Source organism: Ochotona curzoniae, unplaced genomic scaffold (assembly GCF_017591425.1).
Source record: "Ochotona curzoniae isolate NIBS_2020 unplaced genomic scaffold, NIBS_Ocur_1.0 scaffold_3223, whole genome shotgun sequence".
NCBI classification, from domain to species: Eukaryota; Metazoa; Chordata; class Mammalia; order Lagomorpha; family Ochotonidae; genus Ochotona; species Ochotona curzoniae.
The window spans coordinates 9,605,230-9,677,318 of record NW_024467108.1 but is presented as its reverse complement, the minus strand read 5'-3'; positions in this window follow the sequence as shown (position 1 = coordinate 9,677,318).

The following is a 72,089-nucleotide window of genomic DNA, read 5'->3' as shown; positions in this document are numbered from 1 at the left end:
ATGTTAGTGTTGCCAAACAACATCACAAATTGATTGGAGTCTTTGATGTAAAACATTCCGCTCCCCGCCCCTGCAATATCATGGTGGTGGAAGAAAGTAGGTATTTATTGCAAAGCGTAGAGCAAGGAGCTGAGTAGCCACTGCTTCCTTCTCAGGCTCCCTGAGGCATTAGACGTGTATAGGTTCTTATTGGTTTAATTTGGGCCTGAGAGGTGTGTGATCAGCTCATGTGCAAGTTACTGTTTGGTTAGTGGAGCTTGTAACCTTTCTTTGATTGGCCATTAATGCTGGATTCATTAGGGAATTTATGATGCTCAGGTGGGTTCCAGTTGTTCTGACAGTCTGCTGGGAACCAGTTGTTCTTAAGTATTACATTAATGTGACAGTTGCTTTCTTTCTAGACCTGGAATTCCTCTCTTTAAGTCACTCTAGGAAAATACTGGTCCTTAATGTTCATATTTATTATAAAAGCAAATGACTCTTTGATTCCAGTGATTAAAAGCTTGTATGGCTAACTGGATCACTCCCTTAAGTCAGTGACTTCCTTTAGCTAAAGTCCAGTCAAAGCTACCCTGTGCTACCCGATATACAGGGGATGGTGCTTTTTCTACATTATGAGGGTTTGGTTTCATTAGTGGACATTCTGGCATGGAATTTAATGCATCCCAATGCATTAATAATGTTTTTAGAAAATTAAAAGATGTTTATCTTGTTGGAAAATATATTTCTAATCCAGGCACGTGACAACTTTGCAAAAAGTTTATAGAAATGTGATCATGAAGAAATGACACATGCATTTCAATATCCATTTGCACCGCATTTACCTTTTAATTCTTTTTCGCAAACATTTTAAAGTAAGCATTACAATCCTCAAGTGTTATCTGTTGCCCTTCTTTCTGGGCATGTCTTATTTCTGAGACTGAGTTAAAGGGAGTGATTTCTCCATTTCCTGCTTAGTCATCTCCTGCCCTGTGGTACTGATGTGCTATGACATTGGGCATGTGTCTGTAGTGAGATTTCAGGTGTTGATACAAATAGTCTCTGCCTTCAGAGCTTAGTGTCATTGCTAGTATGAAGCAATTGTACAAAAATAATTAGACATATACTGAATGTGTATCATGTATTTTCACTGATCTGTGGTAATTAATATGTTGAGTACACAAAATATACTGTGTATGAGCAAAATTGAGATTTGACTATTGTTTGTAGCACTGTATACATGCCTGAGAAGCAGTGTATTTTCTGATTATATCTTGTTGAATTTTTTAACAGAGAGTTAAGCTTGTGATTGCACAGTAAATTGAGAGTATGTCATCATAAAGATTAAAAGAATAAGAAAAAAGTTGATATGTGAATGGGAATGTGGGAGGGAGAGAGGGAAAGAAAAGTTGCAAATATTATGGTGTTAAAAAATCTGTGTAAAGTACATGGATTTTTTTCCTTTATATAAGTAGAAACTTTAAAAAATAATAAAGTACTAAATTAGCAAATGTCTAGTGAGTACCAAACTCCTTACTGAAACCCTGAAAATTTTGGAGTCACACTGTGTTTAGCACAAAAAGGAAGTGAGTGGCCCTCCTCTGCTTTTCGCTTATGTTTCTTCCTTTTAAATTAAGCATTATTTACCTATTTATCTGAAATACAGAAAAAAGAAAGAGAGTGAGATATATCTTCAGACTATTGCTTCAATAGCCAAGAGCCCACAACTGTCACAGGTGGACTAGGCCAAGAGCTCTTTTGGGAATTCGGAGAATAAATCAACAAATTAGGAAACCTCATAATTCATTAGAGACCTTTAATACACTTGGCTTACAAAATAGGAAAAGGCAGAAAGTACAAAATGTGACACACAGTAATAAATAAAAGTGAGGGTGAATGAAAGTATAAGGTAGGATTAGTATTCTGGCACAATGCGTTGAGTTTCCGGTGTGATGCCAATATTTGATATGTTCCTCCATATGAGTGTTCCGCTGCTAATCCAACTCTCTGCTAGAGAGGCTGGGACAACAGAGGAGGATGCTCACATACTTGTAGACCTCATAGAATTCCAGGCCTCTGGCTCCAGCCTGGCTCAACCTCTGGCTCAACCTCTGGCTCTGTAGACATTTGAGAAGATTGCTAGCAAATGGGGAAAATTTTCTGTTCCTTCCTTTATCTCTATAACTCTATCTTTAAAATGAATGGAAGAGTGCATGAATGATTGTCTTTGAAAAACATACACGTTTTAACAAAACTAAAGTCCTAGTTTTATATATTAATCGTTTTTGAAATACATACAATGGATGACATTTTAGCCAAGTCAAAATTATTAAATTCAACATATTACACAAAAAATAAATGAGAGCAATATTACATTTTAAAAGTATATTGTAGGGCCCAGCGTGGTGGCCTAGAGGCTAAAGTCCTTGCCTTGAACACGCCGGGATCCCATATGGGCACCGGTTCGGATCCTGGCAGCTCCACTTCCCATCCAGCTCCCTGCTTGTGGCCTGGGAAAATAGTCGAGGATGGCCCAATATTTTGGAACCCTGCACCTGTGTGAGAGACCTGGGGATTGAATCATCAGATGGAAGATCTTCCTCTCTATCTCTCTTCCTCTCTCTATATATATCTGACTTTGTAATAAAAATAAATAAATCTTAAAAAAAGAAGTAGTGTACACAAAAATGACTGCAGCTCAGGAGCCTAGATGAGGTGTGTAAGCTGTAATCAAATCTGAAGACAGGCATTGAACTCAGCCACACTGGCATCTTGACTATTAGGCCAAATATCATCCCCAGCAACAGTTTTTTTTCTTTTTTTTTCTGAACATTATGACAGGATGGAAAGGATGGAAATTTCCATTTTTTGACTGAAAAAAGGATGGGTAGTTTTTTTTTTTAAAGATTTATTTCTTTTAATTGCAAAGTCAGATGGATATACAGAGAGGAGGAGAGACAGAGAGGGAAATCTTCTGTCTGACGATTCATGCCCCAAGTGGCTGCAACGGCCGGTACTGCGCAGATCTGAAGCCAGAAGCCAGGAATTTCTTCCAGGTCTCCCACACAGGTGCAGGGTCCCAAGGCTTTGGGCCATCCTCGACTATTTTCCCAGGCCACCAGCAGGGAGCTGGATGGGAAGTGGAGCTGCCAGGATTAGAACCGGCGCCCATATGGGATCCTGGCACGTTCAAGGAGAGGACTTTAGCCTCTAGGCCACCGCGCTGGACCCGATGAGTAGATTTTTAAAACCATTTCATTATTGTGAATATTTAATGTCATCTAAAGATGCTTTTAAAGTGAGCATTTAAGCATTGTAATGAAGAGATAGGATAGGGGGCTGATGATAATTTAGAGGAGATACCACTATTATAGAATGTTCAAGAAAAAATTAAGTATTCAGTAGAATTTAGAATATTTTAACTGTTAGGAGAGAAAATTAGTAGGATTCCTTCAATATCCCTCAGCAGGGTTTAGAGTTCATCTGAGAACTGTAACACATCTAAGTTTGTTAGTACAGTCCAGTTGATGCCTGTGTCATTCCCATCTTGTGTTTGCAGGATGACAGAGGTATTGTCTCACGGTTATGGTTACAGAATTGATTTAGTGAATCATGAACAGCTTGTTGTAGGAAATAGAATTAGGATGAAATAGAATAAGATGTATTATATGTAATAAGAGATCATGTTACTGAAAGAAATTTTATGTGTGTAAACATGTATACTAGTTTAATATACAAAATATATATTTTATTGTTGACAAAGGATAAAATATTTGCAAATTGGCAGTCTCAACCCAAAACTAATTATAACAAACCAGGTTATCGTGTGAGTACTTCTGCAGGTAATGTGTTTAGTACTTTGTTTGAGAGGAGTCTAAAACAGGATATCACACTAGCAAAAAGCAGATTTTATTTTCTCAATTTCTACCATTACACCTGATTGATTTCAAATATTGAAGGTATGGTTTTTCATCTTGTTGTGACTGCTCTCAAACTGCACATTTTTAAAGCAGTTATACCTTGATGTTATACCTTTCAAACATAATATTAATGATGGTAAGTTAGACCCTCTACAAAATTCTGAAGTAAGCATTTTTATAGTGAAAGAGCATGGCCATATTTTAAAAGAACGCAAACAGCATACCTTTGTAAAATAAGGTGCAAGTCTTCAAAGATTTCGTTCCTATAGTAGTCACTGCAGATTCTGTCCATGAAAAAATAAGCATTCACTCTCATGCCCCAGGGGGCACATCACTGGCAAAGTCTTAGGATAATCCAGGGTAAATCAGAACCAAAAGTAGCAACTGACACCTTGGTAGCTGCTCACTGACATCTAATTGGTAGTGAAAAGACTTCCATAAAGAAAGATGAAGGCAATAACTTCTTGCTATATCAGGCAGTTTTGAGAGGTACAGTTTGATCACTTCACCTCAAATTCTGGGGATTTATTATAACAGAAGCAATAAAAACAATAATGATAATAATCGGACGAATGCAGGGATTGAGTAATAATCCTGCAAATTCTGGTTCTCTGCTTTTTTGTATTGCAACATTTTTAGTTAGTTCATTTATTTGGAAGTCAGAGTTATAGAGACAAAAATTCATATTAATCATACTAAAATTCATATTAATATACTCTATGGTTCGAGTAGACTAGCAAACCCTCCATACCAGTAGACAGGATTATGAAACAAGCAAAAGAACTAATCAAAAAACAATGTTAATTGCAGAGTGATGAATTCAATGATTACAACAACAAAATTGGTGCTTGAGTGATGAAAGTCATAGGATCCTACCCGTGTTTGAGTTCAGACCTATGGGACTGGACAAGAAGAGTGTGTTAGCACACCATCACAGTTGGAGTATTGCATGGTAGGCAGAAGGAATAGCTGCTAAAGCAGAGAAGCAAAAAATACTGTTTTCCCAAAGCGTGATATGTTAGGAGGAGAGTGTGACCAAGAAAGTGGAATATTGTACATGTAACTCAGATCAAAAGATCTTGTAGACATTGGCAGGAACTTGCTTCTGTTGAAAATATAAATTGTATCCTGTAAATTGTATAGAATTACATTGAATTTGTAGCATAAGGTTATGTGTGGAGAAGACTGTAAGATTTGGATTATTTTTTAAAGATCTACTTGTTAGAGATTGGGAGGATGATGACAAACTATTAAACAGGCATTTCAGGATTCTGGGAGAATGGTGGTGATAGCTTTGATAAGACTGAATCAAGAAATGGCCCTTCTCAAAATAGCCTAATGGCTAAAATCCTTGTTTCACGTATGCTGGGATTTTTTTTCTTTAAAAAAATGAATGAAGAAATACGACAATAAGAAAAGTAGATAAAGACATTTTGGACTAGGAAGAATTTGCTGTTGAACTAAATAACAGAATAAGAGGAAGACAAAAAAGGGAATTAAACCTAATGCCTGGTAATCTGATTTATTTAACTAAGCTATGATTGTGTCATGTAAATGCGTGTAACTAGTTGAGGTAAAGATATTTTGACTGAGGGCCCTGAAAGATAGCCTAGTGACTAAATCTTTGTCTTGCATGGACTGGGATCCCATATAGGCACTGGTTCATGTCCCAGCTCTACTTCCCTTCCAGCTCCTTGTTTGTGGCCTGGGAAAGCAGTCTAGGATGGTCCAAAGTCTTGGGACCCTGCACCCATATGGGAGGCCTAGAGGAAGCTCCTGGCTCCTGGCTTCGGATCGGCTTCTAGTACTTGTGGTTGCTTGGGAAGTGAACCAGGAGATGGAAGAGTTTTGTATCTCCCTTCTGCAAGTCTGCATTTACAGATTTATAGATTTAAGTCCCTTTTTAAAACAAAAAAGATATTTCAAGTGAATGGCTCAACATTAGTAATATTTTGTGAAGTTGTAAAGTGCAGTTAAATATGCAAATGGAGATGGCAGGATATACATATACAAATATGGGACTGAAATAGAATTGTTGATTTATGGCGAAGTTTGTGAAAAATGGAAAGAAGATTCTATATTTTTATTTTAAAATATTGACATAAAATTGTAGATATTATGGGATGCTACTTGATTTTTTTTTTTTGTTACATGTTTGTATTGTGGACTACCAACCAAGATAAATTGTTTCTTCACTTTTCTGAGTGTTTACTTTGCTCTGGGTGCTTCTCTCCTTCTCCCATGTGGATGTTCAGGGTCCCAAGGCTTTGGGCCGTCCTCTGCTGCTTTCCCAGGACACAAGCAGGGAGCTGGAAGGGAAGGGAGCCCCAGGGATATGAACTGGTGCCCATATGGGATCCTGGCAGATGCAAGGTCAGAATTCAGCCACTGGGCTGTCTTGCAGGGCTCTGGGTTGATTTGGAATGAAGTGTTAGATGGGGTCTTATTTTATGCTGCTGCACATGGAAATCTAGTTCTCCCAATACCTTTTGTTGAAGAGACTGTCTTCTCTCCAGAAAGAGTTTGTAGCTTATTTGTAAAGATTGGTGGTAAATGAGTAGATCAATTTGGGGTTTTGCTTTCATTTGTCTACATGACTTTCTGTGCCAATACTAAGATGTTTTGGCTATAACCTTAGTTTTGAAATATACTCTTATTAAACTTCTGGCTTTGTTTTTGTTGTATAAGATCGCCTTCATTATTGAGGGTCTCTTACATTTCCATATGAAACTTAGGATAATCTTCTATATTTCAGAATAAGATTGGAATCACATTGAATCTGTACATTGGTTTGGTAGTATGGACATTCCTGTTTATGAATATGATTGACTTTCCCACTTTTTTATGTTTTTCCAACTCCCTCCTTAATGTCTTGAACTTTTCATGGCAGAGTTCTTTCACATCCTTGATTAAAATAGGCAAATGGAATTATATACATAGCAAAAGAAACATGAAACAAAAGGAAGAGGCAGCCAGTAGAAAGGAAGAAAATATTTGCAAATTGTGTATGAAAAATGTTTAATATCTCTAGAATGGACAGACCACAACATGGAAAACTTAGAATCAGACAGGAATCGGCCAGTGTGGACCCAAACATGCCTCACTAGATGGGACACAAAGATTAGTTACGCCTCACTGGGGTATTGGGGATTTCTCTGCATACCCATCCTAAAAAAAATGTACTGTACATAAACTGATAACTGTATGGAATCAGGTTGAATATAAACCAAAATTGAAATGTCTATGAAGAAGTCACAGGATGTAGTTTAAGAAACCACATTTTCCTATCATCATACTATAAATCATGTCAATTAATGCCGTAAGGTTGTAAATGGCTGTTGATGTTATGTTGGGGCCTTTAATTGATTGGGATGATGCTTTGCTGGCTTTACCTTCAGACCAGAGATGGTGTCACCAAGAAATCCCACCTAGTTGAACCTACTAGGATAATAAGTCACTGGAAGTTATGCTTCGTAAAAACTTCCAATGAAAGAACCTCAACTGATTTTGAACTGTGGTAACGCAGCAAGGTGGAGAAATCCACCATGGGGAGAGGGTTCGAGGAGGGTTGGGGGGAATCCCAGTGCTCACAACACTGTGTCACATAATGCAATGCAATTAATAAAATAAAATAAAAAAAGAAAAATGTTTAATATCTAAGAAATGTGTTTCGTTGTTGAGTTTCTTATACTTCTTACATTTCTTAGATATTAAACATTTTTCCTCCCCAACCTTTATTTTTAAACTTGTATAAAATCACCTAATTTTAGAATCTACATATGTTTTAAATAATTTGATTTTTTAACTTTTTCCACTTATTATCTCGTATTCCATATACATTGGCTCAAATGATAGTATTTAATGTCAGTAGTGCCTGAATAATATCTTTTTGTGTTCAAGTACCACAAATTATTTTCATCAACAGTGGGTGGACATTTATTTGTTTTCATATAATAGCTGATGAGGAAAAAATCGGGGAATGCAGATGTCTCTTTGCAAGATGATTTCGTTTTCCTTAAATATAGGTCTCCAACAATGGAATTTTCGGATCGTTGGATAGTTTTCATTTTAGATTTTTTTGATGCTCTCCACAATTAGTTGTACTATTTTGTACAGTCTACAAGGGTTTGCTTTTCTCCACACACATCCTCACTTTGTTGCTGTGGTGGTTTATTGTGGGTTTTGTAGGAGCTTTTTTGGGTCATCTATAAGAGAATATTTACCTAGCATTCAGGGTTTTTTTTCAAAAAGGCACAAAGAATTATTAACAAAAGTATAAATAAAAAATTTGGTTTATTACGTATAAATTAAATAAAAATTAAATTAAATTTTCACAGAGATTACTTTTTTGTTCTTTCTATGTTGGTACAACAAAAAAAAGGAAATAAGTATCATTTTTGGATATGAAATATTTCACTGAGAATAATGTTTTTACTTATCCTTTCCCGTATAATTAGTTCTGCTGAGCACTTTTTTCCTATTGTTCATCTGTCTGTCTTCCTTTGAGGCATGGATATTTTTATCTAATGGTCATTACTTGTTTGTTTGATATTTAGTTGTTCTCAAATGTACATCTTGTCGATACTTTTCTGTCATTTTGTTGTTTTCTCTTCACTCTGCTGAATTCCTTTCTTATGCAAAACTGTAGTTTGAGGCATATAATTTATGTATTTTCTGAGCTTTGGGAGTCTGACCTAGAAAATCTTTGCCTTTTCTGATGTCTTGCAGTATGTTCCAAGTCTCCCTTTTAGGTTCTTAGTCTATTTTGAGTGGCTCTTTTACATATGGTGAGAAATAGGATCCCCATTAATTTTTCTACCCGTAGGCTTCTGATATTCTCAAAATAATTTATTAGAGGAACTGTCCATTTTACAATATCTGACTTTAATACTTTTGTCAAAGATAACCTGACTGTATGTATGGGTTGACTTCTAGAAATTTGGATTCTGTTCCATAGGTTTGTATATCTCTTTTAATGCCAATACCCTACTGTTTTAATTTATGAAGCCTTGTAACACATTTTAAACAAAGAGCGTATAATGCCTCTCACTTAGTTTTTTTACTCAAGATTGACATTACTTTTTAGGGTGTTGTGACTCTATAAAAAATTAGAATTTTTTTTTCATTTGTGCTTCATGAAAAATATCATTGGATTTTTAGAATGGTTATATTGAATCTGTAAATCATTTTGGTACTGTAACATTGTTAAAATATTGATTCTTACCCTCCATAAACAAAGAATTTCTTTTCTTAAAGATTTCTTTTGTTTTTATTGGAAAGTCAGAGAGGAGGAGAGACAGAGAGGAAGATCTTCCAACTGTTTATTCTCTCCCCAAGCAGTCGCAATAGCTGGAGCTGAGCTGATCTGAAACCAGGAGCCCAGAGCCTTTTCCAGGTCGCCCACAGGGGTGCAGCATTCCAAGGCTTTGGGCTGTCCTTGACTGCTTTCCCAGGTTGCAGGCAGGGAGCTGGGTGGGGAGCATGGCTGCTGGGATTAGAAAGGATACCCATATGGGGACTAGATGCATAGAAGGCAAGGACTTTAACCACTAGGTTACTGAGTAAGGCCTACTGTTTGTTTACTCTAAAATTTCTTTCATTGATACTTTAGTTTTCATTGTAGAGATCTTCCACATCTTAGCTTATATTTTGCCCAAATATCTTTAATAACTATTGGATGTGGATTGTTTTCATAATTTTTTTCTTTTGATTCACAATCAACATATAACAGCACTATGCTTTTTTTTTTAAATTTGCTTTGAACTCTGCAAACTGAATTTGTTTATTCTGTGAGTGTTTCTTATTTTGTGAGTATGTCATATGTGAACAGTTACCGTTTTACATCTGCTTTCCCATATGGGTGTCTTAATTCTCTTTCTTGCCTAATTTTACTTCATAGGATTTGCAGTGTGATATTGAAAAGTTGGTAAAAGTAGGTGCCTTTTTGCTTTTGCAGGTTGTGTAGAAAACAATTTATAAAAATTACTCTGCATAAAATATATAGGTTATTTCTTCCAACTCACTGTCATATTTTTGCCTTATTATATAAAGAATTTATTATTTTGCAGTATGTTTCTATTATTCCTTATATGATCAGAATTTTTACCAAGCGGGGATATTTTATTTATCAGATCCCTTTTATGCCTCCACTAAGATGATCATATAACTTTTGTTTTTGCTTTTGTTTATGTGCTATAATGCATTTATTGATTTCTGTATGCTGAATCATCTTTGCATCACTGCAAGGAATCACATTTGGTCATGGTGACTGATCAATTCTGATGTGTTATTGGATTTGACTTGCTAGTATTTTATTGATTATTTTCTGTATGCATGTTTATAAAAAATATTCACATTGACCTGTAGTTGTTCTTTTTGTTGTGTCCTTGCACGGTTTTGGTATTAACACAGTATAACCTGATAGCATGATTTTGGGAAAATCGTTTCGTCTTCTAAGTTTTGAAGTAGTTTAATAAAAAGTGGTGCTAGTGTTTCTTTAAAAGTTTGGTAGAATTCATGAGTGAAGCAGTCTGGTTCTGTTCTTTTTTTCATGGAGATTATTAGTCACTATTCTTTATTGGTCTATTGGGTATTCTGTTTCTTCGTTATTACACCATGGTAATAACACCATGTGCACCAAAATGTGTTCATTTGTCTGGTTGCTATACAGTTTTTCAGAATAATCTATAAAAGTCCTTTGAATCATTGTGGTGTCAGTCATACTTTCCCCATTTTCCTGCCTGCATTTTTTTTTTTTTTTTGTATTTGAAGCATCTCTATTTTTATTGGTTATTGTAGCTAAGGATGTATGACTCTGTTTATCTGCTCAAAGAAACATTGCTCTTATTTATTGATATTCTGTGTTTTTTAAAAAGTTTATTTCTGCTTTGACTTTTATTATTTCTTTTGCCAAGTTTGGATTTGATTTATTTATGTTTTTCTTGTTCCTGAGGTACAGTAATGTTTTTTATCCGACATCCCACATTTTTTTTTTCTGATGCAGGCATATTTATTGCCACAGAACTTCCTCTTAGTGGTGCTTTTGTTATATTCCATAGGTCTCAGTATGTTATTTGTGTTATACAAAAAACAATCTTAAGTCGAGGCATAGTTTTTATTATATGCATTTTGCATGATCTTTTTGAAGACCTCCTTATCATACATCTGGTTACAATTATGTGGCGTTCTAAAAATGGCATTGATGTTCATTTGAAGAGAAATAACCTAGAACCAAACTCAGATCACCTCAGATTGCGCCTTTGTGGCCATTTGGGGAATGAATCAGCAGATAGAAGATCTTCTCTGTTTCTCCTGCTCTATCTCCAACTTTCCAATAAAAATAAATAAATCTTAAAAAAAAAAACCCACATGGTGATAGAGTTCAGTGACTGATTTTTCATAGTATCTAGCAGGTAGTAGAGATTCCAAATTTTTTTTCCCTCTTTATATAGCTGTCTATAACCATTGTTTTCAGTGGTATGATATTACTTCATTTAGAGGTGAAGGGGAGTAAGATAAGAAGGGTACACAGAGAGAACTAAAATTGAGAGTCCATGACATAAATTTTTTATGTGTGATCACATCTAATTCTCAAAATGGCTTAAGCTAATGTACCCCTGTTATACAAAATAATGCATATGTTTATGAAAGGAAACAAAAAAATTACAGCCTGAATAGTTTTGTCTTCAAGAGTGAAGTAGGATCAGCCTTGCTAATTGGGTAACTGACTGCATTGTCATTTCTTTCAAGGGAAATAACCATCTGTTCTCAACAGGCACAGGCAAGGTATCTTTTTGTGTTCTTTTCTTTTCCCTTTCATCTTTCAATTTAATTTTTTAAACGAAACCTTCAACTTGGAAAGGAGAAAAGGTCCCTTCTTGTTGCAATAAATGATTTTAACCACCTGATGTTCTTTGAAATGTCAATTTCAAGGGAGAAAATTAGTGTTGGAAAGCCTGGGACTAAATTTCAACTGTGCCTTTCTAAATTGTGCATGCAAATGGGCAATTAGACCTGCAATGGGTAATTGCATGCCTAAGTGAACCCTTCCACAAGTAGTTAACAGCCAACTTTGAAGGCTGAATTTGCTGAAGTTCTTACAAATTTCCTCCACTGTTGAAACAACCTTATGGAACTAATCTCTGACTCCAACAGGGGAACACCCTTCTACTCCAGCTTCATCACAGAAAAAGGAACTAGCACTTAAGGAGATGAAAAGGGAGGGAAATTAAAGTAAAACATAATCATTAAAATATTGATATTTTGTGTATAATATAATATTTAATTATTAGAAAAATTGTGTCAAGAAAATTAAAGCAAATATAATATAAAATCACAAATAAATCCTTGTATCAATGTAGAAATAGTAATGTCAATGTGTTTTTCTGGATCTTTATAATCTTATTAACCAACTATATGAGATATGCATATCTATATGCATAATTATAAATATCATCATCTATAATTTAGTAAAAACTTACAGGAAAAATCCTTCCCTAGTTATTTATTATTTCCATGCTTTTATATTTTACTTCATCTCTCAAAATACAGAATTGATTTCCAAATGTTTAATGTCTATATCATTTCTTAATTTACACGATAAAATACATTACTATAAAAATACAGTATTAACATCAATTTGTATTTATTTTACTTTGGTTCACTAATTTTTTCTTGGTATTATTATTAAAGAGACCTTTATTAACAGATACTTGCATTTTGTTTAACTACATCAAACTCCAGAGTCTCTCTCCATCTTCTATCCTGCCAGGTACTTCCTGGCGTGATTCTTTTAGCACAGTTTCGTAAGGACATATGCCTTCCTTGATGTCATTCCTAGTTCACTAACTTTCTTGACGTGTCTTCCCCCAATGCAATTACAAATAATGTTGTTTAAATTGTTTGCTCTACAAGTAAATCTAACAGTTATCTATTGACTTTCATGTTTCAGGAATAATGAGCATCTTATAAAGGCCCATTTTTCCTGTCTTGCTCAGGATTTCTTGAGTGATACTCTCCTATTTTTTTTTAACCAAAGTAAATTGATTCCCTATGAAATTGCTGTATTGTAGACCACATCATAGTAATGTAAATCTTACTGGTCTCATCTTTGTATTCACACTCTACAATAGAAAGGCGTATTCAATTAAAAGCTTCGTGGAATCATGTGCACTTTCTTTCACATATTTCTTATTACTTAAATTGTGAGACATAGATTATGTTTCCCTGGACTCGGAAATAATCCAAGTCCAATAGTCTTTAATTTAAACTTCTTTACATCCTTTCCTTCCTTTTTTGTTTGTGTGTGTTTGCTGCATGTATACAATATGCATTTACTCAAGTAGGATATATGTGTCAACAGTTCGTGACAGATGTACTGTCAGTGATGGAAATTATTATAGTTATTCAAAGAATTGTTATGGTCATAGTCTAAATAATGTTTGTTAAGGTAAAGGTCTTTTTGAAATATAAGACTTAAAAAAGTACGCATGAAAATAGTTAACATCCCATGCATTTAGAAGATTAATATATGCATCTGAGAATATCTAATCTGACTGAAAATCGTTAGCACATTGATAAAAACTTAATTTTAAAAACGTAAAAACGTGAAACAACGTTATTGACATTGAAAATAACAGGAAGAATCAAATTTTATTTTGTGATGATTCCAATGAAAGGGTTAGACTATTATAATCATTTTTTATAGAAGTGGCAGAAATCAAAACTCATCAATTCTGGAATTTTAAATGAGAGTGATCATTTCGTGGCTTGATGAGCCTGCCTATATATATTAACATTACATAAGTCACAAGAGGATTATGTCCTTTGAACACCCATATAGATAACTTAATAATTTACCTTATTGTTGGAAAATTAAAGAGTATTAGTCATACACTATTTAAATTGAGTTATTGTACTGCATGAAATTACTTACAAATGTTTTGTCAGGTTTCTAGGCCATTTATTTATATATTTGTTTTGATTTTTGAATCTCTCAACTGTCTTTAGCCTACCATTTGGACTTCTGATTTAGTAGAATACAGAAGCTGCTACTTATGTTCCACAAGTGAATTTGAAAATTATACCTCTCAGGTTGTTTCTGTAATATTCATTTCATTCATTCAGCTAGCATCTATTGATCATTTTCATTATTTTTGGAAAATTTAGTGAGCATTCCCTGTGCAAAAACACAGAATATTATGAAAGTATACTTATAGTCTTTTGATCTATTCTAATGTTTCTCTTTATAAATTGCCACAGTCTAGCCATTAGAAATGTTCCCATTCAATTCTAATATCTAGTTCTGTCACTCTTAAGGATTTGCCCTTCTTTCTGCCATTATGTCGATTTATTTCCCTTCCATTTTGACATCCTAATTTAGGTTTGCTTTTGTTGCCCTGGCAATCTATACTGCACAATGACCATTCTCTACTACTTCCTGCTGTACTATAGAACTCTGAAGAGCTAGGATAAGATCTCTCTTATATGCCTTTGTACCCTCATTCCTACATGATACCTGGCAGAAAAAGAAATTTCACAAATCTGTACTGCGATCTAGTATTGTGATCTATCAGGCAAAGCCACAGCCTCTAACATTGGCATTCCGTATGGGCATGACTTCATCTTGCTGCCTACGTCTGTTCCTCACCCTTGCTAATGAGCTGGGGAAAGCCGCAGAGGATGGCTGAAATAAATTGGGTCCCTCAAGGAAAACCTGGATGAAGCTCTGGGCTTCTGACTTTTGCTTCACACAGCAAATGTTGATCATGGTGGCTATTTGGGGAGTGAACAACGAAATGGCATCAACTAATTCATTCTCTCTTTCTCTCTCTGAATGTATGTGTGCAAGTATGTATAACTCTGCCTTTCAAAACAGGTTGAGTAAATACATGAAAAAATGAAACATTTGGCAATTATTGGAAAACAGGAAACACTGTGCTAAGTACAACTGAACCTTGTAATTATATAATTATATGCAGTGCTTATATTTTACAAAGGTGTCACACACAGTAAATTAGCTAATACTGTGGCAAGAGTCCAAGAGGAAAAATAAGATTGGATTCCTATAAGCATCTGATTACATTTTTTCAATAGATTGAGGCATAATATTAGTTTGTATGTATTTATATTTGAAGACACGTTATTCAATATGTATTGTTAACTAGTTAACATTGAACACATGACAACACTACTGTAACTCATTCCTCTGAGTGAAGGTGATCTTACACATTTTCTCTGTAGGCTCGTTGGAGCCTGCCTTTGTGTAGGTGTTTTATCATGCTTTAGTACTATGTTTGCTGGGCCTTGGAAATGTGAAACAAGTAACAGAAAGTGGAACACAGGTCTCTATTTGTTGATTTACACCAAAGAAGGAAAGTTGATTCCAGTACAAGAGCTGAAACAAGAAAAGAATGCTTTGCTTAATCTCAGCTGGAAAGATATGCATCAGACAAATCAGATTTTTGCCATTTTCTGCACAAATACTTGTCCATAAGAGACTTTCAAAGTGCTATTTGTATTTATTTGGAAGATACAAATTTTCTTTTTTTTTAAAGTGGCCATTTCTGTGTTTCTTTTTTCCTCCACTTTTTTTTTAAATTATATTTTTGACAATCTTTACATAGCTAATAAGGGTAAAAAAGTTCAAGGGCTACAGGAAAGTGGGTAAGACTATTATTTCCATATTGTTTCCTTCATGTATCTGAGGTAAAGGGGCGTATTAAGGGAGAAGCCCCACCCAGTTTCCCACCCACCCCGGGTCCTAGATATGGGACATGCTCTGAGATTCTTGCTCAAGTGGTTTGATAGTTCACCAGTTACGAATGGCTGCCATTCTCACCACTCCAAGACGATAAGGTCATTGAAGAATCCACTGATTGGCATAGTCCATCATAGAGTCTCCATTTGCCCAGTTTTCCACTGCCAACATATAGCTGAGGTGGTTGATTGACTTGTTCTGTCTTCTATCTTTTCATGGTTAGGGTTCTGAGTTCGGCATTTTGATTGGAGAGATCCCAAAAGAAACTTTGTCTGAGGTGTGCCCAGACCAGATTCTTGTGTGTTCTAGCAAGTACAGGGCCGGGCACAGTCCATCGCCCCATCAGCTGGTGGTTGCAATTGCTGGGTTGGTTCTGTTTTCAGCCCTGACTTCCACTGGAACCAATGGGTGCTGCAGTCCAAGCTGGTTTTGCCCAGCATGTACTTGGCCCTCAAATAAACCAGTGGGAGCTGCGGCCTAGACAGAGCGACCCACAATACCCCCCACCATACCTGCCCCCTACTATGGGTTGCCAGTATGTGTAGCAGGCTAGTCCAATCTGTCCCACATCCCATTCAGCTTTCATACCTGACAGTAGATATTAAAGCTTAGATCCATCTAACCAGCTCAACTATCCAGCCCTCACGGTTTTTGTTGGGTGCCCCTCTGTCTAGCCACCCCAGCCCTGTCCTAGTTTACATGCCCTCCCGTGGGAATGTTAACCCAAGAGATAGGAGCCCACTATTTCCCTCCCAGGCCTCTCCCACTCCCAGATTATCCACTCTCCACCGTGGTTCTGTGGTTTAACTTGAGAGAATTAGCCCCCAGTGCCAGCTTCTGCCAGCTGATGCTGCGGCTAAGCCCAAATAACCCTCATCCACTCTAATTTTGTTTGCACCAGTAGGAATAATCAGCCCAGCCTGGCTTTTTTCCTGATCTAGTCCACATGAGGTGCACAGGTATTGTAGCCTTGCTTGGTCTGGTCTGCCCCCATCCCAGCTCAGGCTCTCAAGTGGGAGTAGCTGTCCAGCAAGGAAGCCCCCCCCCATAGGGAAGATACAAATTTTCTAACAATACTGTTTCTAAATGTGTGATTTACATAATGTATTTAATTTGATGCTAATGTAAAAAAAAGGCCTCTTAACAAAGATATTACAGTGCTATAAAAGAAAATAATAATAAAATGACGATTGAAATTCTGAAATCAAAATAAGGACCACAAAAAATGCTACAGGAATTTAGAATAAATAGTCACAATTTCAATTAAATGAATTTCAAGATGATTATGTTCTGAGACCTCTACTTAGGAGAGTAAGCAATATATTACAAAATGCTTATATGAAGTAAGCAAAATTACATTGGAAAGATCACTGTGGAAAATTAGGGACTCTTTCTTTTTAAAAGATTTATTTTATTTTTATTGGAAGGCTGGATATATATAGAGGAGGAGAAACAGAGAGGAAGATCTTCTGTGTGATGATTCACTCCCCAAGTGGTCGCAACAGCTTGGAACTGTGCTGATCCGAAGCCAGGAACTAAGAGCCTCCTCTCAGCCTCCCACTCAGTTGCAGGGTCCCAAAGCTTTGGGCCGTCTTCAACTGCTTTCCCAGGCCCCAAGAAAAGAGCTGGATGGGAAGTGGCTGTTGTGATTAGAAACGATACCCATATGGGATCTTGGCACATGTGAAGTGAGGACTTTAGCCACTAGGCTACCACATTGGGCCATTGAGACACTTTTATCAAACCTATTAACATAATTGGAATACTTGTATTCCCCAAATGCATGTATTGAGATCTTGCTCTGCCCCCAGTTGATGGTGTTGGGAAGGCGGTTAGGTCTTGAAGGTCTCATGCACGGAATTGGAGCCTCTCTTGAACAGACTCCAGTGATAGCCCTCCTGCCTTCCACCATCTCAGAACACAGTGAAAAGATGGCTAATTAGTAAGCCAGGAAGCAGCTCTTAACCCAAGGTTAGATCAGTTGGCATCTTGAATTTTGACTTTCCAACCTCTGGAACTGTGTGAATAGTGAAAACCAGCCACCTGAGAGACTCCAAGTTCACCTGATTAGGTCAGGTCCTCTGAGGATAATGTCTTTCAATAGGGTGATGTTTCCAAATCTTCTCACCTTTGGCATAAAGGCAAACTAATGTAAGAGTGTTGCCTTATTATAATCACTGTCCCATTCCACGAAGATAGATTACCTAGAGGCTAGACATCTTTGAATGTTATCTATCATAAAGGTTCATTGCATTGATACGTGAGTCATCAACTGCATTTTCTTTAAAAAAAAAAAATAGTTACGAGTTGAGGTTTACATTCCTACTTCCACCTGTCCATTTTTGGTCTTACTGATGTGACCTGAAGGAAAAACATTTGTGTTCATGAACTAAAATGTGGAAACTGGAGTAGGACCATGCTGATCCTCACAGGAAGGGATTCAGTTTCTCCCTGAGAATTTCCAGGACAGGGGGCGAAGGAGTACAGGTCTTCAGTGTTGTGAGCAGGTGCAAAGCAGGGATGCATTGAGAGGACCAGTGAACTGATTTGGAGGATGAATAGCTTTGGAGGAGGAGGAATGTGGAGGTTTTGAGGCTCTTTGCTTTGCATTTCATCAAATTCCTCCCTATTTTTCTGCCTGAATTTTATCTTCAGTGAAATGTGTCTTTGTTTTAGAACTGGACTCACATGCTGGCTGTAACTTATTGTTTTGTCTTTTTTTATCCTTTGAGTCATTGTCTAAAGCTGGCTTCAAGTTTGATGCTAAGCAGAACTCATAGCCGAGTAAGCGTTTGTTGCAAGCCGTGTTTTATTATCTGTCTCTGTGTTTATCTGTGTATCTGAATCCTCTTTCTTTCCCTGCACTGGAACCTGTGCTTCAGGCTTTTTTCTCCATCTCTTATGTGAGCTTAAACTGTTTATGGTGTTTCCTCTAGCTAAAATAATCTGAGTCTCCTGTTCAGGCAAAATTAAATCCAAAGTCCTTGCCCTTGTTCACAGACCTCCCTAGTATTCCGTGTGGTGGCTTCCCACCTAGCGATTTTGTCTGATACCAAACTTCCTATGTCCCCTCTGCTTCCACTGTACTGCCCCCCCTCCATATCTAAGCTCCTTCCTGCTGTGCTGACCCAACATGAGCTTTCTCTGTATAGCTTGACTGTTCATTCAGTTCCAAGTACAGATTGAATGTTGTCTCAGCAAAGAGGCTCTTGATATCCAGTTCAACATAGCAACCTGGTTGCTTTCTAGCAAAAGACCGTATGTTAAATTTTAGTTAGCATTTCCACCTTCTGAGATATTTATCTTTTATTTGTCTACTCTCTGTCTTGTTCCCTTCCACTTTTTTCCTGCACACGCCATGGGGTACTCAAAATCAGCACTCTCCATTATCATCTGTGCTCATGAAGCACGAGTACCTAACACAGGGCAGACCTTATAGTTTCTTGGTAATAAATGAATTCAAAAGAGAATATGATGTACTGGGGACTACCTGCCAGTGCTTACGATAATATATTAGAAAACTAATCCAAAACATTTTTGGATCTGGCTGGCAAATGTAGCATGAAAAAGCAATGTATTCAAAAAATGTGACTAATTTTGACACTAGGGTTTTAATCTTGACTCTGCTACTGCTGTGTTATATAACCTTTAGTGAGGAATTTCTGTGAGCATTTGGAATGAAAAAGAAAAATGTTGGTGAATAATTAAGTAGACCAAATTGAATACATTGCTATCCCACTTTTCTGGATGGGCAAACTGAGTTTCAATAAGATTAAATAATCATGATTTATGTGTGATAGTACTATGATTTTGAAACCACCTGTATTTAATTGAGAGTGCTGTGATACCTCTGGCATTCTGCAATCCTGAAATGCATTACATTTGGTACATTTCTGTGGGATAGACTGTCCCCTAACCAGCCATGTAAATATTTTTAATCCTGTAAAAGTTGCCTAATTTGTAGTAAAGATAGAAGACTGTTCCTTCTGTGAGCATTCTGAACCATAAGAGCTTGAGCCTGAATAGTTTTATCCTTTGCTTTCTTTACAGAAAAGAAATGAAAGAAGATAAGCAGAATATATACAACATTGTCTTTTCATTGTGCTTTAGGATTTATAGTCTTTAAAAATAAGATATTTTGTTATTAAGTGTTTTTTTCAATTTCCTACTTTTCAGCATTGAATGCTTTTTAAGTTATATGTAAGGTTGATATTTAAACAGCTGTTACACTGTCTAATCATATAGTTCATTCTTTTGAAACATTACCTTTTTTCCCGATTTTAATATCTTTATTTAGATGTCAAATTATGCTAGTGTTGCCAGTGCTAAATGAGCAACAGACAGGAAACATGTCACACACACCTCTTTTATTCTGCATTTCTGATTCAGTAAAACAAAAACAAAACTGCCTTTTATTTAGTGCATTTGCTTTTTATTTTCCCCATAGTTGTTGTTGTCCTTTTAAGTTTTAGGCATGAGTTGGATTACTTAAAAATTTCAAGAGCAAAGATGTTTTCTAGATGAATAAAAGTCACCGTGACATTAGCAAAAGCTGTTTTGGACTGTGAGTGAGTAATTTCTCAGTGCAGCCCTATTTGGCTATGTGAGCTTTATTCTTTTAAAGCCACTGATGGATTCTTATCATTCCAGGAAATTTTGAAAAACATATGGGCCTTTTTCTGATGGCTTCATATAGTTACAAATCTCCTTCCTAATGATCGTGAAATAATATTCATGCATTAATGGTGGTTAATCCCATGAATGCTATTATTTCAGTTTACATGTCAGGAAAATTAATTTAGAAAAGTCAGATAACCTCAGCAAATAAAAGGGTGACTCAAGGTTTTAACAACAAAAACTTGAACTACTGGACTTTTATCTACCATGCTCTGCCTTTTTATATCTCCTTTAGCTCCAATTTAGCCTGCTTGACATTTCTCCTTTTTACTCAAGAAATATGTACTAGGCATGGGGAGCAAAGTCATCAAGATAGAGGGAATAATAAGGCCATCCATGTTGAAGTTGCTCAAAATTTTTAAGCATGAAAGGGCAAAGTGCAAGTGTTAGTAAGTTGGCTGACCAGAAAACTAGTTATACTTTGATGATTACATAGGTTGTTTCCAGTGTTGCTACAGGTTAGACATTGTGATCAGTGAGTATGTGTTCACTACTGGAAAAGGAGAGGAGTTACTGCACGCTCTCTACATACTGAACATTGTAAGCAGTGTTTGCGGTGATCCAGGTTTAACGTAGTCTCTGTAAGCTTCTTCCTCATGTGTTCAATGATCTAGATTCCATCTTGGACATCTACTGTCTGTAAATGGTTCTCAGGGTTTTAGCCAATGTTTTTTATTTCAAGCAACAAAAATGGAAAGGAATAGGAGTCAGGAGTGATGAACAGGATGGCAATTTAGTAGAGCAGGCTGGAGAAGCACTTATACTTCTCAAGTTGAAATTTAGTAGGGAGGCAGCACCAAATTGTAAGGTTAACTGAAAAATGGAATCTAACACGAAGCGAAGAACCTTTGCAAGCAAATCAAACACATGGATGTTGTGATGCTGCCTACTTAAAAGTCCATCAAATCATTCTTTTCAGAAGATTCTAGGAAGTGAAACTAATTTTGCAAAGATTGTTCATCAATGAGACCATTCCTGGAACTCCTGAGCAAAAACAAAGAAAGGGATTGCAGAATATTTTTAAGATCATTATCAGCTTGCCTCCAAGAGCCCTTGAGGTAAAATTCTAAGTAATATTGTGTAAAAGCATGGTGGCTAGTTTGAGAGTGGTGGGGCCAAAAACACACTAAGCATAAATAGTAGGCAAAAAATGTATTTGATGAGCTTTATGCAGGATGAGAATTGAAGATGAAAGCAGTCTCTACTCTCATTACACTTCAGAGAAGCTAAGCAGGTTGCTCAAGATCACAGAGACAGTGATTAGTACAATCTGAACTCAAATGCAGATCATTCTCCGCCAGATTCATGTTCTAGTTTTATTAAGAAAATTCTATGAAAAGGTATGAAGATAATTTATTAAACTCTACAGAAGTACTGAATGTCTTGCTTTGTATGAAAATTGCACCCTTTTTCACTCTTATTTCTTATACTGCCTTATCTCTTACTATTAAATTTTTAAGCAGTTTATTAATGAACATCCTTACCTAGTCAATGTTCAGTATTGGATCTTTGGTATAGTAACTCTCAAAGTGTAACCAACAGTGAACATTGAATTTTCTGGAATTAAGTCCATGGAAGATTTGCATTATCATCCTCTCCTATTTCCTGTATGTCATTATCATATTGACTAAAATTTTTCATGCAAAAAGCAAAGAATCTACATGAGATGTGTTTTGGAAATATTATATATAAAGGAAAATGTATATTCAGAAGTATCTTAAATATATTTCTCTATACATTTAAAGATGATAGACCACAGAAGAAAGATTTAGAATTCATAATCAATTATAAACAATAGCACTTTTCAAACTAAAGCATTCAGAAGAATGTTTCTAGAGTAGAGCAATAATCAAACTGTGTGATTCAGTCACAAAATGAATAAAATGAGAATCACAGGTTATTAAAATACCAATTTTGATTTGCCATTTGACAACAGAGGTTATAATTTGCTGTTTTCCTGGATTCTGTTCATTATATTCATTTTCAGGCTGACCAAAATAGCGTTCTGAGCCAAGACATAACTTCATGTTCAGAGTTAGTGAAATGTCCTGCGTTGAACACTGCGCTACTTACACAGTGACCATTCCGAGACAGGATTGCCTTCCACGCTTTTCACTGAGTTACTTGAGGTTCACGAGGGAAGCGCAGTATAAGAATAAATAACTTGTGGCTTTGTTTGTTGTTGTTGTTGTTCAGAATGCATCCCTCCCACCCAGGTTTTTAATTTTTGCTAGCTGGGTTCATTTAAAAACCAGAGAGGAGAATACATTTTTTGCTCTGCAATGGAGTGGCAACGTTTTCCTCTAATGTATCTGCTCCTGCCCTACCCATTGTTATTCTCCTTGCTTTGTATCTATTATCTCTGTGATAATCTCACTAACAGACGCAGTATTCTGTATGCTTTAGAGCTGAGGATAACTTACTGTAGGCATCTAATGGCATGGAAAAGATGAATATCTTTGTGTTCTGGAGGGAATGGTTGATAGGTCACCATTCATGTTGCTCAAGCACTGTTCCTCAAGATTAGAAATTAGTGGACATCCCTCCTAATTTTGTCTGACAATTGTAGTTGTCAATGTTATTTTGGATTATTAAACACGAAATTTGTAGGTATTTTATAATCTTTTAGGCAGGATATTGTAAGGAGTGTTTGTGAGATATAATTGGAAGTGTCATTGTTTGTGATTGTTATGTGAGTGAATGAATGAATGGAACAATGAATGATTAACGCTTCTAGGCTCACCGTAAAACGAGAAGGCCTTACCTCCGCTGGTACTGACACTGAGGAGAGGGCCAATTCTGTGTGCAATCACTGAGAAAATTGCTGCAATTTTCCAATAGGCCTAGAAAGGCAGGTGCATGCCTGAACAGAATAATAATATAAATGCTAACATCTTCCAAAACAAAAAAACACTACTAAGGTTCCTATAGTAAATACTTTGTTTATCTCAAAATACTCCAGTTGATAGATTGACATTGATAATCATCATTACATAACAATCCTCTCAAACTACAAGAGAAAAATATGAAAAATGGATGTTTCACAGATGACCAACTTAAATGCAGGCAGCAGTTAATGTTTTAATTATAAATCTATTCTTTTAAATTCAGGCCTCCAGAAGATTAGAAAAGATACTTCCATGGCTGGAAATGTTACTGAGTAGCACTGCTATTTCAGTAATGGAGGAAAAAGTAGCAAATGAGAAATGAGATTCCAGTTACCTGCTTAAGGACTGGGACCATTTTAAAAAGAAGTAGAAAACAAAAGCAGTTCAAAACAGACAAATGCAGCCTAATGATGGCTTTCATGAACCTTTGTTTCTCATCTCTTTGTGCACAATAAAATATGAGGAATTTTTTAAAAACATGAAGAAGTCAAAGAATTATCTGTTTATGTCAGTAATGAGTGATGAGAACTGCAAAGACAAAGGGTGAATTTAAGCGATTTTGATGGGCTTCTATCAGATATGTCCGAATGAATTACAAAACATGAGACATGACAAACAGTAGGAGTGGAAAAAAGGGAGGAGATAAGTTTGATGTGTCAGAAGTAATAAAACTGTGAGGGGGGATGTGGGCTGGGAGAAAGAGATGACAATTCTATGGTTTCCATATAAATAATCAGATAATTGATTATCATGAATGTCCCAGTAGAATCACTACATTGTTAGACATACATTAAAGCCCAGCTCTTCAATAAAAAGAACTCCTGAATCTGATTTGGCAGGGAAAACCTCAAGTGATTTATTCTGTAAGTGTAAGCTGCAGACTATCTGCCTGCTCTACCATTTCACTTTATTTGACTAGATTAGATGGAACCATCAGTCAAATTGGTCTTCAATTCAGTTAGTGTTTTTTTTTTTTTCAAATCTGGCTAGTTTTAAAACTCTGCTGAAAACTCATCTCACTCAGCTATCTGTTTGTATATAACCAAATAAATGTTTGTGCTTTTTTCTGTACAATCATATACCTGAAATATAACCCTGAATTGTCCTATTTACTGCCTGTATGTTCTTCACTCATTCAATATTTGGCACTGATACCTTCCTTAACTATCCTCAACTGTGACAATTGATATGTGTATGCATATATATCTGTATGTGTGTGTGTGTATATACCTGTGTATATATATATTTTCAAACTGGGAACAAAGAAAATGACTACAAGATCTTTTTATTTCTTGGAATAGAATTGGGAGTATTTTTGAATTGGTCTTCATAACAGTGGGATAAAATTGACAGTATGGTAGAGTCAGGGAGGATCTTGGTTTTTCAAAAGGGAAAGAAAGACAATATCTTGTTTATTTGCCTAAGCCAAAGAAGGATAATATACAGCTCTCACGACTTGCTAAATTAGTTGTAAAGGCTGCAGTAACTCAGTTCCACAAGGCAAGCAACAGAATTTTAACAGAATTTGGGTTCTCCTGAATCAGATAATCCAAGTGTTAGCACAAGTAAGTTTTGCAAAGGAAATGTTGATGGAGGAGGCTTCCCCTTAGTTTTTCATCTTCCCTTTGCTTTTGGCAGTGTGATTGCTGAAGTCACAGAGTTCTCTGTGTGTGTACCTGTGTGTCAACATTTCCCCATTTTTGAATGACACTATTGTTTTTGTCTTGTAAAGGCCTGTTTTACTCCAGGATAAGCTGTTGACAACTTTGCTGTGCGATGACACTATTTCCAAATAAGGTCACACTGTATAGATACTGGGATTACAAACCCAACATATGTATTTTTAAGGGCAAAACAGAGCAATTCACAATGTGTACCATCTTGTATTAATAGTTTTTTTCAACAAAAATGAAGACACTCAATAAATATGTTGATGAAGGGTAAAAATAGAGATTGTATTGAAAGAGTAGGAGTGGAGGGAGAACTGAGAGGTTGTGTGTATGCAGTTTCTGCTTTGTGTTGATTGGAACAGTAAACAGGCATCAGACAGCTACTTCATGTCAGGGATTGACAACTTTGATAAAAATGACCTGTCTTTCCAGAATCTCAAGTTATATGAGCGGAGGTATACAGTAAAACAGACTGATTTTTGGTTTGGCATTGTTTAGCAATATTCTGTTAAAACATTAACAGCAAACAAAAATAAAATGGGATTGCATTAAAGTCATTCACAGTTTTATTTCTTTGATTCCCAGTGCTGTCACTATGTGACAACTATGTAACAACTATGTGTTGTTTTACTGTTAACAGTTTATGAAATAAGAGTTTATCACTGTGATCATTGCATACCAAGGTTATCTTCATAAAATCTATTGAAACCTAAAATAATGGCAGGAATACCTATTTTTACATAGGCATTATGGGGGATTGTTGGATATGCTTGGGTTTCTCTTGAAACCAAGCCAAGCCCTGCTCCTCATAAACATAAATAATGAAGATTTTGTAAAGTGTCACATCTGTTCTTTAAGGTAAACTTTATCTTTGATTTTCAAATATAATATGATATGTCACAGGAAGTTCCAATCGCTACAGTGTTACTCTAGTTTCCTCAAGTGATACACACATATAAACATGTGTGTATGTGTGTGGTTGTTATTGCTTCAGTAAGTTAATGGAAAGATATGGGTATTTACTTCAGTGGTTAAGATATATTCATCCTCATGGAAGTTTCTGGTTTGTTTTTTTCTTTTTTCTTTTTTTTTCCTGGTTTCTGACTGCAACTTACTGCTGATAAATATTCTGACAGATAATAATTGCTACAGTGACGAGGTCTATGCCTTCTAAAGGGAGAACTGGATTGAACTCTTGTATCCTAGCTTCAATCAAAGATAGCTGTTTATGTATATATATTTAAATTAGACCTTCTTCTTTAGTGAGCTGAAGACAAAATGTTTCAGTGGAATTACTTAAAAAAAAAAAGATTTGTTTATGAGTAAGGGAGAGGGAACTACAGAAAAAGAGAGATGGAAGGACAGAAAGATGTCTTTCATCAAGAGCAAGAATGTGGGGTGGTGCTTTTATCAGATGATTCACTTCCAGAATGGCTGCAATGGCCAGGACTAGGTTAGGACAAAGCCAGGAGCTGGGAGCTTCTTCCAGGTCTCTCGTTTGGGTGGCAGGGGCCAAAGTGCTTGACCCATCTTCTGCTGTTTTGTTTTTTTTTTTTTTAAGTACAACAGCGTTGAGGTGAACTGGAAGTGGAAAAACCAGGACTTGAACTGGCACATTTATTGGATATTGGTATTGCAGGAACTGATTTTACCTGCTATGCCACAATGTTATTCTCTAAGCTGAATTACTATGGTGTATAAAACATAAACAAAGTACAAGGTTGAATGGAATGCAAAAAGTCTTTAGTGTCGTGTGTGTGAGAGAGAGAGAGAAAGAGAGAGAGAGAACTTCACTTTGCTCAGACCACATGTATTGCATGGAAATTTTAATTACTGTTTTTAAGCCTTATCTTTCATGGAATAATGAAGAAAATAATAGAATAAATCATACTTTTATTATGGGTGTTGAATTCACCTTTTATCTCCCACAGTAAAAATTAACTGAAATATTTTTCACTGTTTCACTTCCAACATAAAATTGCCTTTTTATTAAATATAGTTCTAGTCTCCCTCAATCTCATGCTGAATTTCTGGTCTTCTGTAAGCACCCCTCCTTTTACATGACAGTCGTTCAAAACATTATTAGAAAATGGATTTAAAAGTTTATTAGATGCAAGCCACTTTTTAGACCTGTGTGTGAGTATACAGGCCTGAAACTTTCTTTTCTTAATAGTTAGAAAGTTTCAACTATTATGTGTTCAATAGAAACACTTTTATCCCTCGAAAAAATATTTTGGAAGCAAGATGTAATTACCCAGGCTGCCCTTTGGGCTAGTGAAGCTGAAAGGCTAGAACTGAACCACCATATGGGCTGTGCATGATGGGGACTATTGGAACTGAGCATTTAAATCCATTTCTTACTGAGAACAATTAGATGAAACCATGCAATTCTTCCAGGAGGTTTGAAAATGATCACCTGTTGGACCCAGACTCTGGGAAAATTGCTTTCATTTGAATACAATTTGGAATTTGTTCAACTAATCACAGTCTGTTAATTGCATTTTGGGGAAAGAAAGAAATTGAATGAAACAACTGGTTCTTGTTAGTTCCCAGCCAGCTAAGGATTCAGCATGTGGTTAGCACACACTACCTTGTTAATCTCAATAAGAGGTAGAATTTGCAAGCTGTAATAATTAAATCGCTCTTTAAAAAACAAAATAAGCTCTGCATGGAAACATGTAGTGTTACCTTGTGTGTGTGTGTGTGCATATGTATACATAAACATTTATACACACATGCACACACATATATATGTTCATGTTTATATAATCATCATTTTTATCCAAAATTGGCAGATACAAATTATCTAATTTATATTGATTATATGGGGTTTCATTTTTTATTATTTTAAATAGACTTAATTATCATTGCAAAGCAGTTTTAGGTTCATAGAAAACTCTAGCAGACCATATAAACATTTCCCCAATGGTCCCTGTTCTCACCCAGCGTGATAATGTTTCGGTGTTGGTAAGAGAATTTCAGTACAATAATGCTATGATCCATTGTTCTGTGAATAGTTTCACTCTTGAAATTAGGCAGTGGGAAGTGCATGGTCTTCTAGGCAGTTTTGATAAGAGCTGAGTCAGTTCTCCAGTTGAACAATCTTTATAAAGGTGCAGCTGTTGTCATCATGCAGAGGATGTGCAGATAAGGAAACCCTGACACACTGTTGGTAGGAGTGTATATTGGCTCAGTCATTGTGGAGACAGTATGGTGGCTCCTCCAAAATCTAAAATAAACTACAATATAATCCAGCTTAAAGTGAAGTCAGATTGTGATGGCAATACCTGAACTCCTGTGTTCATTGCAACATTCTCGGTAGCCAGGAAATGGAAATTACCTGTCGATTGACTGATGGATGGATAAAGAAAGTGCAGTAAACAACCACAATGGAGTACTACTGAGCCATAAAAGGGGATGGAATCTTGTCAACAGCAATAACCTGAATGGATATTAAGGTCCCTTATGCTAAGTGAAATATGGCATGGCCAGAAAAATATTGCACAGTCTCAATCATACGTACATGTAAAACTAGGGTAAATGGAAGCTTAGGAGGGAGAAAGATTTGTCACCAGGTACTAAGTTATGCTTTCACAGACGTAGGATGTTTTGGTGCTGTATTTTACAGTAGCGTGATTATAAATAATAATGTACACCTGGATTTCTCTTAAAATAGAGCCTGGAAGAATTTGTTTTAAAACTTTATTTATCCAATAAGCAGAATAAACAGATGCTGGTGGAAAGAGAGAGAGAGAGAGAGAGAGATGGAGGAAAGAGGAGGTTGTAAAAGGGAGAGGCCAGGAGGATAGACAGATCTTCTGTGTAGTGGTTCACTGCCCAGATAGCGACAGATAGGGCTGTCAAAGACAAGAACAAGAAACACCTTCCATGTCTTCATTTGTGGGAGTGGTGTGGTCTCAAGTATTGTGGGCCATCATCTGCTGCTTTCCCCGGGCGTTTTCAAGAAGCTGGACCTGAAAGAAGCAGCCAGCACTCAGAATTGGACTGGCAGTGTCACAAATGGTGGCATATTACTCTGCCCAAAGCACTAGCTTGGAAGAAAGGATTTTGAATGTTATTACCATTCAGAAACCATTCAGAAATGTTAAATGTTTGAAGATAGACATAGTATGAACATTATAGACTGCAAATAAGTAACAAACTATCACATGAAATCTTAAAAATATGTACAATTTTATATGTGAATTTTTGTTTTGAGTTTGAGGATTCATTTACTTGAAAGGCTGAGTTATATATAGGAGAGGTGTTCTTTTATCCACTGGTTCACCCAATCCAAACGGCTGCAATTGCTGGGGCTGAACCAATCTGAAGCCAGAATGCAGGAGCTTCTTCTGGGTATCCCATATGGGTGTAAGGGCCCCAGGACTTGAGTTATCTGCTGCTTTCTCGGGTGCATTAGCTGGGGGCTAGAGCCAAAGTGGAGAAGGTAGGACTCAAACTATCCCCCTCATGGGATACCAGCACTGAAAGTAGTGACTTAACTTGCTATGCCACAGTGCAAAATAGTTTAAGAAAAAAGACCTCAGGATGAAGTGACCAGTTATTGCACCCAGCAGGGTAATGCGATAAAACCATAAAGCTTCCTATATCACATTTGGCTTAGAATCTATCCCACCTTGACAAGCAGCAATGCAATGGAAGCAAAAATGGGAGTAAAACATTTGTCATGTCATAATTACTTGAGTAAATAAAATTCCATCCCATGTCTGATTTCTTTCTTCCCACTCTATGAACAGTATTGATTAATCTGCTGTTTCTCTTGACCTTTCTGTAAATAGCGATTTTATTCAGTACTCATGATTTGTATAAAAACTGCAGATGATTATTGACCACAAGTAAATTAAAATGTGATTTGGGTGATATAACTAATGGACTGGCACCTATAGAGCTGAATTACTACATGATCCTTATTTTGCTTTCAAAAGTGGTCACCATATAAATCTCGTATAATACATTGTGAATAAAACCAAAATTCACATGCACATGTCAAATTCATGAAATTTTTGGAAAGCATGTTTTTACTCACCTTAGGCTATTGTGTGATGTCCCATTGTTAAGTACAAATATGGACGTGAAGTGCCTGTGCGCTTTTTTTTTTAAGATTTATTTATTTTTCATTGGAAAGTTAGATTTACAGAGAGAAGGAATGACAGAGAGAAAGATCTTCTGCCTGCTGGTTCATCCCTCAAGTGGCCACAATGGCTGGAGGAGAGCTGATTCACAGCCAGGAGCCAGGAGCTTCTTCCAGGTCTCCCATGAAAGTGCAGGTTCCCAGAACTTTGGGCCATTCTCGCTGCTTTCCTACGCCACAAACAAGGAGCTGGAATGGAAGTGGAGCAGTTGGGACATGAACCAGCATCCATTAAGGACCCCACACATGCAAGGCTAAGACCTTAGCCACTAGACTACCATGCTGGCCCCACCTGTGTGCTTTAAAGATAAAAGTTGAATGAGAAATGGCAAAATTCCAGGTATTTTGAGAAGGGAACTGTATCTCGCTTCTGACCTTGATGAGAAGTATCACTACACATATTCTCATTTGCCCATACCTCCTACCTGTGAAGATTCAGACAAAAAAGCTGAACTTTTATCACAAAAAAAGATTTTTTTGAATGTATTTCATATAACTGCAAAAATTATATTCTTTTGCTCAAGCTGTCATTCTGATCTGGATTCCTCATTTTATGGGAAAAAAAATAAAGGCAGAATAGCCATGTGATATGCCAAAGATTGTATCTAATTATTGTAGAAGGAAGAGCAGGCCTAGCAATTGTGTTACTATAATTAACACATCTGGGGTTAGATGTGTAATAGAAAAATGAGTTTTACATAGTTCACTTTTACAGAATTCAAGATCATGGCACTACTGTGCTTGTAAGGGCCTCCTGGTTGTATCATAATGCGGTCAGGAAGCAGAAAAGGCAAAGTTGTGTGCAGAAGGGGCGATTCTGCAGGGTCAACTTGGTGCATGACCAACCTACTCTACTACACAGCATAAATTCTGTTCCTGAAGTTAGACATCACATAAACCAATCGCATTCGACTTGGACCCATTTCTTTTTTTTTTTTTTTTTAAGATTTATTTATTTATTGGAAAGTCAGATATACAGAGAGGAGGAGAGACAGAGAGGAAGATCTTCCGTCCCATGATTCACTCCCTAAGTGAGCCCAACAGCCGATGCTATGCCGATCTTAAGCCAGGATCCAGGAACTTCTTCTGGGTATCCTACAGGGGTGCAGGGTACCAAGGCTTTGGGCCATCCTCAACTGCTTTCCCAGGCCACAAGCAGGGAGCTGGATGGGAAGTGGAGCTGCCGGGATTAGAACAGGTGCTCATATGGGATCCTGGCGCATTCAAGGCGGCGACTTTAGCCGCTATGCCATGGCGCCGTGCCCGTTGGACCCATTTCTTAAAGGTTCTCGATAGCACCCACATCAACAGCACTGGGGGTCATGTGACTAGCACAGAAATACCATACCTAACCCACAGCTGCTGGTTACATACACAAATACGAACCCTAATTGCTGTTTGCATATGCCACTGTAACAATGTTCTCTAGTTTCAAATTACTTCTTTTGTGGCACACTGAGCTTTTCATTTTCCTTTTCTATACTGCTATTAAAATTAAGAATGTATATACAATGTTACATAGAACAGTTGTCCAACATCTCTCATTATTTCCTTTGAAGGAATTATAACATCCAAGGTTATGGCCATTTTTAAAGATCTGTATAAATATTTCCAGCATGACGTATATAAAGTTTGTAACATTCGAGATCTTATTAGATTATACTAATTGAAAATTAGTAACATTTAAGAATGCCACACACCTTGGAAAACAGCGTAATAAGCAGAAAGAGCCCTCATTATTCCTTCTTAGTTAATGAGGTTGACTTCTTCTATATCTCTATTTGCCTTTTGATTTTTCGCTTTTCACAGTTGTCACCTTCTTCACTCATTTTTCTGTAGGATTTGTGTTTGAGTTCCATTATTTTCTTAGTTTTCTTTAATTGGAAAATCAGATATACAGAGAGGAAGATCTTTCGTCCAGTGATTCACTCCTCAAGTGGCCACAACAGCCGGAGCTGTGCCAATCTGAAGCCAGGAGCCAGGAGCCTCTTCTGGGTCTTCCAAATGGATGCAGGGTCTCAAGGCTTTGGGTCGTCTTCGACTGCTTCCCCAGGCTATAAGCAGACAGCTAGATGGGAAGCAGGGCCGCTGGGATTAGAACCTGTGCCCATGTGGGATCCTGGCACATTGAAGGTGAGGATTTTAGCCACTAGGCTACCCTGGCAGGCCTGCCTATAATCATTTTATTAAATTGGTTCTTTCTCCCTGTTAGTCTCCAGGTGCATTTGTTGGGGAAGGTGGAGAAAGCAACGTACTCCCCCTGCTTTGGGTTAAATGGACACCCTGTACCCTGTTAGTGCTTCAGGCCACACTCCAAGTTATCAGGACCCTCATGTTCTCCACCAGGTGGCATCACAGTGCAGTGGACTGCCAGGTGTTTCTTTCACTTCATTCCAAGATGGCTTCCTCTCTAGCCGTCGGCAGCACTGCCCACTGGCAGGGTCCCACATGCTGCTGTGTACTGTCTCAGCTGTTCTTCAGTGTCTCTTTCCGTTCTAAAGAATTTCTACTGCAATCGTCTCTGCCACTGACCCCTGGGAATACAATTCCTCTCCCTTTCTTGTGTTTTCTCTTCATAACTGAGCATATTTTTTCTCTGTTCAATAATCTTTTATCTCTATTTGGTTTTCAGTAAAACCTCTTGTTTTTATAAGAAAACTTAGGCTGCAGCATATCAACTTCTCTTTTAGATATTAAATGTCCAGCAGTAATTAAATTTCCCCTCTCCTTATGAGCTCTTGAGGAAGTAAAAGGCAAATGCATATGTATCAGGTAATAGTTAATGTGTTAAAGAAAAGAAGTCAGTATAAAGCAGCAGAGAGAGGGGTCTGACATGATGGCTCATCGCCAAATCCTCACCTTATAAGTACTGAGATTCCATATGCATGCCCGTTGGTGTGCCAGCTCCTCCACTTCCCATCCAGCTCCTTGATTGTAGCCTAGGAAAGCAGTAGAGCATGCCTAAAGCCTCTGGACCCTACACCCATGTGGGAAACCTGAAAGAAGCTCCTGGCTTCAGATTGGCTCAACCTCAGCTGTTGCAGCTACTTGAGGAATGAGCTAGAAGATGGAAGATCTTTCTCTCAGTCTCTCCTTCTCTCTGGAAATCTCATTTTCCTTGCCAATAAAAATAAGATAAATCAAGAGAGTAGAAATGTATTCTAGTTTTATTGCATCAGCTATACTTGATTTCTATTGATTAGTACTTAGAATTGTACACTGTTGCTTCTTCATCAGTATGCTTTAACATTCTCTCAATTCGTATGTCCCTTATCTTTATTGGTGAAACTGTAAAACCTGAAACTATCTAAATGGTTGCTACAATTCCAACTTGTGATATTCAGGGCGCATTTTTACCCATTTATTAAATTAAAATATTACAGCTGCTTTTTTCCCCAAATATTTTTCTTCTTTCTGGTGCCCACATAGCTTGAATCTTTTCCCCTTTAAATGACCCTTCTCAAATTTTTTTTTTCATTGTTGCTTTCTCTCCTCATTCGATAAGGCTGACATTCATCATTTCTTATCCTGTATTTTCTTTCTGGGATCTCATTAACTCCCAGGTTTTGCCTAGCATCTTTGTTCTCTATTTTCCACACTTTGATCTCTGGTACAAATTTATCCTCTACTTTGTAAACTCATATTTTCAGTCTCAGTTGAAAATCTTTTGCCTGCCTCACAGTTGAGTGACCTCAACAGTACAAAATGAAGCTATCATCACACTCTTTCTTTCTCTTATTTTACATTCACATTCTCAGTAGATAATTCATCAGTCATTCAACCCTAAGAGTAATTTGCTAATATATCAGCAGAGTTGGAAATAAGTCAACTGTAATTATAGAAGACCTATAGTGCTAAGAATTTACATGTCCAACATTATTTTGTACAAAAAGCATAGACTAAGCACTTTGTAAAAGTGGATTCTCATCCTAGTTCTACCATATAATGATTAAGTGACCTTCTATAATTAGGTAACTATTCTGAGTCTTTGTTCCTTTTTCTCTATAACTGGAATAATTTTAACTTCTTAAAATTACAGTGACTATGAAATATGTAGACCTGTAATTCTGCTATCACGCTAACCCTCTCATACCCCTACCATTTTTTTTTCATAACTATTCCAACATGATCATATTTGAGCATATATTACAACAAAAACTTAGAATACTGAGATTAATATAACTAGGCTATTGGTTGAGCAATTTTGAGTGTATTTATATATGTGTATTTGTGCATAGAGGAAGATAACTAAACAAATGATACAGCATAAGACAAAGTTATGTCTGCTCATTTCAACTTCTGACTCCTTTCCTTTCCTATCTCCTGCATGTGCTGATTAAATCATGGTATTGCACCCTCTTGGTTATTTTTGGTATAAAGAATCACATTTGTATTTATAATAATAATGGTAATAAAGAGAATATCAGATGTAAGCCTGTTTTGAATTTGCTGATGGAGAATAGTCACTGACTCTTTTGTGACCTTTGATAATTAGTTTCATACCTGATCTTCATGTAAACAATAGCATAACACACAGCATGAGTAATTATTATAAAAGATTTAAAACCTACGAGTTACCTCTTTTGCAAAGAATTTATATATGTTTGTGTGTGTGCATTTATTTATTTTAAATAATGAAACAGAAGGAGAAACATATTTGTACAAACTAATTCACTCTCCAAGTATCTTCAGGAACCAGGTCTTGTCCAGGGCAAAGCTAGAAGCCAAGAACTCCATCCTGGGTTTCCAAGGACTTGGGCCATAATTCACTTCCTTTGCAGGTGCATGTATAGGGAGTTAAAATTGGAAACTGAAAGATTATGTCTTGAATTGACACTTTGATATAGGATTTCAGCCTCACCAGCTATCTTAAATTGTACCACAATGGGACCCGATGTGATTGCCTAGCAACTGAAGTCCTAGCCTTGCACACACTGGGATGCCCTATGGGTGTTGGTTCCATTTTAGTGGCCCTGCTTCCTGTATAGCTCTCTGCTTGTCGCCTGGGAAAGCAGTGGAGAATGGCCCAAAATCCTGGGACCATTCAGCCACGTGGGAAATCTAAAAGATGCTCCCGGCTCCCGGCTCCTGGCTTCAGATTGGCACGTTTCTGGCTGTTGAGGCTGCTTGAGATGTGAATCAATGGACAGAAGATCTTCCCCTCTGTCTCTTCTGCTCTCTGTATATCTGACTTTACAATAAAAATAAATAAATCATAAAAAATGTACCACAGTGCTGGCCTCATTTATTATTTCTTTGTATAAAGAGTAGCATACAGTAGAAACATAGAATACAAAATTACTGCTGATATTTTATGGTGTTTAGAATTAATTTATTTGAGCGGGACCAGGATTAGGGAGAGAAGAGAGATATCCAAGTATTTAATCTGTACTCCTTTGTGAATGGCTGCAACTTACCTACTTGAGTCATCAACTCCTACCTACCAGAGTGAGTACTGTAAGGAAGCTGGATTCAGGAACACAACCATGACCGAAACACACAGTGTTCAAGGTAGAGTGCAGGCATCCCGCAGGACCTGTTAAGTGCTGGGCCAAATGTGATTTCCTGTGTTACTTCTAAATTGGCAAAATTCATTACATTAGTCTCAGTCTGAGTTGGTAAATCCTTGTGGCTTTAGTTTCTTTGTCTACATCTGAATGTATTTAGCATTCATTGATTTCTCCTATAGGATGAAGCTACTGTACTCTTTCACTCTGCTAATGAATAATTTTATCCAAAAGTTGAGTGCTGTAGAATGAAGGAGGAAAACTGACCAGTAAGTACCCAAAGAAAGTTATGACCTGTGATGATAGGAACAGCTCGATCGGTTGTTATCGCCATGGTGTGACTAAATCTTCCTTTTTGCCCTTTGAAATTATGTGTGAGATAACAATGAAGATGACACCAAACTAAATCAAAGTATATACTTCTTTTGATCTCATTATTGTTGCAGTTAGTCCTTCATTTATACTATGTAGGGTCATTATCCTTTCCTCCAATCTATATTGCTTGTATTGCTTATTTATTAAATGGCAATGAGTTCTGAAGACAGCCTATCACAAGCAATCAGGCATGCTTATTCACAGTACCCAGAAGGTATAGGGTATTGTACCGGATTTGATTCCTACAATCCCTTTTATTTAAATACTTCCCTTAGATGGTTTTGCAATCACTGTATTTACAGACCTCTACTTAAGCAATGTGGCAACCAAACTATCTGTAATGATGGTAGAGAAGCATTTTAGGGAAATACCCAGATTGTCTTTATTTTCAGGTTAGCCAACCAAAGGGATTTTCCAAAGGAAAATGTGAGTCTCTGCAGCTGTCCCTGCTGTGTTAGAATCCATCAATGTGTCCTGGACAGCTGAGATAGCTGCAAGGAACAGGCAAGTATAGGGAAACAAAAAGGAACATCCCAGAAAGCAGAAACTAGTTAAACCCAAGGCAAATGTGAGCCTTTTCCCTGTGGAAAGGCAACGTGGGCAAGCGCCTCTCTGCTTCCTTTTCTGGAGCAGATGTAGAATCCAGCACTGCTTTTGTGCATAAGGAGTACGAGCCTGCAAAGGAAAATGTGCCTTCAGGAAGTGGCACTCATTGCTGCACTCATATTTCTCAAACTACAACAAACTGACACCTGGGAACAAAAGGGTGAGCCTTTAAGGCATATTGCATGGCAACAAATTTAATTAACGAGGAAATTATATCTGAGAACATGCAGCTTGTATTGACACATTATAGCACACTATCATTTAATCTCAAATTAAGCCTCTAATGTAGGATTTTTTTTTCTTTTTTCTAATGGAGAAAGTGAGGCTCTAAGTGACTTAGCTAGACTGTCTCACAGCTGGGTGGTTAGTAAATGGAAAACTGTAACTCAAACTCATATTTCCTTATTATGAAACCTTATACCTTATCTCCATTGAAGGATCAATTTTACTCTCTAATAAGTAATTTAAATGAGAACATATTAAAATAAATTAGATTTATCTTATACTTGCATAATTATCATGATTTTTGTTGACGCATTGATTATGAACTTGAGAGTTCTCTGCTCCATGTATAGATTGGTTTGGCCTGAATGATCTAATTCAGGATATGTATTTTTCATCTTTTCCAGCACATATAGTTCTTGAGAATTTCTTATTAAAAATAGAAAAAGCCTGGCCGAGAGCTGTAATAAACATGTACATAAGGAACATAAGCAAACTGGGCAATTTGGGGGACAATGGTGAAATTTATCAAAACTTCATAAAACTGTATTTCTAGTGCTTTCCTATAAAAGGTTCTTAAAATTATCTAGGAATCTATGGAAAAATAGTTAAATAGGAAGCCAAGTTCTATCTGATAACTTGCTACTTCCCAATGCCTTTATGAAAAACTTTGTTGAAGCTGTATTGGGACGTATGATTTAGGATCCAAGAAACTACTGGGTCTTTCTTCCTCTTTTTCAGTGACTGGGCCTAATTATCTTGGATATTCCAAGTATTGGAGCCCAAAGTAGTAAGCAGTATGCTTAGACACACATGTGGAAGGAAGAGAGGCCTTGCAGCAACTTATCAAGTCAGGCAGACTAACGAGTACAGGAAATAGGTAGAAGTAAAAGACAAAAGCTGGGGAGGGTGCATCACTTTTTCACCTACCTCCGTCTTTCCATGAATGTGCTGGGCTCTTAAATGTCAGGTTAGCAGCTTTTTCTTCTTTTCTGGGGAACTGAAGGAGTTAAGTGGGGACACAGAAGACTGAATACAATCCTTTCTCTTTGATCCTCCCCACTGACCTAACCCAGCACCATTCATCTACATCCTTATGATCCAGGGATACATTTTGCTCACATTCAGATGCTATAGACAGTGAAACAACAGAGAAAGCGTACCTGTACTTATACAGGCCTACATAAAAGTTTTCAAAATTATTCTGCCTTTTTCTTTGATGAGGGAGTTAACCAAACATCCCAAAACAGCATAACTAATGCAAAGTCACTGTAAAATTCCCCAGAGTGCACATCTGCTAATCCTGCAGCAACTTATATTCTGCCATATTCTTAGCATTTGTTCATTTCCATTGAAGAAATATTTCACCTAGAAATTCCCCAGTACAAAATTCAATATGTGTCTTTTAATACATTCCCAAAAGAGAAAAAAGCAAAACTTTAGGAGTAAAATGAACTTCCTCTCCACTTCTGAGAAAGTAGATCCCCAATTCTCTCCTATATTAGCACACTTCTTTCATCCAAAAATACCCTTTATTCTGGACACCATAGGCCGTGTCTTCAGCAACTGCATCTCGTCTTGAACAGGCCTGTTTCTTGAGTACCTCTAATGTTGAGTAACTAAAACTCCTGGTTTCCCATGTCATTTAAACAGAACTTGGTGAGTCAACAATCACATACATGTAAAATAGTACTGCCCCATACCAACAAAATTTAATGTAATGTGTGTGTCTTGCAGCAATAGATTTTTCATGCAAATGTGATATTGCTCTCTTGTTTTAATCTAAATATTATGGTATACAGTAAAATTTATATGTGGACTATGGGATAATAAGTTATTTAATTTAAATTCAAGATGCCATTGAGTGTATTATAGTTTTATAAGGCTATATTGTATTTGATCTTCAAAATAGTCCAGATGACTATCGATGACATGAACTTTTCTCAGGTAATTTAAGTGTCTTTTTATCCCTGCACTTTTTTTGAAAAGGTCCCCATTCTGTGCAGACAGAATAAGTAGTAAATAAATTACCTGCTATACATTCCTCCCCTGATCATTTCATTCTATTTACCTATGATTGCTCAGTTTCCTAAGCCTAATCATACTCCAAAGTTAAAGGTCATGAAAACATCAAGTCATCTCTGTTAAACCTGGAACCTATATGCTTTACACACGTCTCTTACATTTTGTTGAGAAACAAGAGGCTTGGAGAATTGAGTGAGAGAAACACAGAAAGCAAAGCCAAGCAAACAAAATGGAGCACTCAAACTGTGGAATTCTTTCTTGGTGTGTATGAAGCTAAGCTACGGTTCCAGATCTTTGACACTAATGATTTCTATTGTGAGTTAGTTGAAGTCCCAGACTTTCTGCAAAGAAAACAGAATAGAGCATGGTACAAGGTAGGAAAACTAAACTCTAAGAACAAGCGTTTGGAAATCCTAGGACCTACACTTCTGTGGGCTCTGTGTGTTCTCTTCCTGGTCATCTAATTTACCCACACAACAGAACGGCTAGCTGCTCTTCTCCAAAGTGTCTAAGAGGAACTCTCCAATTACCCGTATTTCTTTGAGTACTAATGCAGTTTAACCTTGTTATTTATAGGGACCTACATTGATAGACTTTCTTCTGAATGCCTGTGAAACTGTACATTGAAATACTGTATCATTTTATGATTTGTCTACTTTACCCTCCAAAGCATCAAGGCCAGGATAATGTGAAGAAAGCAGTATCTCAACCACTGCTGCAAATAATGAATGAGATGAATACTAAGAAAGGGTGTGTTTGCCCATTGTACTTAAATTTAGCATCATTTAAAATACAAAGTGATACCAGGGCAAGAGCTTTAAAAAACTATTAAGTTATAGCCAAAGAAATGTAAAAAGTGAGCTGAATGAATGTCTGACTTCTTCTGAGACACATTTTCTAACTCATATACACCTCCAATGTATATGGGAGAATGGGCTATAAAATATTCAGAGTTCACAATGTCAAGATGTCCAGGGACAGTTGAACATAATAGAGACAGGAAGGGACTTTTTATTAGTGCTTGATCATACCTGGCATGATGGTTGGGTAGGTGGTACCCAGAACTTGGAATTTCAATTCCCTTTGAGGATGAGAGTAATTGTGATTGCATGATTAGGGAAGACAAAGCCATTTCTTACTCAAGTTGCTAAACCTATGGAAGAAAAAACTATGTGAAACCTCTATTAGATGGTATATCGAAGCTAATACAGAAATGAAATAGCCACTGCCAATGGAATGAATCAAGATCACACTGAACCTACAGGGGTCCTCTGTTGCATCATCAGATTCAGTAAAGTAATCAGCACATCAGTTAGTGTGAATAATGCATGTTTGTACTTCCGTACAAGGTTTTCACTACTGCTAACAATTGTAAATTGTTCATGTAATAACCGATTTTTTACCATGAGCCAGAAAATACAGGATGTTTTTGCATTAATTATCTTATTAATTAACTCTGTGATGACACTAATTCTAGATGCTATATCCATTTTGTGATGAAGTGCATTAAGGGGTGGATGTGTTGAAAAACTTGCCCACTAGTAATTTATAAATAATAACAAAAATGTCCACTAATATATGGCCTCATATGACTGACAGCAAAATTGACTTTTATCTGTCTTTGTAGACTTACTGATCTTTATGATAAATTGCAAATTTTGGTTTAATCGTCCTCTTTTAAATATTGGCTCCATTTTCTTCCAACCATGGAAAATGCAAAAACATTTTTTATGGTAACATTGAGCCTTCAGGCTGGCTGTTTGCAACTTCTGCTGAGTCTAATAGCTTACAGTTTACAATAAGTGAACAAGCATGTAAGTTCAGCAAGCAGGTTAAGAACACAGAAATAGAGTCTAGTTTCATGTTTTATGCAATTCCATATGGCGTTCTTTTGTAGATCATTATAAATATTTATTGTATGCATTTTATGTGACTGACACTATGTTAGAAACCAAGGATTAAATAATAAATAAAAAATAAGGCCGTTTTCCTCATGGGAAAGGGAAAAGATAAGAGGCAAATAAAATTTAGTACAATTCTTATTCATAATACAAGAAGGTTCCATCTTTTAGAGAGAGCAAAAAAGAATCCAAGTCTTTTTTTAGATGATATCTGAGCTATAAAAATATTCAACTAATATAAATTTACTGAGACATGAGAGACAATCATTTTTTTAAAAACTGGAACTTGTAAATAACAATATTTTAAAAAGACAAAGGACTAAATGATAAGAGCTGGGACTGGGGAGCTAGAAAAATGTGAAATATGAGGGATTTTGAAAAATATATTGAGTCCACAGTGGGAAAAGTCAGATGCAGAGATTTGAATGGCAAACTTCGTAATCAAAATTGTGTGTTGAAATCATTTGTTTAGCAGCAGTGAGAAGAGGATTAGGGTGATCATGACCGAATCCCTGTGGAGTAACCCAAACCCTGTCCCTAGAATTGTGACAGATAATGTGCTTCCTATAGCTTCACTTATGATGAACATTCATGGTTTTAGAGTTTTCAGGAGGCAAAATCTAGCTTCTTTTGTGATGAAGCGTAAAAGAAGAGTGCTACCTTAAGGCAAGTGTACCTTAAAGGCAAGTGGTTGATAAATACATGTATGCTCGATGGAAGTATTGCAGGAGGGGCAAGTGCATTAGGTCCCAAAGGCCTTACATTTTTACTTATTTTTATTTTGAAATTTCTCTGTATTCCAGAGACAGGCAAGCCAGAAAAGAGTTACTGATTAAAATTAGGGTTTCATTGTGCAGATGAAGATTGAAATGGCATTGATGACATCTAAGTTGGCAAAGGAGGAGAAAAAAGGAAGAGATAATGGGTGAGAAACAAAGGGGCCTGTAAAGATAGGATTAGGGTCTTCCTCTTTTGTGATTGCTGGTAAAAAGTTTGGAACTTGAAAATCTATTTATGCAAGAAGAAAAATACTTTGTGTATATGAATTCAACGTTTCATACTTTTTTCAAGATTTATTTTTATTTATCTGAAAGGTGCAGGTATAAGGAAAGATGGAGAGAAAGATTGAACATCTATTCCACCTGCTGGTTCACTCCGTATGTGTCTGCAATAACCAGGGAAGAGACAGACTGAAGCCTGAAGCCAAGAACTCCATCTAAGTCTTCAATGTGCATGACAAAGGCCAAAGCACTCAGATCATAGTAGTTTATTGCCCCCCCCACACACACCTTAGTGAGGAAGTGTAGATGAGAAGTGTAATAGCCTGATCTCAAATATTGCCCATATAGCATGTCAACATTGGAAATAGGGTTTAAACTACTATGTCACAATGGCAGCCTCTCAACAGTGCCTCTTAAAAAGTCCATAAGAGAATTAACACTACCCTCAATTGAAGAAACAAACAGGTACATAAAATCACTTTTTACAATGCAGAAGCCAAGGCTTAGAAACTTCTTTGGGACACAGCACCAGGATAGGAAGCCTGAATTGTAGCAAGTAAATTGAGGCTATTCATGTTAGCTAATTTGGAAGCGTTAAAAGCCACAGCGACTGGTAATCATGGGGCGTGAAGGATACACTTACGTAACTTTTACCTTTCAGAGCTCAACCAAGTTCTCACAGAAAGTAGTGGAACAAAATCCAAACCAAGTTCTTTAGTAAGGCTTTTGGTGTGAGACCAAGTAAGCAACAGCACCAAATACACCAACAGAATTTTTTGTTTCTTCGTTGCTTATGGCAACTAGCCTTAAAGGGACAATATGTTACAGAGCCCAAATGCACTGAGTTTAATGATACTTTAACAGACCTGGCTAGACACTGTGCATGTCTGTTCGGAGGTTCTGTTGTCTCAACCAATAGAGTTAAACAAGACAAACCAAATAAGTAAAGCTGTGCTGCTTAACTGAGAAGTTTTCACACTGAGAAATCATAGAACTATAGTTGTGACAGATGTAAATATGATTCAAGGTTCAGAGATATGGAATAACTTCATATGAAATTGAGCTGGGGCCGACATGATGAGTCAACTGTCTAATCCTTCACCTGAAAACACTGGAGTGTAATGTGGCTGATGGCTCATGTCCTGGCTGATAACACTTCTGATCCAACTCCCTGCTTGTGGCCTAGGAAGGTAGCCAAGGATGGCCCAAAGCCTTAGGATCCTGCATCCATGTGAGATACATGGAAGAAACTCCTGGCTCCTGATTTGGTATCAGTTTAGCTCTAGTTATTCGGAGCATTTTGGGAGTGAGCCTTCAGATGGGAAGATTTTTCTGTATCTTCTTTCCGTAAATCTGCCTTTCCATAAATAAATAATCAATCAAACAAATAAATAAATTTTTTTTAAAGAAAGCTGGCTCTCAAAAAGTTGAGGCCTCAGAGAGAAGGAGACTTGAATTTATTTGTAAAGATAACTAGAATATGATCACTGCTCTACCTACAATATACAATCTCTCAAAAATGTCATAAAATTGAGCATTTAGAAAAGAAATGGAAGAGTTGACCTGCTAAAAGTATAAAGGATTTAAAAAGGTTGTCTGGCTTGCCAAATAAAATATGCAGGTACTTAAAGCTAATGCCACACGTTGAAGCTTACTAAATATCTGCTAGTCTATTCATAGTAGGTATTCATAAACTTTCTTGCATTATTATCATATTCATAAAGGTCATGCCATATATTCAGACATCAGTATCACAAAAAAATCAAAGATAAAATTGTTTTATAGGTAGTGATAGTTTATGGGAAATTTTCAAGGTTTTATTATCTTGGGCATTGGAATTAATCAGGTGGTGCTCTTATTTTGGCTTTATCTGAGAACGCAAAGTGATGGCTTGCTTGTTTGTTCTGGCTGCTGCTCCCCCTGCGTGCACACACACACACACACACACACACACACACACACACACTGACTATAGTATACAAAATACTTAGCTGTACTGAAATAACACTGTCGATACATTTTTAATTTTATTATCTCTAGAAGTCATAGCAATTATTGGTCATTCCTCATTTTGTGAACCTAATGGGTCCACAGTTATCAGCATACTACCTTATTTTCCCCAAGGAAATAACATGGCAGTGGCTTACCAAATATTGCACAGCTATATTTTCCCATGTGTGAAAATAAGTTTATCTAATTTTTTTTAACTTAAAGTCAGCTTTCTAAAACAGATACGTCAATTATCATTTTCTGAAAGTAGCTTATACTCTTCTGTAGTTTTATACTGAAGCACTTTGAGATATTTGCTATAGAAAGTGACAAGGAAGTTCAAAACTGATTGTGATTTTCTGGTACATGTAATAGTCACTTATTTTGAATGAAGATTATCTTCTCCATAGAAGGTTATACATGTTTTTTTTTGAGACTTAATTGAATTTTATGTGAGTTCTTCTTGTTATTGAAAAGTGATTTCAAAATCAAGTCTGAGACCTGTTTATATATATAGGGAAAGAGAAAAGTAAACATTCTCAATAAATATTAATTCTTGCAATATACAGTTATATATGATGTTTATAAGACAAAAATATTGATAGATGTTCACCCATGATGGTCAAAAAAATCATAAAAAAAACTAATCAACAGATTTTTCCTAATTTTGCCTATATTGACCCTTATATTTGTTATGGAATTAGAACATAAATAATAAATGAAAATGCAGGATCAAACATAATAAAAAAAATTTTGAGTACTACATCTGAAGGAGATCGTGGTGAAAGAGAAGTATGAAAATGAAAAATCAAAAAGTAAATGATTCCTTTCGTTCTGTTCAATTAAGTCAGAAGTGTCGTTGAAAGGAGCAGGTAATGGAGATCAGGAGCTACAAGCACAGAGAGGGATGTGTGTAGGAGAGCAGAAGGGGAAAAGGCAGAACGTAGGTTTCCTAGTTAAGACTAAAAAAAGAGAAAATAAAGACAAGGAAATTAAAATTAAACTCCTCAGTAGCCCCAATAATATGAGAAGGAACATCAAGTACCTGTTAAGACAAACTGCAAGGATTCTCTGAAACTGCAGATACGGGATGTGTCCCGGTTAGGACAAGCACAACAATGAAGCACCTTCCTTCTCCTGGGGTTTTGTTTTATCAGTAAATACTTAGTGTGCCTGGTCTTTCACCGAGGATATTTCTTGTAATTTTCTATTTTTAATTTTATTTCTCTGCCTATTCTGCCATCATCTGCCTCAGAGGTAAGCTCAAGATATGTTACCCACTTCTTTTGAATTTGTTCTTCTTCCATAGTGTTTCATGCTGGTTTATGCATTAATCAAAATTGCTATCTGCCTCATATGGTAGATGTGCCATTCATGTACTCATCAAATGTCATTAAGCATGTACCATGAGCCTGACATTTTGTTAAAGTTTAGATCTTTAGAGATGCCTTCAAGGACCTTCTTTCTCTTTTTATTTTTTTAAGATTTAAGATTTATTTATTTATTTTTATTGGAAAGTCAGATTTATAGAGAGGAGAGACGGAGGAAGATCTTCATCCTCTGATTCACTTCTCAAATGGCGGCAACAGCGGAAACTGAGCCAATCTGAAGCCAGGAGGGTACCCAGGGTTTTGGGCCATCCTCCACTGCTTTCTTAGGCCACAGGCAAAGCTGGATGGGAAGTTGGACAGGCAGGACACAAACCGGCACCCATATTGGGATTCCAGCATGTACAGGCTACCGTGCTTTGCCCCCTCAAGCACCTTCTAATTCAATGCTACAAAAGTGGATATACAGGAAAATAAAATAGATGGTTGATATGTAATGCAAAAAGAACCTGTTAGATACATGGAGAGAGCGATCAATTCTATCTGAAAATGCTGAGGGAGGCATCCAGAAAAGATGCAGCTTCTTACACGGTTGAAAAATAGACTAAATATTAAAGTCTAGTACAATAACACCACAGTTATCATGATGAAGTCAGCATTATTGGAAACTCTGCTAGACGTAGGAGTCCATTTGTCTTTCGTATTTTGAAGATAATACACACTTAAAAATACACATACAGTCTTTCAACTGAATCCATTATCTCTGTCCTTAGTTTAATGCCTTGCACACTGTAGGTTCCTTGTTTCTATTCAGTGTAAGAATGAATAAATGAAAATACATCTTCATCAGCTACTATGTGCTACAAAAAATCAGAAAACAGATTTCTGTAAGTGAATAAGAACTGCCGGCTTCTGTTCTTGCTTTATATTTGTGAAGCTGCAATAATAACCAGGAACTTCTTCCAAAACCGAAATATCATATAAATCACTGTTCAACAGCAATATTGTTGTACACCATCTTGCTTTTTTGGCTTTTATTTCAGAACTCCTATAGTCTTGTTGCAAATACATCATTTATATTTGCACATTTGTTTTTTATAGGTTTCATAATGAAAACTAGACTCCTGCCATGACTGTATATGCACACTGCTTTTATAAGCTGGACTATATAGAAGATGAATTGCTCTAAGCTGTAATGCAAATTGCTTAGAGCACCAAAATGGCATTACTTTCCCCCATGTAAATGTTTTATTTGCATTTTAAGCCTCCTATAAAATTCTATTAAACATTATTCTCTTATTTCAATAATATTCTCATCTTCAAGTTTTAGAGGAAAAAACATGTAAACATTTATTTCTTAAGTAATATTAATGTTCATAATGACTTTTGAGGAAAAATATAATTTTAAACAATTGTAATACAAAAATAAAGGAAAACAACATGCGAAATACACACAAGATAAGAAGAAATGAAGCAATGGAAACGTCAGAATATCCCTCCTCCAATAAACCAACTATTTTCATTGGTAATGGTTATTTTGAGATTCCAAATTTATTTCTTGTTAAGGAAAACTGTAGAATTAATTTTATATAAACATAAAAGTGAGTTTTATGTTTTGTCTCATAAAAGCTGTCTTCTAGAGATGAGAGCTCTGATGATTCCAAATTTGTCAATGTATAATGGTTATTTTTAGATTTCAAATACATTGATTGTTAAAGAAAACTGGGGAATTAATTTTATATAAACATAAAGGGAGTTTTTGTTCCACCATAAAAGCTATCTGCCTAGAGATGAGAGTTCAGATGTTTCCAAAGTTATCAGTATGTGTTTTCTCCTAGTCTGTGGGCAGACTTTTTGGACATTTTTGAGCAGTAGCCTTAGCCTCCACCTTGAATGATGTAAGTCTTTAGAAGCCTGTGTGCATTACCTTTCAAGTGCCAGCATCCCGTTTAGGCACTGGCTCATGTCCTGGCTTTCCACTTCCTGTTCACCTCCCTGCCAGGGAAAGCAGCAGAGAAAGCTCAATTTCTTGGGGTGCTGTGGCCATGCGGGAGATCCAGAAGCTCTTGACTTAAGTCTTTGGATGAGACTACAACATTACCTGCTGTCTTCTATGCTACAAACTAGTAGGAGATTGGAATCAAGAGCAGAAGTTTAAAAACCTCAGCATAACTTATGAGATGTTCATGCTCCAAGCAGTCATAATTGCTATTCCAAATGCCCACCCTAGACAGAATTTTTTTCTTCAGAAAATGTTATCAAAAGAGATTTTTTTTTTACATTTCAAAACATACAATTAGAAGATAAGTTTATTTTGGTGCATACATTTTTTTTAATCCATGCATTGTTTTTATTTCCTTTTTAAAAAAAATTTAATTTCATTTTATGACACCTTTTCATAGGCTCTGGGATTCCCCCAACTCCTCCCCATGCCCTCCCTCCATGATGGATTCCTCCACATTGCTGCAGTATTACAGTTCAAATTCAGTCATGGTTCCTACGTTGCAAGCATGTACCATGCATAGAGTCTAGGATCTTATTGTCCAGATAAATGCCCAGATCCTTCCTCACAGGATCTAATGTCATCAGAACAATAGTTGGGAACCCTGAGCAGTCCTCAGGAACAGAACAGTAAACTTCCTTTGGGACTCGGGAGGGGAGCTTTCTCTGGTCCTTACTTAGTTCCAACTTTGAATCCCCACCCTCTCTTGCAAAAGAGAATTTTTGTGAATAATTGTAATTGGTATTTCATGAAAAGGAGCAGAAAACGTTACTCATTGAAACTTGGGAATCCATCACTAGATCTCACAAATGAAAGCTTCCTTGAGCTTTGCCATGGTACCAAGCATTCTAAACCCTCAGACAGGAAATATTTCTCCAGCTTTATCAAAGTATGGTTCAAAACTAGAAATTAAGGTGCAGGGTGTATATTGTTTATATTGTTAAGTGTCTACTACAATCAAATTAGTTAACAAATCAATAACCTTACCTAGTTAACATTTTGGGTAGTGAATATATTTAATATCTACTTTATTAGAAAAGACATTATTTTGGTATAGACTGTCCCCATCATAGGATGGTTAGACTTAGGATGTTTAAATTTTATGGGACTGTGAAACACTATGCATTGAGCAGAAATAAAAATGGTCAGACCATAGTCAGAAAGATTAAATGGACTATTCAATCATTAATTAATTCATGAATTTTGAATTGTCTGATATTCTCTGTAGCAGGATGGAAAATCACACTGTCTTTGTCCTTTCTCATGTTGGATAAGAATAATGTCTTTGTGTTGTATAAACTACCTACTCATTAGTCATTTTGTAGCTATCTCAGGATCACATCTACTGTTATAGTTAAATCATATCTGTAGTTTTCACTTGTATCTTTGAATAATTTCCACTTTGTCTTTGAATTTGCTAGCAGTATGCAGTATAATACTCTGTCAACCCTGAGTCATTATAGCCAAGTCAACCATGCAATCTTAAGAGGAAAAAAATCAACACTGTACACACCATACACTATCTTTCTAAGCTATTAAGTTGGATAAATTGAAAAGATTAGGTGAATAAATGCAATTTCAACCTCTGATATTTTCTTACTGGGGATTTAGTAGATGTGAACTCATTTTAAAGCAAGTAGAATCTATATTGTTAATCATGGTCACAATGCAATATATTAGATACATAGAACTTTCCCATTATGTATCGGGAAGAGTATAATTTTGAACAAGCTTGTTTAGTAATGTACTCTGCCCTCATGTTGACTACTCCCCAACATTTTGGTTTCTGATATCCTCAGGTGTATACTTTAAAAGTATTGTATTATTTAAAAAGGTTTTCAGTTAGTTTTTGTTTACTATTTAAAATGTTACACATATGATGACAAAGATAAGGACGAGTCTATGATAAAAAGTGTTTTCACACGTGCCCTTGACTGAGAGGTAAACTCTTCACTGTTTTTATTTCCAATTCTTTTGGAGATCTTTTCTCTAACTCAAAATGACTTATATTAGTTTAATTCATTAGCTTTACATAAATATCTTTTAGTGCTTCTGTTTATAGATATTCAGTTCAAGACACCTGATTTTTTGTTTCCCTTGACCAAGATGAGTGATATTTATGTTATCATATTATGTGTCCTATTAATTACTATTGCAATACAATATAATAATTTAAAACTTTCACTCTATTCCATCATTTTTAATACAAGCTTTTTTTATTGTTATTAACATTGTATTATGTGATACAGTTATATAGGCACTGGGGATTCCCCCCACCCCTCCCACACCCCTCCCCCCATGGTGGATTCCTCCACCTTGCTGCATAACCACAGTTCAAGTTCAGTTGAGATTCCTTCATTGCAAGCATATACCTAGCATAAAGTCCAGCATCTTATTGTCCAGATAAGTTCAGTGGCCTCTTGGGGAGACCTTCTCTGGTCTGAAGGTAGAGCTAAGAGAGTAAAGTTCCGGTCAGTTAAAAGCCCCAACAAAACCTCAGCATCAATATACAACGTTATGGAATTAATTGACATAGTATTGAGTAAACAATATGTTAAAAAATACAAGCTTTTAATAATATTTATTCCACTATTGCTATGTGATTCATTTTTTCAAAGTAATTACCTTTTTTTTGCTAATGCTTACTATTTTTTAAATTTCATTTTATGACACAGTTCCATAGGTTCTGATATTCCTCTAACCCCTCCACAAACCCCCCCCATATTGATTTCCTCCATATTATTACAGCAGTACAGCTCATAACCAGTAATAATTCCATCATTGCGGGTATGGACCTTGCAGGGAATCCAGCATCTTATTGTCTTGATAAATTCAACAGTTTCTTCAGGAGCCCATCCTTGATCTGAAAGCAGAGCTGGCAGAATATCATCCCCTCCAATGCAAAGCCACTACACAAATTCAACAACAGGAAGAAACATCTAAGTTTACAACATCATGAAGTCAATTGACACGGTCCAGAGTGGCCAGTTTGTTAGAAAATGCAGATTCTTAACCACATCCTGTAACTGTTTCATTGACATCTCAATTTTAGTTTATACATAACGGACTGCTACAAACCTTAAAATGCTTATGAGATATTATTCAGCTGTCTTGTGTCTTTTTTCCTTCTAAAACTTCAGTCAGTCCTTTGTGATTTGAAAGCAGTTTTAATACTTTATTTTACTTTTTATTTAAGATTTATTGTATTTTTATTGGAAAGGCAGATATACAAAGAGGAGAGACAGAGAGGAAGATCTTCCGTCCAATGATTCACTCCCCAAGTGAGCTCAACTGGCCGATGCTATGCCGATTCAAAGCCAGGAGCCTCTTCCGGGTCTCCCACGTGGGCGCAGGGTCCCAAAGCCTTGGGCTGTCCTCGACTGCTTTCCCGGGCCACAGGCAGGGAGCTGGAAAGGAAGCGGGGCTGCTGGGATAGAACCGGTGCCCATATGGGATCCCGGGCGTGCCAGGCGAGGACCTTAACCACTGTGCCACCGCGCCAGGCCCAGTTTTAACACTTTAGATGACAAAGCTGACAGCCAATAGACAGCATGTCTGTTAACGAATAAATATTGTTCAGCGCTGGGCCAATGGGTATATCCACAGGTTGAACTACTTAAAGGAAAGCGACCCTACAAACGTTGACTTTTTTTTTTCTTGTCTGTAAGTTGGTTAAAATTCATTCCTGTTTTAAATAGGAATTCCTTTCAGACTGTGAGCTTCTTGCATAGCGACCATGGGAGTGTTGATTACTGATAACTTTTTGTTTCTTACTTTTGAACTCTTGTCCTTACCACTCCGTCATCCTGACCAAGTCCCTAGTCAAGTTTTCTGCTTTGTTCAGTGACCCCTCTGCTCCTACATTCTACCCTGATTTCGTCTTGGGCTTCAACAATCCATTTTTTCGATGAAGACTGACACTTTTTGCATTCATTAGTAAGTTACTCAGTAACAAATTACACTTGTTAATAAGTTGTGTATTCATCTTAGAAATTCCTTTTTGTGTTGTTCTATACTGAATATAGCTCTTATTTAGTATCTGCCAATTTACTTAATTATTTACTTTTTCTTGTTTTAAAAGCTACTAGAGGATCCCCCAAAGAAACTTTTAACAGAGGACAAAATATAAATCGTTTGAATAGTCTATCTGAAAACATTTTCATTTTTTATTATTATCCTTTATTGATATTTCAATCACGTTTGAAGAATTAAGTGAACATAATTTTCCAAAAATTTTAAAGACAAAAACCATCTTAGTGTCACTAATTAGAATTTCTCAACAGTCTCACTTTTTTCCTTGATTTTTACACATTATTTTGTTTATTTCTTCCACCAGCATGTATTTTTTCTTTTGAAAATCACAATAATGCAGTTAATTTTAACATCTAAAAAATTAATTTATTTATATAAAGGAAATACTCAGTGATTTTGTCATTTTGGTTATGTGAATTTTTCTTCAACAGTGTGGAAATGCTCTTTAAAGCCTCTTGAAGTTTCATGTATTTTACATAATCTCTTACTGTGCTGTATTGTCTCTGAAAGTTTTCTACTAACTTTGCTATCATTACATATTCTGAGAGATTTCCTCATCTTTCTTTGTTAGGTACTATTTTGCTTTCCGTATGCTTATAATTATACATATGTATTTAATGCTTAGGAGTGAGCTCTTGCCTGCACTTCATCTCGTCTTCATAACAGTTCTAATTTTATGTATAAAAGAACTTCTTAAATCACTTTGTATATTTTTACAAGTGAGATTTTTAACTTCTGCTATAATTATTGAATTACTCATTTTGTAGTCCAGGAAATTACTTTGTCTTCTGAATGTTTTGAAAATTTTCTATGCTGTTGAGTCATCTCAGGTGTTGAATCATCTCATGAACATAGTGACTCTGAGTATTCCATTTGCAATTATTTATGTTTCATTGCTATCAGTTTTAGGGTTTTGTCAAGCAACACTGGTTTTGTGTGCATCCAAGCAATGCATTTTCCAAAGATAAGTTCATTATTTAATGAAATAAGAGAAGTTTTGTCAACTGGAAGTGCAAAGAGAAAATTTCATAGTATGTCTAATGGATACTATGCTTATCCCTATTTCCCCTTTTTGGACTCCTGTATTTCAAACCAATAGTGCAGTGAATTTTACCTCTGTTGACTTACATTACATTAATATAATATATAAAGTATATATTTTATGTAATATATATGTTGATAATCAAAAGTATTGATGAAGAACAACATAAAATTGTTGAATTACGGCCACCACACATCTACGTTAGTGAAATAAAGTTCCTTAGTGAACAGACTGCTTGTTAAAAATACCTTAAAAGCCGAGAAAACTGAATTTTTAAGCATTCGTTTTAAGTGTATGACACAATACTGTTAACTATATAATAATCACTGGAGAGTTTTAATTTTGAGTGAATAAACTTTTATGCACATTGAAAATCAACTCCTCATTTCTAACTCCCACCATTCTGTTCTGTACATCTGTGAATTTTAACTGCAGTCAATATATCTCAAATGAGAGGAATCATTCTAAGTTTTTGGTGATTGAGTTATTTCACATAACCTAAAGTCCTCAAGATTTATGGATGTTAACAATATGGCAGGATTTCATTCTTTTTATGGCTAAGAAATACTCCGTTGTGTGTATATGCACATGTTTACATGAATTTTTTTCATGTTTTCTTTCTCTGTTTGAAGGATTTATTTGTTTATTTGAAAGGAATAATTGCAAAGAGAGAGGGAAGAGACACAGAGAGATCTGTCTATTATCACACCTCCTGAATGGCTGCAATGCCTAGTGCTGTGCCAATCTAAAGCAAGGTGTCAGGCACTTAAGGATCTCCCACACGAGTGCAGAAGATCTTATACTGTTTTCCCAGACGTATTAGCAGTGAGCTGGATCAAAAATGGAACAGCAGGGACTACAACCAATGCCCATATGGAATGCCAGTGCCACAGACAATGGCTTTGTCTACTATGCCACAGCAGTGGCCCCGTATTAGATTTCTTTATCCACAGACATTTTGCTTTCACATCTTAGTTAATGTGGTTAATGCTACAATGAACATATGGTTAGAATCATCTCTTCAAAATCTTGATTTCAATTTCTTTAGATAAAGCCTCAAAGGTAGGATCTTTGAATCATGTAGTAGATCAATTTTTAATTTTCCAAACAACCTCCATAATATTTTTTCAAAATTTCTGCATCAATTTACTTTGCTGCAGGACAATAAGGGTTCCATTTGGCCATGTCTTCAACCCTTCTCATTCATTCATTCATTCTAGTGACATTTCTATTAGGTACCAGGTGATAGCTCATTGAGTTTTAGATTTTCTCCAATGCTTCATTAAAAAAAAAAGCTTATTAAAATGTATGAAGAAAGTTTTTTCATTGTAATGCTGGCTTTTGTCTTCAAAGAAACCCAACATGATTTTAATGCAAATAATACATTTATATGGTTTTATCAGACTACCAGCAGTGTTTGTTAACACAAACAGTAAAAACTTCTGTATTTTGTGTTGTATTCAAACTATTTTCACAATAACTTATATGATTATAACTATAATTATTATATGATATTATTCTAATGAATGTAATGTAAATGATCAGAAATTGAAAATGTAGACAATTGAGGAAGCTTTCAAGGTCAAAGTTAATTTATAACAAAATTGCTAACATAATTCAGATCTGCAATTCAGTGATTTAGCATTATTTTATTTATGACATTAATATATACATAATAGTGCCAGCTTCATCTCCACTTTCACTATTATTATCTCTAACATTAAATTTTCATCTTTAAAAATAACAAGAGAGGCAGAATGTAGAGAAAATCAGATGTACTTGGCATCTTTCATACTATCTGCCAGCTGTTCTTACTCCTAATTTATAAAATGGTGTTAACTGGACCCCCAAATAATGAGGCTTTAATGACAGAACAGAATTGCTAATGATTTTGCTTAGCCAATTTCTATTCCTTGGCCAATAAGCTAATTATTGAAGGGAATTTAGTTATACTTTTCCCAGTTTACTTTTAGACAGTAATCAAAGAAGCAGGAAGAAACATGATAGCATCTAGGGACAGTTATTGCAACTATTTGGCTTACAGCTTGAAAGACACAAAATAGGTAAATGGTAGGAAATGGATGTTACTTTCCTCAGACAGTGTTGTTTGACTCATCTGACCAAAGAGCAGTCATTTATGAGTGAACATTGTCTCTAGCAATATCATTAAAGAAAATAACCATTTCCAGACCAGATGGAAATGTTAGAGTAGGATTTAAATTCATATTGGCCACATGTGATTTTCATGCTACATGTGTAAGCTTAATCTGATAAACCATTTTGAAAATTGCTTTTGCAGTGAAATTTAGAACACACAAGAAAGGAAGATGGTTTTTATAGTACATGGAAAATTTGTCTGTAGGGATGGTGACATGAAAGTTATATTCAACAACCCAATCTACCAGTTGCATCCCTTCATTTAAAAAATATAATAAATACTATGGTTGAATGATTTTTACATTCATGGAAGAGCTGCGTATTTGAATATATTGTATCAGATTATAGCAAGTATCACATGCATTGATATGAGGAGTCTCTGATTTCCATAATAATAATAAGGTTGAAATGGCATTTGTGTGAACATAGATGGTAGTTACCAGTTTATAACCCTCAATATAGTTCTTTACTGTAGATGCTAATATTTTTGTTGATAGAGATAAAGAGACTCAAGTTAAGCAGATGAAACAACTTGTCCAAGATTATATTTGCCAAGGATCCAGAGCATTAATTCCGGCAATAGAGTCTTCTAAAACCTCTCCTTTTCATCATACGTACCATACAGACAGGAGTGGAGGAATCTTAGCACATAAATGGAAAATCATAACAACTTCTTTAAGTAAGCAATCTTGTTAAGGTGAAAAAAACAAGACAGAAAAACAAATAAGAAAAGGAGAGTACTAAGGAAAGGAGAAAGGAAAGAAATAATGACGAACATGACAAGGTTATTGTATCTATCCAACTGTAATCTAATATCAGATTTTTCCTGAAAAATATTATATCCCCAGGATAGAATAAGTCTGGCCATGCTGATGATTTGGTTAGCATTATCAGCATTCTAAAGAGAAGCATATATATTGAGTATCTTACCAAAATATTTTCATTTGATTTTACTTAATCTATTAATATTTCTATGCTGTCAATTAGATAATAATGTTCTTTATGGCATATTTCTGTTTATATTCTGTTTCTTCTGTTTATATTTGATATTCAGTTATCTTAGTATTTTAGTCTTATTTAAATAAAGACAGTAACCCAGATATTTATGATATTGATGCTTTAAATGACACCCCACACTTTACAAAATCATGTATGTTTCTTGAATTTGTGTGATGTTTCCTCATGAATGGATTCTGGCTATTCATTGTCATCTAGTTCACTGCATCGGTGAAACAGTAAACTTCTCAGGAAAATGTATTTGCAAATGCACAACATTCATCTTCCCTCCAATGGGTAATCATGTAAGGTATTGTCTGCTTTCTTGATGATGTTAGTGCCCCGTATTACCCGTAAGTAATCCCTGTGGAAACACCTTAAGATGGTGCATACAAGTCTGTTCCTTATGTACAATTCCCTCTGTATTTTTAATGGGTATTACATTGTATAGTATTTACTAAGAGTTCTGTAGTATAAAGACATTCCAGCTTCAGCAATCTGCCTGTATTTACAGGTTTACAGTTAATATTCTACTTTCAGCAAGGGCCTTGCTTCCTTCCCTACAGGTAAGTACATTCCTATTACATGCATGTACAAACAGCACACATGTAATACATGTTATATATATACATATATGTACGTATAGACTAATGAATTTACTGTTTTAAGTATGTTTACTTGAAAATTGGGAAAAAAGTGATTGGGTGAGAGGAAAGTGAGAGACCTTCCATCCAATGGCACATTCTTCAAATGGCTACAACAGCTAAGAGTGATACAGCTGGGTCTCCCACATGAGTGACAAAGGTTTGTGTACTTAAGCCGCTTTCCACTGCTTTCTTGGGTGCACTCCTGAGGAAACAGCCTCAGAAGTGAACCAGCACTCCAAACAAGATGCCAGACTTGCTAGAGGTGGTGTAATGCACCACAATTGTAAAAGAAAATGTGATGGGTACAGTTCCAGCCTCTGGACTGTTGTTTTTGCCATAGAGATCTAACTAGTTAGTTCACTTATGTGTATTGGTGCTTGAATAGTCCTAGCTCTTCCCAAGAGGAACTCCATCAGAGTATCCTGATGGAGGCCTGTACCATCTAAAATAATACTCATCTCTCTTTCATTTCTGCTTTCTTCCTTTTTCCTTCATCATATGTTTCTTTCTTTTGCCATTTTGATACAGAAGTTTCTGAATAAACCAAACACATGTGGAACAGCATCAGTTTCTCAGATTCTTGTCTGGCTCTAATTTGTCACACCAGCTGTGTTAGTGTGGATCCTCCAAAAAGCTGATGTCGCAACAGAATTAAGCATGCAATGGCTATATTGATTGGGGGAAATGGACGTGTGATTGAAAGTTTGAAAGCTGGAGCTGACTGGGTGAGAAATCACACTGAGACTCAGTCTGAACTTGAGTACAACCATGGTGAAATTTTACTAAAAGTGCTGGAGGCTGAAGTAGGTTTAGTGGTGCCTTGGGAGAATTCTTGATCCCAAATGAATCATCAGATAAGATTCATGTTTCCCAGCTAGAGATCTTTGGTCCTGTGGCACATAGCGCTTGTCTGAGAATGGAATAAGGGAGATGTTTCCAAGCACAGTATAAGGATCCCCAAGAGCTGGGGTGGAGCTCTGGATGGATGAGGCTCCCCATAGTGGAAAGTTTTCTGAGTGTATCTCAACTGCTGTCTTCATGACACTTGTCTTTGCAGTATATAAACTTCTCATTGTCAAATCTAATCACAGTGCCCTTCTTCATAGATAACTTTGAGAAACAAAGTCATGTATATGAAAACATGTATATCTACTTGTAAAAGTAAAACATTCCAGCAATCAGGACATCAGCTTCTGTTTTTGTTTTTGCCAGTATCACAAGCACTCAGTTGAAAGGAAAAAAAAAAAAAAACAGGGAAGAAAAGCGATTTCCATAATGTAGTATCACATGTGAGCATTTGCTTTCATGTGGAGTTAACATGGAGAACTTTCTACTGAGTTTATCTCTGACTGTTTCTTTAACCTCTTTCAAGGTCATTTGTCCACAAACATAAATTTTATGAAACATAGATATATATTAGAGCAAGAATGGAATTGTAGCAAAAATAATGCATTCTGTATAATCTATGTAACCTACCTAAACAACTATCTTTTCATAAATAAAATGAAAGTTATATCAGTATTTCATGTTTGATTCAAACAAGCAGTAAAAGTAAAGTGTTCTCTAGAAAGCCACAGACACTGCTAATGGCAGCAATAATTCAATCAAGGGTTATTTATTAAGTATCTTCTATGTAGTAATTGCTGAGCTAGTTGTTGAACATACAGTGACATGTAGACATGATAGTTCTTGTTTTTAAGAAACTTACTGACCAAAATAAACTTGGTTTTGAGAAAGTTTTTGATTATGTCAGAATATGGCACAGTAAGTTACAGAAGAGACACATATCCAGATATGTAAAATACATCCAGGGCAAGACACAAAGTAAATAAAATACTACCAGCCAAGAGGAAAAGGTAAAAATAAAGGAGAGTTTCAGGAAATAAATCAGTATATGCAAAGTCTGACAGCAAGAACCAGTGTGACATCACCCAGAAACTGGAAGCCGTAGTGAGAATATGAGATTAATGGAGAAACATGTTCCTGAGATGAAGGACCTTGGAATAGGTGGGAGAGATTTATATACCTAGATAACATCCAGTGCTGAGATGTAGTAGACAGTAATTTTTGAAGATAGGATGCTATTTTTTTCTCACATCAGAGTTTAGCTTTTTACTACCTTATACCCACGATCTTTGGAAAGATCAGTGCACCACATGGTATTATTTTGGGTTTCTCTCCTGAAAAAGAATATGACATATGAAACCCCCTCAAGTGAATGAACTGGTACATGATCCTACATTTAGAATCATATTCTGAGATTAGTGTATACATCCTCTGAGTTAAATGGATTATCTAACTTAGAGAACTAACAATTTTTCAAAGTCAGCTTCAGTTCCTTGTTAATTAGAGGCAGCTAGGGTAAGAGTCCAAAATACTGTTTAGCTGAACCCCTTATGCATGTAAGATCAGAAAATGGGCACACATAAACACACACACAAACTCTTCCAAAGCAATTGTTTGAAGTGGTCAAGAAGATCCACAAACTGCAACTCAGATCAAAGAAAAATTAAAGGTAATCCCCAAGTCAAATTGAATTCTCCATGGATATTTATGCCAATGCAACTTTTAAATGATGTACTATCAAATTCTCGTGGAATATGTTTGTAGTTTGAACATACATGAATAATTGAACAAGATGGAGATTGTGAAGTCCAAAATGTTTATTGACAGAGCTTATTCCACATTTTCCATGCCAGAGAGATGAAAGGGTTTTCTCTGTTTTAAACACTTGATCCACTCCTAAGATTACAGCTCGTTAATCACCACAGTCAAGAGAAATTACCGATTCATCTGAAATGATTAGATATGGGGACAGCAGTGATGTTCTGCTTGCTAGCAAAAATACCAGTTGGTATTTTATATTAATTGATTCTCTATGTTCTCTATCTTCCCTAATTAGTATCTGGTCTAATGAAGCGGGTACGTGGAAGGTAAAGTTTTGCGCCACATAGTGCTAAACATCACAAAAATGGTTTTAAAACTCAGTCAGTTGAATATATAGTGAGTTATTTTAAACAAGTGTTTTCAATAAGAACTGTATCTACTGATGGGTTACAGTAAGAGTGGCAGCTGTAACAGAAATATTGTACAGCAATGAAATAAATGTGCCAGCTGATAGCAAAAGTGAGGGCAGTACAATATAGGGCTCTTTGACAGAGTGAAAGAAATTCTACCTCAATCAGAACAAACCCTGTATAGGAAACATTGTGCAAGATCCATGCTTGGGAAATGGAAAAATGTGAGCAAAGTCCTTAGAATTGTTACTCACCAGTTGTGTGGCCTTGTACAAACAATTAGCTAATGTTTTTAAGGTTTATTGGCCTAACATTGGAAATATGAAGAGTGAAGCAATTTTAGGGTTGCATCAAGTTTCACAAAGATAACAAGTAAAAATATGTACTATGCTAGATTTTTTTTGCTATTTAATATTGTACTGTTACTATTATTAATAGTAATAGTTATCAAATCACCATCATAATTTTATATATCTTTCTTGGATAGCTCATTGTTACCATCACCTAAACTTAAGTGTCTTAACACTATTTAAATATTTAACTCAAACTGAAGGATAGACAGTTGTTATTGGTGGGAAATGTAAATGCATATATTTATAAAACAAAATGGTCAAATAAAGTTACAGTACAATGCAATTTCAGCCTGGAAAAATGCTGAAGAAATCATAAATGATAAAGTAATAAATATTTTTGCTATCACAAAAAGAGATCCATGTTATAGGGGCAATCTTCAAACTCAAGATACATATCATTTTTTTTTATTAAAGGGTTATTTATTTTTATTGAAAAGACGGATATATAGAGAGAAAGAAATACAGAAAGAAAGAGATCTTCTGTTTGCTCCTTCACTCCCCAAGTGCCCACAATGGCTGGAACTGAGCAGATCCAAAGCCAGGAGCCAAGAGCTTCTTCCAGGCTTTCCACGCAGATACAGGTTCCCAAGGCTTTGGGCCTTCGTCGACGGCTTTTCCAGGACACAAGCAGGGAGCTAGATGGGAAGTGGAGAAGCTGGGACATGTGCCCGTATGGGATTCCAGCACATGCAAGGAAAGGATTTAGCCACTAGACTATCACACAAGGCCCACATATCATTGGCTTTTAATTGCAATTTAGATACAGATTTTTTGTTAAAATGCTGTGATTTTCCTAATGTAATTTTAACATAATCAGCCAAAAGTGTAAAATCCTACAGATAAAATTATTAATTTAAATACATTGTTTTCCTAATAGTATCAGGAAATTTTTATACAATGGATTTTCCCTTGGAGGATCTTCATTATATAAATACTGGTTGAGTATCCCTAATCAAACATTCCTAGATTTCAAATGTCCCAAATTCCAAAACCGTATTAGTGCCAGGGTGATTCCATAGGAAGAAAACTACAAATCCAACTTCATGAAATATAAAACATTTGAAATAAGGCATGCTAAAAATATTCTTTAAAAATTACCTTTCAGCTATATTTATAAAACATGTAAAATACAAATGAATGTTGTGTTCAGATATTGTATCACCCTCAGAATGTCATATTATGCATAGGCAAATATCATTAAAGGAAAAGGGGGAGCCTGAAGTCACTATAACTTCTGGCTACACACACTGGCCCAGCTCTTGCAATTGTAGGTATTTGATAAGTGAACCAGTAGGCGGAATGTCTCTACTCTCTCTGTAACTGCCTTTCAAATATAAACAAGTACATATACAAGTCACTTCTCATTTCATCGGAATATTCTCACAAATTATAATGTTTATTTGACATTCAGTATTTATTCTGTGATATAAGCAAATTATTTAGCAAACTCGATAATTTATGGAATATGCTAAGTCCTTCCCATAGATCAATTAAATAATAGTGTAAAATGTGCAATATACATGAATAATATTGAAGCTAATTTCTTGTAAGAACAAGAAAATCAAATCTAAATATTTTTAGAGTTTTTATAATGTCAGCAAGAGGTTAAACCTCATAACTAGAGGACTAAGTAGTGCTTCCTATATCCAGGTCTATAAACTGATACATATTAGCTGGTATTAGATGAAAGGCTAATTTGTTGCAATTAATTTTTGGAAAAAACGTGAATAATACAAATGTAAAGAACAATGTATTTCTTATATTTTACATACTTGAAATGTCAGTAATTTTTCTAGGCATTGAGAGAAAAGAAAACACCATTTGCTGATGGAGGGTTCACATCAAAGTTGTGTGTAGACTGAAAAAATTGGACATTTAAGGTCTAGGCTTAGGCATGGTGGGGGACTTATGCAGAGGTGCAAGCGTGAGATGAGAGCCCTACAGACAGTGATGTTGCTGGAAGAGAGAGATAAGCCAAGAATTAGCCTGGCATATAGTAACACTTTTAGGGTCTTTATTATACAGCGCTCCGTTTAGCAAGTATTGACTGAAATTTACCGCATTTACCCAATCACTTTAACATCTTGCAGGCGTATTCGCAAGGAGGAGACTCACAGCAGTTAGCCCTAGAGTCTTAGCTCCCAGGAATTAAGGTCTATAGTGATAGTCTTGCTTTGTTCATTGCCACAACCCAGAACTTATTGTGGTCACATAGTAGGCATTCAACTGAAATTTGTTTTACAAAATTGAAATGACCCTGCTTACTTGCATTTTTCTGCAAAATCAATTCTGTACAGTTTTATTCAGCTAAGCAGTTTACTTCCCTCAAAATGCCCGTTTATATCTAGAGGGACAGAAATCTTGGATAGGTTTTGACTGTTGGCAATGTAATATTTCATAGAAAGCATTTAACTATATTTCAGCAAGGTAAACATAAAAGAGGTTAAAAGGAAGTAGTCTTTTTGACACCTAGGCAGCTAGTGTTTGATAGTATAAATTGAATCTGTTCCTTATCTTATAAAGTCAGAAGACATTGAGAACGAATAAAGAAAATTGAACTTCTAAAATGATAAAATATTCAATAACTCTACCAGAATGAAAACCTGGGTTTTCATAACTTGATTTTTAACCAAATTTATGCCATATGAGAAAGGACACAGGAATCACTTCAATTTCCTATTTTATTTGAAACCTACTGATAACAGCAAAACACTGGCAATATGTCAACTGAAATATTATTTAAGTTTCTACAATGTGCCCACTTTGGTCTGAATATTTTGCATGTTGCTTTGACCCTCTACAATATTTTGGACTTGGAAAAAAAATAAAATAAAAGCGGACTTGGAAAAACTTATAAATGCCAAAGTTTAATTTTCAAGTTCTATCTGAGCCTAAGCTTCAGGTGCGCTCTTTATGTCAGTATTCTGAAACCTTTAAATTTTTGTTTATTACCTTAATACTTTTGCTATGATTTTGTTAAACCAGCTTTGTTTAAACTGAATTCTTTTAAGCCTTGATTCAGTGGCATTCATGCCACTTACCTTGTGCAATCACCATCTCAGATCATCTCTAGGACATCCTCATTCCAAACTGGGACTCTTTACCCAGTTAAGATATATCAATAAGCTCCCCATTACTTCATCCTGGAAACCCTCTATAAAACTCTGCTTTACTTTCTGTCACTGCAGATTTGACTATTGTTAATACTTCATATATGCAGAAACATGAAATACGATATATGTTTTATCACTGGCTTATTTCACTTGGTAGAACGATAAAATTGGATACATGTCAATAAACAGCAAGTCTCACAATAACATTTGGATTTTCATTCCAGGTATGGCAAGGGAATGGGTGGAAGGAGTTTTCCACACTGCAAATCTGCATATTCTGTTAATAACCCGGGCTGTATCTTTAAATATTTTAGTTATAGTGACTTGAGAAGAAAGAGAGAAAGAAACAGAGGGAAAGGGGGAGAAGGAGATGGAGAGAGAAAGGAGAATTTGTGAACAATCTCAAAAAGCTTTGATGTTGCTCCACCTAAATGATGACTCGCCACATATCCACTCTGAGCTCACTAATGTAAAGTAGTGGTGCTAGGTAAATGAAACATGTGAAATCCCTGAGAACATGAGAGAGCCAGGTAAACTCAAACGGGCTGAGCTCAGTAGTTCTCACAGATGAAGGAAAACATAAGCCACAAAAGAATTATTATATAGTATATATATATTTACTCAGAAGACAAAATCTGAGTTTATAACATGGCATTGCTTATTTTATAGGTGCTAAAATAGAGCATAAATAAAAAATAAACCCCAGCTTTATACACCAGATTCTGTATTTGAAAAGATTTTATGCTTTCATTCTCAGTATTTTTCACAGCATCACAATTGTTCTCTAAATTGTATAAAAAGGGTCTGTTATCTTTTGATAAAATACTGTCGGTAAATAAAACCAAGATTATATAATTTATTATTCGGGAAGAGTTGGGAAAAAATAAATTGTCAAAAGATTTCCTACAGTAAGGTATGAGTATGACCATGGCTAGTGAATTATTAAAAAAATAAAATTGTTCAACCTGATCATTATGAAAAACATAAATTGAAGCAAAGTGATATTCTAGCATTTCCAGTTGGCCAATTCTGCTGCTGTTGTTTGTTATTTTGCCTTTTAGATTGGTAAACACTGATGTTTTAAACTTAGGGGAGAATATAAAATGCCAAATATTTTCAGATTTCTGTATTTATCTAGACTTTCTACAATTCAACTCATTATCACATTTGCCAAGCAATTTTGTTCTCAGGACTATAATATAAATTATTATATGGTTATTTGCAAACTTATTTTTTTTTAAGATTTATTTATTTTATTGGAAAGTCAGATATACAGAGAGGAGGAGAGACAGAGAGGAAGATCTTCTGTCCGATGATTCACTCCCCAAGTGAGTGCAACGGCCAGTGCTATGCCGATCCTAAGCCAGGATCCAGGAACTTCTTCCGGGTATCCCACATGGGTACAGGGTCCAAAGGCTTTGGGCCTTCCACGGCTGCTTTCCCAGGCCACCAGCAGGGAGCTGGATGGGAAGTGGAGCTGCTGGGATTAGAACCGGTGCCCATATGGGATCCCTGACGTTCAAGGCGAGGACCTTAGCCCCTAGGCCACACCGCTGGGCCGGGTTATTTGCAAACTTATAATGCTACCTCTACATATCAATATGTGAGGGGACTTCAAAAAAAATCATTTAAAGTATACATTATGAGAAAAGATGGATACATTTCAAAAGCCTTTTCTAGAGAATTAAACATACATTTTGATTAAAATTTCCATAAGATTTTTTGAGGTATCCAGAAAAGCAGATAGATACTAGCATTCCTCAGTATGTTTTGATACTGTGGATGCTTTTGCTGAGGAACTTAAAATATTCTGACTAGCTATTATAGAAGCATATTAAGTATAAAGAAAAATATTTTCAAAGGTTTAATCTGAAAAAAGTACTTTCAAATATAACATACATTATAAGATCAAGTATAACTATGAATTGGTTTGTAGGGTTAAGTGCTTTTTTCATGTGCCAAAATGATATCATCTGTTGTAACTGGGTGAGTTTTGACTCAGTTTTTTTTTTTACTTCCCTCTCTAGCTATTAATAATTAATATTTATTATGTTACTATAATTTAAAAATACAAGAAAGATTGCATATATATTAGGCTACACTCAGTCATGAAAAGAATGAAAATCCTGTCTTTTGCAATAAAATTGATGCATAATTGCTTGGTGAAATAAACCAGAGCCTAACGTGATAAATACCATATGATTGCTCAGACATGTGGTAGCTAATACATTGGGCATTAAAAAACTAAATGTGTGAGAGTGAAGCTGACATCTTATGAAGTGACTATTGTTTCTATCCCTGTCTATATTCCTATAAAACAGTGACTTTCTATTTTTTACTCATTGAGCATATGATTATTGATCATAAAAAAGTGAAAGTGAGCTGTTAAAAATTACTGTGAGAGAGATAAATAGATCCAGAGAGAGAGACTGAGAGACAGAAAAAAAGGAAGAAAGGAAGAGAGGAGGGAAAGAGGAAAAGAGGGATAAAGGAGGGAGAGAGAGGTGAAAGAGGGAAGAATAAAGGGAGCATGGTTATGTTCTTACGTCGCATCTGTGAAATACCTGAAATCTGTTTCTTTATACTAACAAAAATCAAAATAATAAGAAGTTTCAATAGGAATATTTATATTCTGGAATACATTCAGGGTAATATAGTGTCTTTTAAAATATGTATTTGCTGCCTACATGTGCATATGCTACTATGCATCCATGTGCCACTTTCCATTCTTTTCCTCCTATTTCTTTGTTTTTATGCTGTTCTTATTAGCATCTGTTCATAGCGCCAATATTAGACTGTCTGTTTCCAACATCCTCCAGATAGTAATTTAATGACATCACCTCCTGGTAGGACATTGGGCTCAAGAAAACACCTGAAATGAGCTGATGCTGCCAAATGCTCTTGTTTAGTAATTGTGATTTCAATCTGTGTCTGATGAAGTGAGCAGAGAGCATACCTGAAGCTGGAACTGTGGAGGATGTGCATGGACCACAGTGGAAGAAAGATCAGCTGAAAGAGAGAATGAAGACTGGGGAGAGCAGAAATGATAAACAGAAGTCATAATGTGAGGACTTGTTTTCCAGTCCCTGACTTCAAAATCTGTGAATTTTACTCCAGTAAATATCTAGACTCTTCTAGTTAGTGAACCTTTTAGAGAAAACTATTTTGAATGGGCTCTCCGGAGATCCCAGGCTCAGGAATACATAATAGTCACAAATTGTCTATGTTTGAATTATATCTGACTTACATTTAGCTTCATAGTTACAAAGATTGAGCTCAAGAGTTTAAAGGATATTTTAAGGAAACTCATAGGATAATTTCTTTTTGGTAAAAGACGTACATGTTTTGCTAATTACCTTTTATTTTCTTATATCCAGAAAATGAGAGATAACTCAGTGGACAACTTGCTGTGTTTTAGTTTGATACTTACTTTTTGTGTAAGTCTTTAAATTAATCAATATTTTACAGCCTCCCCTTTAAGACTTCTAATTCTAATGTAACAATTTTAGCTAACTGAGCAACATTTTTCAGTCTGATATTCACTTTTCATGATGGGTATTGCCTTATGTAAAATGTGCTTTTGAGGTGGCATTGAATAGAGGATAAAGACGCTGTTTGAGATGTCTGTTTTATCTATAAAAATACTTGGACTCAAATACTGACTCTACTGTGCACTCAAGCTTCCTTTAAAATGCATCCATGGAAGTGACAGGGGATGATTCAGGTTGAGTTCCTGCCAGCTATAGTCTATACCTCAATGGGTTCGTGGCATAATGTATCAAAACTGAGTGCTGATTTGAAACTGTAAGGAATTGCATAATTTACAAATGATGTGAACATAAAAAATTCCCTAACTACTTTGTGTTTTAGTTGCATCACTAGCAAAATATTTACAATATCTAAACTAACATCATTGTTCTATCTTTAGATAAAGAAGTAGGTAGAGCTAGCTGATATTAGAAGCAAATGATTCATCTCAAAGTCAATAATTAGTAGGCTGAAGAGCATTATTTCCTAAATGATGTTGCTAATTTGGGTTAATATTTATGTAATTTTAGTCTTATTAAATATTATTAATGATATCTTCTAATTTATTGCCATGTCCCACACATACTACTCAACGCAACTAATCCCATTTCTGCAGATGAGCAGATTACATTTTGGAAAGGCAAATCTTTTACAGAGTCACATATAAGGTAGAAGAAGTCAATATTTTAACCACCAATATCCTACTGCAAAGCTGTTATTTCATCCATTACCATGCATCACTTACAAGAGAGAACACACCATCACAGTTCCGTGTGGAAAGGAATGTTATTTATTGTTGATTGACCCTAATTCACTCTTATTTTTATATCTGGCCATGTATTTGAACAGAAAATACAAACTCACACATATTAAGACTCTTTCTTGTAATTATGTTTTTGATCAAAATCAGGCTGGAAAGATACTTCTTTCTATCCTGATGTGGTAATTGTTTTCTAGTTGCTCCTCTAAGTATACTTGCAATTGTAATCCTCCCACTTCCCTGCCAGAATGACTTGCCAGACTGGACTAAGACAGTTTTCTGCCTTTTGGCTTTTTCAGTTCAGCAAGTGAAACACCCTGGCAAGAAGTAGAGGATACAACTAGAGTAAATGAAGGTGGAATCTTCTCATTTTGTTTAACTTTTTAATAGTTTCTTACTTACTTGAAGATGGGATGGGAGACATCCATATTTTTTTTTCCTTTTTCACCCCTCTGCCCGTACCTTTGTAAATTATTTATTTTGAAACCCACTTTGGAGCATGATATTCTGATTTCATTCCAGGACATTTCCATTTGTGTCATTTTGGAATACTTCCTCAAATGTCAGATTCTGAGTAATTGGCATACTAGATGTATATGAAATAATGAACATAGTTTTCAAAGTATAAAATACTTTTATTGAGGGCAAATTTTGAGAAAGGAGCCTCTGAAGATATCTGTTTCCCCTTCAATATAAATCAATATTTCTAACAAAGAAATGACTTTCTAGCCAGACTTTTTTCTCTTTTATAAACAAGGAGTCTTGTGTCCCTGTGAGAGCTAAGAAAATTCGGCCATATATTCATGCTCTACTGTCTGGGAATTATGACAGTTGCCAAGGAAGGGGTTTCAGGAGGCTTGCCCAGAACCTCAATGCTTTGGTCTGGCAGAGAATGAAGGTCCCTTGGTTAGACTGAGATTAGAACTGCACTTCCAATTAGCAGTCTTCCAGCCTGTTTAGAATCATAGAGAGTTTTAAAGTGATAGACAGCTTTAGATTAGAATGACTCTTGGAAATTAACACAAAATAATAAGAAGAAATAATCTGTGTGACAAATCTAAACTCAGGTGAGGATTTATCCTGAATTAAGTGATACTTTTTTTTTTTAAGCAACACTTGCATTTGGTGGATTAAATTCATCTCAAGGAGAAACTATCAAATAGTTGTTTCCCTCTTTCCTGGGAATAATTCAGTGAATTAGTGGTTCATTTCATTTTACGGTGGATTCAATAATGTTTCTCGTAGTAAAGGAAATGAAGAGGCAAGAATGCTTGCTTTCAAGCTTTCCAGAAACTTCTGAGAACTTTCTTATTTTAAAGAAAGCATCAAACAAAGTGAAATCCTTGTCAAATCAATGGTCATGTCAGATACTTTAACACAACTTACCATATGCCACAAAGATACTGAGCTTTGTGGCTGTGAAAATCATTTGGTAAACTGTTTTGGTGACGTAATTGTGAAATCAGTGGGATACTGTGTACTAGGGCTTTATGCCCCTTACCAAAATTAGATAGGAAGTACACTATTCATCTTAAACATGGGAAAGCTAACTCAGAGGAGTGAGTTTACTTGAATAAAGTTCTAAGGAATTAAGTGAATTGAAAACCCTGAATAGCCATGAGTTCTCCTAACACACCGTTTCACTGAAGAAAAAAAAAATGCAGTCTCTAATATTCCCAATTTGTTTTTAAGAATTTGAAGGCTGCACATAAGGAACGCTGTGAAGTGAAATGTCTGATAGTCAAATTGAATTGCTGGACTGACTGACACATGATAGGCTAATGGACATCATTTTGGTGTTGATTCTACTGCTTCTCTGCAATTAACATATTAGATTTGATTGCATTTGAGTTTGGATAATAATGGATCATAAGACAGATACAATATTGAAGTCACAGATCTAACAATAGAAATTATGAATTAATTTCAGCTGTGGTAGAAATCCAGGTACATGCGGTTTTGATAATTGCAGCATAACTTTAGTATTTTGTCTTAAAAATGTCTGTGTTATAAGTCTGGAGGGAAGAAAACAGGATTAGGAGAAAAGAGAATGACAGATAAAAGGAATGGGAGGAAGAAGAGAAGGGAAAACAGGGGAAGGCAGAAGAAGGGAAGGAAGATATGGCCAGAATAAATGAATAAAGAGTAGAAACAAAAGGTGAGAGAAAGAATGGAAATGGGATAATAAAGAAGGAGCAGTGCTGCCGCCCAGCAGTGGCGACACTAAAAACGGCGAGGCACGCTCTTGAGGGTCTGGGAAAAACTGGAACCGCAACCGGACCCCTTATTGCCAAAAGCGGCCACGTTTAAATCCTTCTTTCTGCTGCTCCTGTCCCCATTGGTCTAAGCTTTCCTCTCCGCTTTTTTGGCCAGCCCTCTTTCTATCACCCTTCCTCCTGTTCTTCTTCCTGTTCCCCATCTCCTTTCCACCACCCTTCTTCCCGCTGCCCCCTAGTCTTTCTTGTCCATCATCATCTGTCTGTCCATCCATCCATCCCCTAGCTTTTGCTGGCTACTTTTATATTGTTGTCCACCAATTGCTTCTCCCCGTGGGTCCACTTGGCGCTATGTGATAGGTCAGTAATTGCAGCAGGGGCATTAGCCTATCCCTGTGACTTCCTGTTTCCTGCTGACGAGACCAGCTCTGCCTCCTGACCCTGGGCCAGCCACCATCTTGCAACAGCCCATTCCAATCCCAGAAGCGGCATTAGCACCCCGCTCCCCACAGAGCAATGCTGTTGAATGAAAAACATGATTCTGTACGGAAAACTGACACACATGACATGATTACAAATATCACAAGATGTTGGGAACCAAATATCTAAGAATGCATATGCCTAACCAAAACCCTGTGAATACTCAGATTAGAAAATAAGCCATTCGCCTGTGGGTATATTATTTTATGTAAAATTTTCACACATTCACCCTTACTATTTATAACACTACTTTCCTGCTTCTGGTGTCTTTGAATCATTTACTTAACATTTAAACATTTATTTATGTATATGAAAGATAGTAGCAGAGAGAATGAGGGGATGGGAGAAGCAGAGTGAAGGACATCTTCCATTTGCTGCTTGATTTACAACATTCACAACAGCAAGGGATGAACTAGGTCAGGCAAAACCCAGAGCCATAAGTTTCATTTTGGACTCCCACATGGTTGACGGAGGCCCAAATGTTCGAACCATCTTCTGCTTTCCCTGATTGTAGTATGAACCTGAATCAGAAACAAAAGAGCTGGAACTTGAACTGAACTAGTATTAATGGGCAAAAGTAGCATGAAAGGGAGTGGTTCAACCTACTGGCCCAAAATGACCCACTCCCATTCTGGCTTCAATTACCTATTAAAAATATTCATTTACTGCACATAATTGTGTAGCTTAATATTAAACACAATGACATATAATTAGGATCACTGTGAATACATCAATGTCATGAATACTTGTTCATCTTTATACTTACCTACTTCTGTTTTCCTTGTGATGACTGTTTTCAAACCTTCTCTATGACCTACAGCTTTCTGAGTCTTAATCAATTCATTTTTCCTCTTGGACTAAACAGGTAAATCTTACTGTCTCTCATCCCCCATCCCCACAGAAAAGGTCTCAAACTTTCTCAACTTCTGTTATTTTCCCAGATGATAGCAGTACCCTCTTTAGCCATACTCTCTCTATATGGCCGCATTAGCTTTCCATATTAGAATTGTATCTTGATCTACCTTGCTGTAGATCAACATCAACATCAGTCGCCACTATTGATTAACCTCTTCTTTTTCTTCAATCTCTTTTGTTTGTTTGTAAATATTTAAGTATGTATTTAAAAGGTGTAGTTACAGTGAGAGATGGGGAGAAAGAGAGAGAAAGAACTATCATTTACCTGCTAGTTCAGTGTCCAAATTGCTGCAAAGGCTGGAAGCCAGAAGGCACGACCTAGGAGCCAGAAGCTTCTCGCAGGTCTCCCGCGTGGACATAGCATCCCAATGACTTAGACCATGCTGTTTTGCTTTCTCAGGCATATTAGCAGGGAGCTGGACTGGCAGGAACTAGGCCCAGTGATCATATGTGATGCTGTAACAACTGTACCACAGTGCAATGCCTTAATCTCTTTCTTTTTACTGCATCCCTTCTGCCAGCTCTAGAATATGCCCTTTCTTTCACTGAAACATTACCTTCAGACTTCTCTTTTCCAAGTGTGCACTAAAACTGAGATTTTAAGAAATGTGCAAATCTTGATTTCTCTCTCTACACTTTTCTTCCAGTCTCATCTCCCACTTCAAAATGACTTCTGCATCCACTCCCTTATGAAGATGAATCTAACAAGTATCACTTTCTTAACACAGCAGGGAAATTTCAGTCTTCATCAACTCAGCTTGGTGAACTTCTGTAACACTATCTTTTGCTGCTTTTGCCATAACCCATGTTCCTATGTTCCCTCTTCTCTTACCTTTTTCATTTGCTTCTTTACTTATTCATCCTATAATCTGGCACCGTGACTGAGAGCTCTGCAGCCTGCTCATTTAAGTTCAAATCCTGTTTGCCTCTCATACCACTAATATAAGTAATATTGAAAATAATACTAACTTCATTAAAGATACTTTATAAGATCATTTAATTGCTTAAGGCAGCACCTCTGACACAGAGAAGGCTTAACATTAGTAGCTAATATTTTTATTTACATTCCTTAGAGTACACAAGTGCTTTCTTTTCATAACATTTATTACCTTAAAATTTTGTATTCAGGCTAGTGGTTTCTGATATGTATATTTACTCTTGAATATCATTATTTATGCCTCAACTGTAGACCTCTTTTTGTAGCTCCCATCTTATATTCCTATTTCTGGTCCAGTTTCCCAAGAAATCACAGATTTCACATGTTTAAATACTAAGCTCACATTCTTTCACTTGCAAAGAGTAACCTTTTCGTAATTTCCTCAGAATTGCATGATAATTAGCATAATCATATAGGCCCAAATATCTGAGCAATTTTCCCCCATGTTTCTTATGTGCTTTGTACCATGTGATTGAAATTTTATAACTGCACATATCCGGAAATCTGTTTTCACTGTCTACATAGTTACCATCGTATGCTAAGTCTCGTCACTATCTTGAGACTCCATATTTTTATATCCAAACTGATAGACATAATTCAGTCGAAGTAAAATCTTCCAAAGGTAAGTATAATAAAGCTGTTCTAATTTCTCTTTTATTGATTCTCATGTGTTTTAGAATAAAAAGGGGAATATTTAATATGTCACAAGGAATGAATGAACCACTCAACTTCCCAGTCCTAGGAATAACTTCATTTTATTTCATCTCCGATCTTTTCTCCATTTACTTTTCATACACTCTCCTCTATGCCCAGGAATTGTTCGTGTTTCTCTTGGGCCTATTAATTATTCTCCTTTGTCAGTTCCATGTAGTTAATCTCCAATTATCTTAAGATCT